We start from the raw sequence: 72,089 nt of genomic DNA, 5'->3' as shown, positions 1-72,089 counted from the left end.
ACACTTCAGCCAAGCCATAGCTGAATCCACAGAGGAATGGAGAGGTGAGCAAGAGTGCTGCTTCCATGCTGTTCCTGATAATCAGCGCCAGGGGATAGGAGACAGACTGTGAGGATACTCAACACCTACCAAAGTAGAGATCCAGAGGCTCCTAAGAGCTCATCACTGACGTAGACTTAAAATTCACCTACAACATCTCAGAGAATTTCACAGAAGGGGGAACAGAAAGATTGTAAGAGCCACAGGTTGAGATATCATGCCCCGTGGCATTCCTGTTCCCCCAAAATAACTGACTACTGGTCCTACCACACATAAACCACAACACCATGGGCAATACCTGAAACCCCCTTGAGGACTGCCCAGAACAGAATGGAGGCAGGGACAAGGGAAAGAGGGTACCACCTCACTATTAATAATAACAATAATAATAAAAAACATAAACAAGAAAGATTTGTATGGTAAAAGGACCACTATGACTGCCATCTCCATCCAGAGATGAAGTGTGATATTTCTTCCCTTTGAAAATGAACGAACTTTAATGGGAGAATGAAATGGATCACAACTTTGGTTGAAGCCACTGTAGGGGGATCAGTGTTTGTCACCATATGGGAGGTGGATATTTGTTTTGGTATTTGAAAGAATGAGATCTGCTTCTGTATGGTGACCAGGCTGTCCTCCCAGAGTTTAAAAGGGAAGAGGGTGCACCCTGGTTTCCTACTGAAAATATGTGGGTCCTACCTAGTACAAAACCAACTGGAGCCATTCAAACTGCTGAAGAAGACTACCCTGAAAGACAACATCCAGAAGTCACTCACACTCCGACAGGGAGGATCTGATAGAGGGCCCAGCAGCACCAGAATATAGAGCATGAGAGGAGACAAAGTGGAGGACCAGCACCACATTCACACAGCTGGGCCATCAGAATCTCAAAAAAGTAGCTTTTAGTTCAGATTGAAGGTGCATACCCTGCTTTTGCCACCATAACCAAGCAAGAGCTTTCCTAACCTTGCTTCTTTCCTCTGCCTTCATCACCAGAAACCATGCAGCAGGGAACTCTGGGTTTGATCCCAGCATCACATAAAACCAGGTATGATGGTGACATCTTTAATCTTGGCCTTAGGAGGTGGGATCAGACATTCAGGGTCATTTTTTGCTACATAGTAAGTTGGAAGCCAGACTGGAATACACAAGATACTGTCTTTTAAAATGAGGTGGAGGAGGAAATAAAAATCCTGTAGAGGGCTGGAGAGATGGCTTAGCGGTTAAGCGCTCGCCTGTGAAGCCTAAGGACCCCGGTTCGAGGCTCGGTTCCCCAGGTCCCTCGTTAGCCAGATGCACAAGGGGGCGCACGCGTCTGGAGTTCGTTTGCAGAGGCTGGAAGCCCTGGCGCTCCCATTCTCTCTCTCTCTCCCTCTATCTAGCTTTCTCTCTGTCTCTGTCGCTCTCAAATAAATAAATAAAATATTTTAAAAAAATCCTGTAGAGAAGATACTTAGGCAAAGTTCCCAAATCAGAGGACAAATTAAAAAAAAAAACAAAAAAACATGGCCACACTGTCACACTGGAACGTTGTTTGCGAGGCTAACTATGGAGAATGAATCATTCTTGGAATTAGAAAAAGTGAGTTCTTATTTGTTTCTGATCTGCTCTGTTTCACCCTTCTTTGGGCAGATAGTGGACCCCTGCTGCTGGGTGATGCTGAACTGAGTCCTGACATGCTTACAAACAGCACCTCCTTTAGGCGCTGACTCTGGATCTTCCTCCCACCGAGCTGGGACCACATATCTGTACCACCTCAACTGCAGGGCAAAGGAATACATAGAAATTCTGAGCAATTTGGCTTTCTTTTCTTCAAATGCTTTCAAATGGATTTAGTTATGCTACAGATTTACAGATTTCCTCGTTACCTCATCAATAAATTGTAATTATTATTATTACCTTTGGTTTGGGGCTGTTTTAGAAATAAGTTTCACTACATAGTCCAGGATAACATAGATCTCATTATGTAGTCCAGGATGGCCTCAAAGTTGTGGGGGTCATTCTGATTCTACTTTCCAGGTACTACGATGACAAAAGGGTGACATTATGCCCAGTAATTACATAAAAGGTTTTGACATGTGCAAATGTTGCTCTTTATAATTATTTTAAGAACATTGAAAAAGAGACAACCTTCCCTTCACTTTCAAATAGCCATAATCATGTCTTCCCTGATAGTCCAGTGGCTAGGATTCAAATAGCCACAATCACAAGTCTCTCTCTCTCTCCTCATTTCTGTATGAGGTCATATTAACAACCAGAAGTAAACATTGCAGTTACCTGAGCAGGAGCATGGATATCATTCATCTGCTATAATTATCTTGACAATAATCAAAAACTTCCCTCCAATACACAAAGTAAAGGGATGAGAATGTAAAGTAACACTGACTATTACCCTTGCCTTTAACTCCTGGCAAAAGCTGCAGAAGGATGAACAAGGTGCACAGACTCCACAAGGAGGAAAATGTAACACACCTTTATTTCTTTGACTCTGTATCTACATAAGTCTTAGTTTTGTGAGAAATGAGTTTTGACCTGGGTTCCTTTTAAGCAATGTATATTTGTGTATATAATATATATATAATGGTATATATATATATATATATATATATATATATATATATATATATATATACACATATACATATATATATATGAGTCTGTGTATATAATATGCAAATTCAGAAGCACTATACATGCCAAAAATACATTAAATTGAGCATTCATAAGACATAAAAAGCAAATAGTGCTGAAGGAGATCATTTCAATTCAATTTTATTCAAATGGTACCAATAGTATTTTTTCTTGAGTAATTATAAAGCCAGATGGTATCTTATTATGGATTTTTGCATAGCAACTGTAGATTAGCTATAACCAAAGTTGAGATGACCTATAAAACATGGCTTAGCTTGTGCAATTCAATATGTTCACATTTAACATCCCAAACACAGAAGTTGAAATGAAATAAAATGCAGAATTAAAAAGAAATAAATCATACTTACTAAAATGCAGTGTCATTAAATAGAATCTCTGAACATCATGCAAAAAAAAATGAGACAATTCAGTAATAGTATAAACCCAGGAATACAGCCAGAATCTTAGGGCAAGAAGTTCTTCACAATCAGTTGTAACCCTCTATTTACTGACTATGGATTTCCCAGTAAAAAATCACTGAAGTCATTTACAGATTGCACTAATGTATTGCAAATGTCCTGTATGCTTTTAAATCTTGCATTTATGCTTAATAATGTTGATGTTTCTATTTCCTAAACTTTTTTTTTTTTGCTTTTTGAGGAAAAAATGTCAGAAGATTATGGTACATTTCTATACATTCTTATTTGTTTGTAGAGAGGACATAATGTGTCATTGTGAAATGGTTTTGAACTTGACACTGAACTTAAGAAATGAGGAAGGGCATGGAGAACTGAACATGGAGAACTCTCAGCTGCTGCGTCTCCTGCACATAGCTTTTGCTCATTTCTTCTGAGTGAAATGAGAAGACAGGAAACAGAGAACACTTCCAACACCAGAAGTAGAAGGGTGCAGTGTTGGCTGGCACACAGCAGTGTCTCACAGCAAGAATCTAAGTCCAAAGCCAAGCAAACCCTCAGAGCTCCTCAAGTCTTTCTCCTTCCATCTCCTGATGGCCAACAACAGAAAAAGCAGTGTGTTAGGAAGTGAAGATATACACTTCACAAGTCTGGCATCACTGGGGTTGCCTGATGATGCCCTACTTTCTCCAAAATGCAGCTTGCCTGAGTTAATTTGAGCCCAGAGAATAAATGGAGAAAGAAGGCAATCAGAAGATGAATAAACAAACATTCCTTATATGTTAAGAAAATGCTTTGTTCTTTGCAGATACATTTTAAGGTAAAAAATGGTTTAGGTTAAAATTATTCCGTTACATAAAGATGTACTCCAGGGCTGGAGGGATGGCTCAGTGGTTAAGCCCTTGCCTGTGAAGCCTAAGGACCCCAGTTTGAGGCTCGATTCCCCAGGACCTACATAAGCTAGATGCACAAAGGGGTGCATGTGTCTGGAGTTCATTTGCAGTGGCTGGAGGCCCTGGGGTACCCATTCTCTCTCTTTCTCTCTCTCCCTCTTTCTCTGTCTGTCTCTCTCACTCAAATAAATAAATGAAAATAAACAAATTAAAAACAATACTCTGTAGCTCTGCAGTAAAATTTGTTTTAAAAAAAAGGATCTGGAGAGATGGTTTAGCTGTTAAGATTCTTGCCTGCAAAGCTTAAGGACTCAGGTTCAAGTCTCCAATTCCCACGTAAGCCAGATGTACATGGTGGCCCATGCATCTGGAGTTTGTGTGCAGTGGCTAGAGGCCCTGGTATGCTCATTCTTACTCTCTATGTTTGTCTCTCTCCTTCTGTCTATCCCTAATAAATAAATAAATAAAAACAAAATCTTCAAAAAATTGAAAAAAGAATAAATGCAAAAAGGCATGAGATTATTCATGAGTAGGAAAAGGTAACTTTGAACATGAGAGTTATTTTTGTCTAAAACTAGCTTCTCCTGTACTTTCTTTCGTAAAGGTCACAAGACAGTAATCAATTCCAGTCTGCAGTTACCAGTGAATCAGGTGCTATATGAACACATGTAAATGCATATCTATTACAACTTCAGCCACCCAGATGACATCAAATATTTTAAAGTCACAGGGAATTTCTTCACACTCTGCCCAAAAAATACTTCCCAGAGTAAATTATGTTTTCAATAAATCCCCAAATAGATTCAAGATGCCTCATGATAGCATTCAAATTGCAGTCATTTAAAATGACAACTTCTGGATAGTGACATGAGGGCACAGCCTGCCCTTAGACCTGAAACCATGAAGATTTCCACTGTGCCATCACACAGATTAGTCTGGAATTTTATGACTCAGTCTTGAGAACAGAAATTGAGGAAAATACATTTACACAAAGTTGCATTCATAGACCTAAGACAAGCACAATTGTTTTCCCTAAACTTCTTTCAAAATAACTACACTTTATAGTCATAATGTCTCATTTTTCTTTGCTTGTGTGGAATTGCAAATTCAGAATTAAAAATAGAGAACATAGAAAATGGATTATTTTCCCTTACTTTAGGAAAAGCCTGGAGACAAGCAGAATAACACTAGTCACAGAAAATAGGAATTGTGATTCTGCTTTTCAGGTGGCTCAATCATCTACAAAAATATAAGAAGAAAGCAGGAACCATAAGCTGTATAAGCCTGGCTGCCAGCCTGCCGAGGGGGCGCAGCTTGGCCTGCATGCATCTGTTGGATCACTCTTTCCCTTCCTGGAATCTGAGGTAGAGTAGTTTTCTTAGATCCAAGGATACACATTTGGGAGTAAAGGATGACAGATGACAGGCTGTAACTTAGTAACATAACTAATTCTTTCCCCTGCCCCCAAAAAGAAACCCACAGTCTTTACAGTTGTTTCCCTTTTCCTAGTAATTTACCTTCAACAACAGGAAAGACATATATTGAAAATAAATAAGCAAAAGCTTTCCTCATATCTGAATGTATGACATACACCTAAGCACATTTTTAAATCCACATTAAACCTATGTAGTATACACATATATGATCCAATTTCTGTACATACACACTATAAGTAACCATCCATCCATACATGTGTAATTTCTCCTACATGTGAAACTTTAGTCAGAAGTTGATATAATAAATCACACATGGTTGTCAGACCTATATCTTACATTACATAATACAACATCCAATCTGATAATTCTCAAACATTTCAAAAACACATCCTATTCAAATATGATAGGAATACCTCCTCTTATTCAGAGGATCTATCATATGATTATTAATAATAAATTTTCAATAATTAAAGACTAAACATCCTGCATTTAAATGTAAAACAATCAGAATAATTAAGTGTATCAAGCAGATTAATTTACAGTGCTGGCAGGAACTATAAATTCAGAGGTACATAATCAATTCAACAAGGAAATATTGTTGATTTCTTTGCCTTATGTCATATTCACATTGGAAATATTCTCTGCCATCAGTCAAAAAGAGAAATATCACACATGAGGCTGAAGAAACCATCAACCATTCGTAAATAGACACCATCTTTGCATATGGTTTCGTAGAAATAGTTACTGAGTCAAGTTGCTAAAAGGTAAAAAGATACAATCACCACACTGTATGCTCTCCAGTTGTGAAATGAATTGAGCTAACTCCCTTCTCGTTTCTCCTCTCTACCCCATACTTTCTCCTCATCTCCCAACCCTGCCTTCACATTCAAAGAAACAAAAGCTGTGGCCCACTCTCCATTATCAAACCACCACCACTCGTGGGCTATAAGAAGGCCTACACCTTTCAAATTCTCTGTTAAAAAATAAGGGTTATCCCATTTGTCTGGTGCTGACATTACTCTCCACTGGAGAATCTGCTTTTGCTCTTTTTCAGAGAGATGCAGATCTTAAAGAGAAAACCACCCCATCATACCTCAAGAGGGCTCCATCTGAAACTAAGAATAATTGGAGAAACAAGCAAGGGTACTGTTTTCTTGGTGAACTGGGTACCTGGACAAGGGTGAAGGAGATCAACACAGAGAACAATCAACTCCTACCAAATCAGATATCCAGAGATACAGAGGCTCTTGACACTCATCACTGAAGTAGACCCAAAATGAACCCAACATGGCTCAGGGAAATTTTGCAGAAGAGGGGCTGGAAAGAATGTCAGAGCCACATGTTGGGTCATGATATGCAGAGACATTTCTCCTACCCATAACTGTGGACTAACTCCACAATGCATGAGCCATATACCTCAACAAGGAGGGGCCAAGGGGAGGGGGTAGGACATGGATAAGCCTAACAATGGTACCAACTTGACTATATTCACTGGGTACAAAACCAATTAATAAAAAAAAAGTATTTTTAAAAAAAGCTGTGACATTATGTATGGTAATAAAACAAAGATCATTTTCTTTTTCAATGAAATGGATTGGAGACTCCAGTGGTATCCACCTCACTCTCCCCCTCCACAACTTAGACATGGAATTGAAGTGAAGTTTTCACATGTTCAAATAGAGACAAATGCAGTTGAGTGAGCAGGCATACTTCTGGAGGCAGTGTGAGCTTTGGGAAGATAGAACCCCACTGTGTCTCTGCCTTCCCCTGGAAAGCAGGAGAGGAACCCACCTCACCCAAGCCCTCTTTAAGGACCTACCCTGTGAGGACTGCCGCAAGTGATGGCTATCAAGAAGCCATGCTACATTTCCTTCAACACATCCTCTTTAGCAGAAGTTTGGAAATGGGTTCTTTCCAAGAGCATTGATACTTTTGAAAGAACTCATTTATGATTTAGGAATATTTTTTAACTCTCCAAAACAAACTTAGTGTTTAATAAATCAGACCTGTGAGGAAATCCATGCTATGAATATTTATTAAAAGACAAATAAAGCCAAGAAATCATGAAGACACTTTTCTCAGTATATGATCTGTTTTCAAATATTGGTGTGGAAGCCAGATAATTCGACATTGCTATTTAGCTATGTTATAGAGAAGACGCAAAAGTCACTGGTATTTCTAGATGCAACATAAAGTCCAAGGTCACTTCTCTGACTTCTTTAGGACCACATCAGATAAACCCAGAAAATAAAGGGTTACACTAGCATGGGGATGCATTTGGTTTTTACTAAGCCAACTAATTCTCCTGTTCTCAATGTACTCAACTCAGTGAAAATAGAGAAGGCAATGGGAGAAAGGGAGACAGAATATTGGTAAAACATGGACTCCCCCACCATTCCTTGGCTCTATTCAACACACAGCATCCAAAGCTGCTCCACATGTTGGACAAACAATGTATGGCTATAAAAGATTGGAGAACACTGGGTGCTAAAATTTTATGACTACCTGAATAAATATTATTCTTCAACATATGTCTGAAAGGGAAACACCAGAGAGTCTTCACTCACCAAATTCAACAAGAACTATCCAATCTATTTAGTGAGAGGGTTGCTCCAAAAAGATTAGGGACCATTCAGGATCCTTTAATTTAAAAGCCTCTCTCTCTCTCTCTCTCTCTCTCTCTCTCTCTCTCTCTCTCTCTCTCTTTCTCTCTCTCTCTCTCTCTCCCTCCCCCTCTTGTAGCTTCCTGTCAGTATTTTTGAAACATTAGGGCGAGAGTTGAGGTTAGGGTTGCAGTGAGGCTTGATTCAGCACTGAAGAAGTGGTTTTTAGCTAACAGTGATTCTGAATCTAGAATACTAAGAAGACATTTACAAGGGGGTATCTTCACCACTGTGGAATCCTTGAAGCCTCACCCAGTACTTCCTAACATAGAAGCCCTCTTTCCAACATAACAGGAGAGAATTACCTTGTGTGGTTTCTGGCTGCCCTGGGGCTGCTGCGCTTCTGTCTCCCAGGGGTGTCCAGGCAAATGCAGAGCATGCAAGGTCTTGAGCAACCGTGAGTGTGATGGGATGAAACACCTGGGAGACAGCTACAGAGGACAGCTCATTTATTTGCCAGGGGAATGGGTTAATAAGCCTTTGTGAAAGAGCTGGAAGAGGTATGGGTAGATACAGGTCATAAGGGGACTGATTAGTTCAAAGGTCCTGCTGATGCCTAAGCAGAATATAGTGATGTCATGGGCAAGCGGGAAAGGGTCACAGGGTCTGAGTAGTAGCGGGAAAAGGTATGGGGTGCGGATCATGGCGGATTGGCTGATACCTCATTAACATATATGGACGTGCCAGGACGCTGCAAGAGGTCACAAGGCTCTGGAGAAAGTGAAACATAAGTCTTATCAGGATGTCCAGGTGCCCTGGGCTGGGGTAAGGGAGTGGCCTCACTCCTGCTGGTCCCTGGCCAAGGTTATTGGGGTCTACAATCACTGAGACCTCTGGGAGGGAGGGAGTTGCCTCACTTCTTGGGAAGGAGGTTATCAGGGTCTAGGCTTGCTGTGACCTGTAACTCAGGTCCCTTATCTGTGCCTGGAAGTTCAGGCCCACTTTAGCCTTCAGTGGCCTGGGGCCCTTACCTGTGCCCAGAACCTTGTTTTCTGCTTCACAAGCAAGATAGTCTTTTTATCTCCTCCTATAAATTTTCAATCTCAGCCTTGTTGACAATTTGCCTGAAAATGTCTCTTAGCTATACTTCTATCATGCATTGCTCTTGTTTGAAAGGTCATTTAAAGGTCATCCTTCCCTTCAACACACAGCATCCAAAGCTGCTCAACATGTTTTTACTAAAAGGTCTTATTTAGATTATTCTATTATTGTTAAACTTATGATACCTTCTTGTTATTTTATTTTATTTATTTATTTATTCATATTTATTTATTTTTTTTTGGTTTTTTGAGGTAGGGTCTCACTCTAGCTCAGGCTGACCTGGAATTCACTGTGCAGTCTCAGGGAGGCCTCCAAATCACTGCTATCCTCCTACCTCTGCCTTCCGAGTACTGGGATTAAAGGTGTTCACCACCATGCCCAGCTCCTTCTTGCTATTTTTAAGTCACAGCTGGGTCTCACTTCATTTTGAAGTCCTCTGTAATTTGTACTTCCCCTGCTGTATGATTTACATCTCTCGTTGCTGGGACAAAATGCCTCAATGTTAGAACACAGATGTGGTCACTTTAAGAGAAACCTGTGTTGACACACCCATGTGCCACCTGCATGCTCTGCAGGTGCCACTCACTGTCCCAGAAGCCATGACATGAAACCTCTGTTCTGCTTATTATATCCACCTCATCTGTTCAGCCTATGTGAAGACACCTTACACCATGTCTTTTTTTTTTTTTTTGGTTTTTGGTTTTTCGAGGTAAGGTCTCACTCTGGTCCAGGCTGACCTGGAATTAACTCTGTCATCTCAGGGTGGCCTTGAACTCATGGCGATACTCCTACCTCTGCCTCCCGAGTGCTGGAATTAAAGGCGTGTGCCACCACTCCCGGCTCACACTATGTCTTTTCGAATTACCAAAACTTCTTGGAGACTCTTTCCTTACTTGGAATCTACTAAATTTACAATCTATACATTTCTACTTAACACTTTCCACTTTATGTCTCGATGCTAAGTGTCTTCTTTCTACATGTTGATATCCCAACAGGCAGCTTAACATGAAAGTCATTTAATATATGCTTAAATCATTAACATGCATATCAAAAGTGCTCTATTATACACCAATGTATATAGGTATGGGTAAAAATGTATGTATCAAGGTGTGTGTAAAAATGAAAATGAATTTTTACAAAACTGGAGGGTTTTGATCAAAACAGAACCTACTGGTATTTGTCCAATTATACTTTGTCCCAAGTACTAGTATATAGGAGAAGCAGTATGTAAATGGTCATCTCTAAATCATGCCTCTTGTCCAATTACCACAATGACTTTGTCAAGTAGGTAGTCAACTCCTTGCTTAACAGCAAGGAAACTGACTTCAAGACTATGCTCATCAAACTGCCCAGTAAGCACTTCTCTTAAGGTTCATACCCATATATTAACGCTACTCTCACTTTTTCATTACAGAACCTTCTCTTTACAGATGGCAGTGACCTGGGGATGACTCAGAAGGCATCGCAGAGCTAAGAAGAAGCAACAGAGGAGTGCTCAGCACTGTAATATCTTTATGACACCTTCTAAGGCTCAGGGTCCATTGCAGAAGAGGTGGCAGAAAGAATGTAAGAGCCAAAGGAAGAGTAGGACTCCTTACAATGTGCTCCTCCAGACACAAAATGGCCTGGATATCCATGACCTCACAGTGCCTGACACTACCTACACAAGACCATCATAATAGGAGGAAAAGATGATGATATCAAAATAAAAGAGAAATTAATTGAGATGGGGAGGGGATATGATGGAGAGTGGAGTTTCAAAGGGGAAAGTGGAGGAAGGGAGGGAATTACCATGGGATATTGTTTACAAATCATGGAAGTTGTTAATTATAAAAAATTAAATAATAAAATAAAAGGCTAGCTGACTTGCCCAAGAGTAGTCATCTAGTGGGTGGAAGAACCAAGATATATGCAAGTTGATCTTTCCTAAATCTAGTGTTATTTTTGCCTACTCAAAGAAACAGATATAAGGCATAACAGATGTTTAAGGGAGAATGCATAAAATTTAGAGCCCTTTACATCATTTTTGCATAAAAGAAAGCACAAAGACTTTCCCTCTGTCACCTCTCACTTCAAGATTTATGTCTGGAATCCCTCCCCGCATAATGTGTGTCTCTCTAGCTGCTAGACAATTGGGATTTCCCAGGCCAAGCACAGAAGCTGCTTGGGAGCCATCTCTATTATTATCAAATCAGTGCTCCTTCCAAAGACATACATTATCAAAACAATGCCTTGTTCCTCATAATTTTCAGAAGAGAATATTTGCCTATGGAATAAGGAAGCCTCAGTTCTCACATTCTCTATCATGTGGCTTATACTCAACCTGGTTCTGGGCAAGAGGTGAGGGGATGCCCAGAGGTACTGTGTGATTGGTATTTAGAGGACTCAGAAGGAAAAGGTTTCTGGTAGTGTGAAACCTTTCAACTCTATACATTATCTCAGTAGAGAACCCAAACTCACCAAATTACTATTCAAGAGATTGGCAGAATCTAAAAGGACTCCACAATGTTCCAAGTAGCCATGAATTAAACAGTATGTCTTTATTACAACCATCATTGTAGCTGAATATTCAAGTGAAAAAATGTTAAATTTAAAAAGCGTGATATGTAAGTCTGTATTTGATGTCAAGTAAGAGACAAATAATTCCCACATATTCATGTTTCTCCATCTTTAATATATAGCACAAACACACACAACAATAATCTTCCTCATACCTCCTAGTGTACTATGGAAAATGTATGAAGTACAACAATATTAAAAGTAATAAGTATCTACAAAAACCAAGAATTTTCAACTGTATTTTTAATTATGGACTAAATGGGAGGGATTTATGAACAATTAAATAAACACATCTCAAATTTCTTGAAATATTATCATTAACTTGTTATATTCAGAGAATTTCAGAGTAGGTTTTTTACTTGCCACTAAGAGGGTCTTCTCTGTCAGATTCCTCCCACTAGTTTCTTGCCTGGATTCTACTTTATCACCTCTGCAAGGTGCAGGTGGTTCCCATCCTGGATGCAATGATCTCTCCTATTCTCAAATAATTTCATTAATAGCTTTATGTTTTGCAACCTTAATGAATTATTATAGTTTTAATACTTTTCTCAAATCTAGTATTCTGATGTTTTTATGATTACCTAATGCAAAGTTGGAAGAAAATGACATTTTCAGGTATGAGACGACTATTAATAAAAAGAAAGTTTAGTGACATGTTTAAAGCACATGCTTCTTTTTCAAGTACTACAGAAGAACCAGAGCCTCACACGTGCTGAGCCTGATCTCAAGTACTGAGCAGCAGCCTGAGCTCCAAGAATGTCTGTCTGGATTAAAGAAGAATGAAGCATATGGGCTTACTCTGATTAATGATGCTGAACAGAGTTAATGTGTCCCATCGTGAGTTATGTAACCACGGAGCATTTTAATATTCTGTGTGGGCTTGTTAAGGATTTTGGTGAGGAAAAGAGGGTGACAAGACTGATAGGACCACAGTGCTGGGGCGCATTAGTAACGACCACAGTGGAGGCAGCACACCCATCAAAGCACCACCACCTGGCATGCAGCACAGAATCTGAACAAGCTTCACTTTCCAAGCAGAGTCTTAGCCTGTATGTACCCAAGGGAGAAGGTGTTTAATTCTTCCTCACGTTTTGCTCTCTGATAGTCTGTCCTTCTGCTTCCAAATTCTGCCTCTAGCCTTGAATTTCATTTTCCTAAAAAAGTGTCCATTATTGTCTCCTAAATTTATTCTTCTATGTTCCTCATAGAGCACTTTAGACTACATTCCACTTGTGTTATTGGTAAACCATTTTTAGAATTTTCAAATGAGGGTATTATTAATCCCTGCCCAGCATCAAGAAATCTGAGCTCAGCCACTTGATCTCTCTCCAAGGACAGATAAAAAGGATGCTCCACTTTCTTATAGGACTTACTGGTGCTCTAAAACCTGATGGGAAGGAACCACCAAGGAACTAAGCCAAGTCTTAAGGTATCCCACCAGGAAAATGCCGGGGATTAAAGGGTAGTACACTCCCAGCCACTATCCCAAGTAGTAGAGGAGTTGTGAAAATGGTCTGTCCTTTTCCACCCTTAATCTCTTATTTTGATTTTCCTATCAGGTAACACCTTGTTTACCACCTACTGATTTTGGCCAATCTCCTGCAAGTCTCTGACAAACCAGATGCAAAAGAACTGACAGAATGTCAAATCCAGAAGTCCAGGCTGCAAAAAGCCCTGTGTGCCCTTCCTCCCTGAATTCCCTCCTCCACCATGAGACATGGGCTACTTGGCTGTGGTGAGAGAGTGTAGGGAAGATGCAGATTCAGCCCAGCCAGTCTTTGCAAGGTGACCTACTGGCTCCCTGCAAGGGTACAAGGGCTCTGAGGAGAACATCCAGGCACACTCAGCTTCCACACTCCTGACACAGCATACATGGTGATTGTCTGAAGTCACAAGCTTTTGAGAAATTTGTTCTACAGCAGCATTTCATATAGATGACTACTACGGTATGGATGGATGGATAGCCTTTCTAATGAAAAGTCAGAAAGTCAGGCACAGTATGCAAAGTGAAGCCTTACTGAACAATAACAAGAAAGGTTCAGGCTTTGTGCCATGTTCACTTTGTTGAAGGCTGGGGAAGATAAAGTTATTTAAGTTCCAGGAATCTCAAATGGCATCCCTTATGCATCTTCTTTCCAGAGATCACTCAGTTTTTGGATCTCTTCTCCTTCTTGGATTTTCTTTGAACAACTGCTCCAAGATCCTGAAACACTCCTTCATGAATCTCCATGACTTGTATTTAGAAAACATTTTGCCTTCCCCTTCCTGAGAAAATCTTCCTTGCTTTAATCTTCTTAAGACTATTTATTAAGTCTCTAACTGTAGGAGTTGATGGTCCAATGGTTCCAGTTAGCAAATACCAGTAGCTCTAAAGGACAGACAAGTTTAATCTTCTGGTATTGGATTTGGTTAGTGCAATAAATACAGGAAACAAAGTGAGTTATTTTGAAAGACTTCCTGGTCCTATCTTAACATTTTTTTAGTGCTAAATTTGTCCTACAGATAATACTTTGGATACTGCTAAGGTGACACCATTAGAGTCAGTCTTTTTGCCTTTGTTTGGCACACAGTTGAGTTAAAATTTTAATACTTTTCAGCAGAATATCATAGCTCATGCCTGCAAAAGCCAAAAGGCTGAAATAGGAAGATCTCAATAAGGGAAGCCTGGGTGGTATATTGAGACTTAGTCCCCCAAAACAAAATAAACAAGAGCAATGTTAATAGTGCTCACAGATTCTATGGTGGTTTGAATCAGATGTGTCCAATAAACTCATGTGTTTTAATGCTTGGTCCCCAGCTGATGGTGGAGCCTTGTCGGAGGAGTGTTGTTGGGGATGGGCTTAGGGGTAAGACAGCTCAGCTCTCCCTTGACAGAGATTGGCACACTCTTTGGCTATTGTTTTCTACCTGCTGTGGCAGAAGTAAGCCTCTGTTCATGCCGTGGTTTCCCCTGTCATTATGAAGCTCCCCTTCAATACCGTAAGCCAAATTAAAAGCTTTCCTCCTATCAGCTGTTTTGGGTCAGGTGATTTGTCTTAGAAACACATTCCTCCAGTGTGTAGCTTGAGTGTACTATGCTCAAACTGATGCTGTCATGTGTGTATGTGTGGGTGTCCAAGTCTGTGATTGTGTGTGTGTGTGTGTGTGTGTGTGTGTGTGTGTGTGTGTGTGACAGAGAGGGGGAGGGGGGAGAGAATATCTAAGTCTATGAGTATGGCATGTGCATGCCACAGGGCAAATGAGGGAAGAGGACAGACGGCAACATGCAGGTGTTGGTCCTTGCCTTCCACCTCATTTGAGGCAGGGTCTCTTGTTCCCTTAGCCATGTTAGCTGGTCTGTGATCTTTTGGAGAGTCTCCCAGTTCCGCTTCTATTTCCTGTAGGAAAGCTGGATATATGGAAGCCTGCCACAGCTTCTGGACTTTTACCCTGGACCTGGGGATCTCAGCTTGGGTACTAATGCTTGCATGTCAAGGGTTTTATTCCCTGAGTCATCCATCTCTCCAGCCTCCACTTCTACTACATCCTTTGGTTGCTGAGTCTTAATTATAAGTCAGCTTGTTTATCCTTTGCTACTCTATAAACAGGCCAGAATTCACCCTTTGGGACATCCTTTGTGTTCCAGGTAGTTTCACAGTACCCAGAAAACACAGGCACTCTTAGGCATCCCGCCCTTTGAATGAACAAGTGATAAAGCAGTATTGTTTTTATTAATAACTCCAAAAGTTTGTTTATGACATAATTAGCTCATTTATTCCATGATTTCAACTGTGACCTTCTCTACTATTCTTGTTGTATGATACTATATATTTTCCTCTATAATTTTTCATAAGATCTTTCTTTATTACAAATAAAAATATGTTTAAAAATATGTTTTCCTTTTGTGGGTGCTCATGTGTGTGAGTAATGTGAAGTGAGGTGAGGAGTGTGCATTTGTGTGTGCTTGCCTGAGGCTGAGCCTCTTCATCACTCTTCTACTGTCTTGTTTGGAGCCTAGTCTCTTCTTCCTCATTCCAGAGCTTTCAGAACTCACCAGATTGTATGATCTCTGCTCCTCCTGCAGGGCTGGGTCACAGGCCTTCATGGACATGTCCAGCTGTTTTCCATGGAATTAGGAGATTTGAGTTAAGATGGTCTCAGGACCCTTCAGGGCCTTATGCTTGCACAGGAAGTGCACTTAACTGCTGATCCATCTATTTTATCTCTCTCTCTTTTGTTTATGGAGGAAAGGATATTTATTGAAGCTTACAGATCCAGGGGAACTTCCATAAATGGCAGAAGAAGATGGCCTGCCTTCACAGGCCCAAGCAGACAAGGAGAAAGGCACAAGCCAAAAGTCATAAGCCACAGCAGGCTTCAGGAACTCCTTCTAGGCAACTTTGCATAGCTTTAGATTGAAATCTGAAACCCACCACCACACCTTAAGATCCACCCAGTGACATTGCCTCCAGCCAGGTGGCTGCAGATGCAAACTACAAACAAATAAACAACTGAATATATTGGGGGCCATCTATTCTATTCAAACCACCACAATGGGACACACTTGCTCTGGGTGAACCATAAATCCATTGGCAGATGTGCTAATAAGAAGCAGAAGATGTGGAGCTAGGGAGCAGGATCAGCAGGTAAGAGCATTTGCTAAGCAAGCACAGAGGCTTGAGGGGGCCTAATTTTGACCTCCGGCACCCATGTGAAAAGTCAAGCATGGCCACACATAATTAGAACCCCAGTCTTATGGGGGAAGAGACAAGATAATTGATGGAATTTGCTGCTGGTCAACCAGTCTGACAGAATAAACAGGAGCTCCAGGCTCAGTCCTTAGGCTTCACAGGCAGGTACCTTGACTATTAACCCATCTCTCCAGCCCTGTACTTGTCTTTTTAAGCCTGAGTTATTTTACTTACACAACGCACTCCTGGTTCTTCCACAGATAATAACATTTCCACATTTCCTAAGCTCAGTGGTTTCAGTGTAAAAGCTGCAAGACAGATGTCCCCCATAAACTCATGTGTTTGAATACCCTCAGCTTGCAGAAAATTAGCACATGTGTTTGGAGGTCACTTGCACTGGCAAGAGAGACCCTGTCATGCCCATTCTCTTTCTTTCTCTCTCTCTCTCTCTCTCTGTCTCTCCTTGCAAATAAAGAAAAAAAAAAAAAAAAACTTAAGTCCACTATAAACAATGTCTTCCCTTAAAGAAATAGCTATAAATTTCCAGTTTGTTCTTAAGTTGTCACCTGAGCCATGATTCTTTTTTTTTTAATTTTTTTTTTATTAATTAGCTTTGTATTCAGCAAGTACAGTCAGTTTGGTAGCATTATTAGGCTCATCTGTGACCTACCCCTCCCCTTGGCCCCTCTTTGTTGAGCTATATGGGTCATGCATTGTGGAGTTAGCCCACAGTTATGGGTAAGACAAATGTCTCTGCATATTAAGACCCAACATGTGGCTCTGACATTCTTTCCACCCCCTCTTCCGCAAAATTTCCCTGAGCCATGTTGGGATCATTTTTGGTCTGCTTCAGTGATGAGGTGTTGGGGGCCTCTGGAGCTCTGGCTCTCTGGTTTGGTAGGAGTTGATTTTTCTCTGTGTTGGTCTCCTTCCCCCTTGTGCTGGTATCCGGTTCATCAGGAAAACAGCACCCTTGCTTATTTTGCCAATTTTTCTTAGTTTCAGCCAGGGCCCTTTTGAGGTATGATGGGGTGGCTCTCTCCTTAGGGTCTACATCAATCTGAAAAAAGAGAAGCAGATTCTCCAATGGAGAGTAAGTTAGCAACAGGACAAATGAGATAACCCTTACTTTTTTATGGAAAATTTAATAGGTGTAGGCCATCTTGTAGCCCATGATTGATGGTAGCTTGATATTGGAGAGTGGGCTTATGTTTGGATATGGTTCTGACTTGTTTCCGAGTTCCAGCTATGGGTCTTGTACCACTGAGGGGTTCAGTTAGCCAAATCAAGAGCAGTTGGTTCCCCACCATGGCTGTGTGCCACTATTGCACTTGTGTGGGCATCACAACAGGTTATTTGCTGCTAAGTAGGTTAGACCATGAGTTGCTTGGACAGATATTGGTCATTTTCCCCCAGTTGCCCATGTAGCACCTTCTGGCACTAGACACACTGACTGGGGACTGACTCTCTTCTAGCTTCCATCCATGCCGTTCCATTTTATGTATCAACTGCATATGGTATCTTCAGCAGTAGGGTCTTACCACTAACCTTTGGTGGGTCATCAAGTACTCTGACAGAAATCTGTCATTCTTTTAGGAAACCTTGTAGGTCTCGCTGATCAAAAGCTCATTGTGGATGATAGCCCCATGCTGGTACTGGGAGTTACAGGTCAGTTCCTACTAAGAAAATGAGGATAAAGATAACTAATACACAAGAGTTAGAGAGAAGAGAGAGAGAGGGGGAGGGAGAGGAAGGGAGGGAAGATGTAGAAGATTAAGGTTAGCCTTGATCCTCTCCAGTGTCTTGTGGTTCAGGTGTTTCCTGTAAGGGCCTGGTGAAGGTTCAGCCATTTGGTCTGCCTTTTAGCAAGTAGAATATTATGGTACCATTGCCATTTGGGTCTAGATTTGTGTTTCCCACCCCTTTGATGCCCTCCCCTCCCTCCACCTCCATCCTAGTGTTTCTCTCTTTTTTTATTTTGGTCATCCCAAACTTGGTCTAGAACAAAGTTATCTTTGCTGAAAGCATTTTGTATAGCATCTAACATGTCCCTTGGGCCCAAGGAATAATTATTTTGGAGAATATAAATAAGTACTTTTTTTCAAAACACTGTTCAAATGTGTTTTTGTCAAAACACTTCAGATCCTTTAGTTAGTTTCACACTGTGATTCAAAAAGGGAATACAGTAAATCGTTCAATTTTCTGAATACATTCATAAGAGAACATCTTTTAAACAATGTTTCATGACCCTTGTCCTCCTCTTGAGTGTATCCTGCATGCTGCTCCTCTGGACTCTTACCAATCCTGAGGTTAGATTCAGAACTCACACAAGGATGACTTATTTTCTCCATAAGTACACACCCTAGATATTTCTTTCACTTTTTCATCCTCCTTATCGAACAATGACTCTATGGCTTCAGAGACTGAGGATGGGTCAAAGTAGAGATTTCCCAAAGAAATGAGAAAATATGTTTTGTATGCAATCTTTATTTTCATTGTGGACTTTTTCATCCTTAAACTTTCACTTAAAAATTCAGATACCATAAAAGAGGTTTATTATTAAATTATGTAAAATTTCTCAAGACTTTTGAAGAAATTAAGGGATGTAAAATATTTTATCCATAGTTTTTTATGATTAATACTCATCACAGAAGGGTACAAATTTCATATTAGCATCACAAAAGGCTGAGCTCTAGCTATATACTTGCTGACAACTACATAAAAATAAAAAATGCTAAAATAACTCCTATCTTTTTCAGCAAGTATAATGGGCAGATTTATGTTCCCCTAAAATCCATATGTTGAAATTCTAGCCTTCCTGCAACATACAATTGTTCAATGTTTGCAAATAGGACCATTAAATAATTACTACTAAGTGTGGTGATATAGATGGGCTCTTAGCCAGTATGATTGGAGCCCTTAAAGAAGGAGAAAAGGAACCAGGACAGAGAGGAAGTTACTTGAGAACAGGAAGTGGCCAGGAGCAAGAAAAGTCTAATTGTCCACACTTTGATATGAGACATCCAGGTACCAGAAGAGTGTGAAAACACAGTTTTATTGTTTAAACCATCTAATTTGTGGCATTTTGTTGCAACAACCCTAGCAGACTTATGTGCACTGTAACAAAGACATGGTATGTAAACTACCTAACTAACAAATTTATTAGATAAAAACAAGTGCCCAGGTAGCCAGGTAATTACTTGGACTTTTACCTTTTACTGAGACAGTGCTACAGTGAGAGTATTTCTTAGTGTTACCATGAGATGACAAATGTAAAAGCACTTATTAAGCATAGCTCCAGGCCACATATATTAAAATGCAACACATGTGGTCTGTCATCATTACTCTTACTACGTTAAAAAGACTTACTAAAACCAGAATTCAATTTTGCTATGCAGAGTCCTATATGTGCAAGATTTTGAAAGCAAAGGGTGGGTGAGAGGCCCTTTTGTTCATTCTGTGCTAAAATCGGAAGGTCATTTATTAAAAGAAAATTTATAAAAGCTTGGAAACCTTCTGAGGATTGGCAGTAGATAGAGTCATGCTGATATTTTCCAAGGTTTTATTAATGCTCACCTGTGATATTTGCAGTCACTGGCCAATAAACAGAGTTAACAATTATTCAAAAGCTTTTATGTAAAGCTGGGCATGTTGGTGCACGCCTTTAATCCCAGCACTCGGGAGGCAGAGGTAGGAGGATCGCTGTGAGTTCGAGGCCACCCTGAGACTCCATAGTGAATTCCAGGTCAGCCTGGGTAACAGTGAGACTCTACCTTCAAAAAACAAACAAACAAACAAACAAAACACAAACAACAACAAAAAAGCTTTTATGATCAAACAGCCTGGTAGCTTTTTCCAAGGTGGACTTGACGAAGCTCACCTACTCACTTCCTACTTTTCACCTACTCATCATTCTCACACTGAAAGTAAAATATCAATATCTGAACAATTATTGGCACTTCAAATTTCATAAATATGACAGGAAATAAGAGGACACAGGAATGTGAAATATGAGACAAACAAAAAGGAAAGGAGTGGCTCTAAGTGAACACTAAGACTGGAAGTCAGAGCATGGCCTACTTAGTACTCAGTGAAGTACTTAGTATCAAATCAATACCCACATTTGCATTTTAAAAACACAACAAAGACAAGAGAACCCAAATTTAAAGGGTATAATTGCTTGTGTAGGGAAATAAAAGCACATACTAGATTCATCTAAAAGCTATCAACTTATTCATTTTTCATTAATTGTTTAAAAATTCTTGGTTGGAATTAGGTTACCCCATGCCCACCCTGTCTCTGCTATGAAGTGAATCCATAATTTGAAACTTTGGAATTTGCTTTTGAACTATGTGAGTTCAAATAAACAAATCACCTGTTTTTAGCTGTGTGATTCTGATAAGCCATTTGATTGCTCCACAACTCAGTGTATGTACCTACGAAATAAGTGTAGTGATCACACTGATACAATAATATTTACTTCATACACAGACAGCATGGAGCACACTGACTCATGAAAAGTATTCAATAAATGCTATAGATTATGATGTTGACAAGACACCTTCACACTCAAATCTCTCTTTGGCTCTATTACTTTACTTCTGTATTTATTTCCAATGTAGCAATGGTCTGTTTTATGTGTGAGCTTGAGTGGACACAAGAATGCTCAGATAACTAGTAAAATATAATTATGAGTATTCTATGGGTATGTTTTTAGAAGATATTCTGGTAGAACGATTAAAGAAATTTAACTTTACCAATGAAGGTAGAAGATTTATGTGTGAGAGCTTAAAGAGAAGAAAAAAGTCACTGGCTCTCTGGAAACCCTAACATGTATATACAAGATATCCCCATATTTTAACTCACTCTTCCATTTAAACTTATGTCCTGATATTTGAAAGAAAATTAGTGTTGGAATGTGATTGTTATGAAATCTATCGCTCGTTTGAAGGAATTAATAAGTAAGATAACTTCATTACTAAATTATTTGATTAACAAAATAAATGTACCACCTATGAACATACTGTTATGATTTAAGTTTTAAAAAGACCTTAATTTGTTGATGCTCTTGTAATTTGTCCATTGGAGAACTACACAAACCACATTCACTCACGCAGGGTCTATGATTTAAGCTGGGTATAGTGGTACATCCCTGTAGTCCAGCTTTGGGAAGCTGTGGCAGAAAGATCCCTTCACTATTAGAATTAGAGATCAGCTTGGGAAGTGTAAAGAGGTCTCAAAAATGTTTATTTGTAATTCAAGTATATCATAGAAGAATTTAATTTTTTTCTGGACTATAGAATACAATGGGATCCTAAGCCTTAATATCATTCAAGACTGCATTTCATTCAAATTAATGTAACTATATTGTTCAAGATTTTGAAACAGCTGGGCGTGGTGGTGCTTGCCTTTAATCCTAGCACTCAGGAGGCAAAGGTAGGAGGATTGCCATGAGTTCAAGGCCACCCTGAGACTACATAGTGAATTCCAGGTCAGCTTGAGCTACAGTGAGACCCCACCTCAAAAAAAACAAAAAACAAAAAAACAAAACACAAGGTTTTTGAGGTATTTGAACTGTGTCCCATTAATTGATTTGATTTATAGTTTAATAATGTAATGTCTTTCAAAAGCTATTCTCTTAAATACTAAAGGGCTGAAGTGATAGCTGAGTGATTAAAGGTACTTGCTTTCAAAGTCTAATGGTCCAGGTTCAATTCCCTAGTACCCATGTAAAGCTAGGTGCACAAAGTGGTGCATATATCAAATTCATTCGCAGTGACAGGAGGCCATGATGCAACCTTCTCTCTCTCTCTCTCTCTCTCTCTCTCTCTCTTTCTCTCTCATTTTTAAAGATTTTTATTTAAAATTTTTGTTTATTTTTATTTATTTGAGAGAGAAAGAGCAGAAATAGGGAGGGAATTGGTGCACCGGGAACTCTATTCATTGCAAATGAACTCCAGGTACATGCGCCACCTTGTGCATCTGGCTTACATGGGTACTGGGGAATCAAACCTGGGTTTTTAGGCTTCACAGGCAAGTGTCTTAACCACTAAGCCATGTCTGTAGCCCATATCTTTCTAAATAAATAAATACAACATTGTAAATGCTTAAGAGATAACGGATATTTGTGGAAAAAAATAAATGAAATAGCTTACAATGGAAAAAAAACCAACTTGATCCCTTGGAACAGTTACCTTCCTGGTGCTGTTACCACCCTGGGTTGTTACGCTGAAAGCAGAGCTACAAGTCACTTAATTAAAATGAAAATGGCATTGAAATAAGCAGATACCTTAAGATCAAGATCAAACACTGAAAAAGATTGAAAACACTTCAAAGTTGGGAATCAAACCTTGTGTTTTATAAACACTATGCAAGACTCCATCTACACCACCTTACACAAACAAGACAAGTGGCCTTAAACACACCAGGAAAGACTCTGTCTACACTTCCTTACACACACCAGGCAAGACTTACCCCACATGGCCTTACACATACCACGCAAGACTCCACCTTCACCACCTTACCCACATGAGGCAATACTCTGTCTACACTGTGAGCCCAACTTATTAAAAATTAATAGTATACTTTTCCTCCTTGGTAAGACAGTTCAAAGATGTAACTTTATGCAAAACCCACTCTGTTTTTTATTATTTGGGACAATGTGTGTAAGTGCATGCAGTGGGTTTAGGCAGTCAATATTTGCTAGCCAGTTGAGACATCAGCTTGTAGCTAACTGGCCTGTTATGTTGGAAAAAAAAAAAAAAAAAACTTTTTCCCAGCTCTGAATATGTTGCAACTTGTTACTTTCAAGGTAGTGCTTTTGATTGACAATAATCTCAAAATCTTCTGAAGTATATGTATTACTTGTGCATCACAAGAGGTCATTTTCATCTTCATCTACCATTTGCATAATGCACTGTAATATTAAGCTTTAAAGAAAGTAAGTCTATCAATTATGTTTTGTTAGAGCCTTTCATGACTGGCTTGATTACTGTATAGTACCAGATAATGACAGGTAACATTCTGTAAAATCAATGATTCATTGATTAGCACAATGAGTTTTAGCTTGACAAATTTTGCTGCTCTAGATTAGTGACAGGATATATTTTTAAATTAATTCATTATAACTTAATCTAAAATTAAAATTTCTGGTTAAAAGTAGAATGAATATTGTTTAAACCCACACTCACTGACCTGAATATCTTCCCATTCCAAAGAAGACACAGTACAGCCTAGATGCAAAGTCATAATGTCTTTAGTTCACGGATGGAACTTGTTATGGTAGCACTACATGGTGATGAAAACATGTTTACAAACACCTTTGCTTTAAATAAAGTTTTCCATTTTATCAGAAAAAAAGTCATTTCTAATCCTTGATTCCAATTCTTTAATTTTAATTTGAGAATTGAGAAGTCACTTAGGTATTTTAAAGGATTAGAGAAAGAGTAAAAAAAATCAATTCATTGCATGATATCAAGAGGAATGGAGTTTGAGGACTAAGACTGCTTACAACTAAGGTCTCTCAAGCTTTTAGTAAGTTATTTTCACCTTACCCTCTGAAGTAAAAATGGCCTTTTCACTGGTACATGATAGCACAAAGGTAAACATCTGCCATTAGCAGTTTTGCCTCACTGGTATGTGTTAATCCGACCTGTAATGAATGTGGTATGGCACAGTGTACATCATCTGAACCCTCAGGGACTGACAGGTGCTTTTTCTGAGCACTGCCATTAATTTTCAAGAAACTGATCACCAGTGTGTAGAAAGATGGCCATTTTGTAAATATTGCATTGTCCTTTGTACTGCAGAAGTGACCTCTAGCTGCCCACAAGCCCTGGTTCTTCAACTAGGCTTCTCTCCCAAGCCCAGAGACTGGACATTTTATCCAATCAACCAAGAAATTGATTTACTCACTTTTGAACTACCAGTTTCTTTTTCTCCTTATTATTTATAAGATAACTTTGTTTTTCTTTTTAAAAATAACTAATACTTCATAGTTTCTGTGAATTTGCAAGCAATTACTTTTACATACTACCTACATTTTTGAAAAACAGCATCAAAATATTACTAAAGTTATTTTACTAAAAATTATAATAAGTTATTTTAGATTTCACAACATGTTTAATTGTTTTTAAAGATTGAGTAGCTATTACACTCAATATATAAAAATTCTCATATAATTAAAATTGGTTCTGGAATAACTGCATTAACTTTGGTGCTTGCCATTAGCTGCTCAATTTTGTGCTTTATACCAATAATGCCTGTGGTATTTTATTATGACTTAATGGATTTCAATGATATTTGAGCTCTGATTTCATGTTGGTTTTATTGCAAAAGAGTATTTCCCCCCCTGCTGTAATATCTTTATTTTATTTTTGCTTTATAATTTTTAAAGTTGTACCTTAGTGGGTGTTCTTATCTGCTGGAAAATTCTTAAAAGTGGATTCCTACACTTAACAGCTTCAGGAGCAAGTGCACTTTAGCAAAATCTTTATTTAAAAGGAAAAGCAGCCAGTACCCACAGTCAGTAGAACTAATGAGTTCAGATACCCAACTAGCAGACCACCAAGGGGACCATAGAACCAGTAAAGGCAGACAGTCACTCCTCACATGCAGGGCTTAGTGAGCTGAGGCTGTTATCCATAGAGTGTACCTTTACACATGCTCCCCTGTCCAGGGAAATTTTCTTTCAGATGAGAATTGTGGAGAGACTTTTGTAAAAAGAAGTCTTTACAAATTCATGTATAGCCTCCAGACTAATAAAATAAGCCAGGAGAGCAATCTGCATGGCATGTAATGTGAAGGGCTTGTTGGTAAGCTGGCAGTAGCAATCTAAGCCATCTCCTCTGCAAGGTATGTGGGATTTCAGTCTATAGAATTAGTCTAATAATTCCACCAGAAAAGTTGAAAGCATAAAAATGTTATGATAAAATTCAACAAAAAAGCATCCCCATTTGGAATGTTTTTGTGTCAGGCTGTGTCAGGAGAGATGAGCTGCCTATATAATAAAGTAGGTGGAGTAAAATAAAATAAGGAAGCCTCTGTAAAATGAAAGCCAACACAAGGAGACTGGGCCCTTTTTATCATCACAGCCCTTCATAACTAAGCCAACTTGGTGTGAAATGGCAATTGACATGGAGGATTGCCCTGCTGGCTTTGAGGTGACCTCCCCATGTAGGCTTCCTCAGGGGATATGAGCTCTCCAGAAGAAGAGGGGGAATTACAACCTATGCCCACTAGAACCAGTGCTAGAGGAAGAGGCATGGTTGGTCACTTTGAGAAGTCAGTGGGTACAGTGAGTTGCTAAAGAATGCCTGATCTTTGGCCAGCTCAGGTGTGTCTGTCATATTCATAACTAAGTAAGGTCTTCCCTGAAAAGCCTCTGGTTCGTCTGCCTATTGCTCTATTGAAAGACACATTTCTTACATCATCTCTTCTTCCTCTTCAACATTGAGGTCTTGGTAAGGACATTACATGTAGAATAATGTCAACATGACCTTAGATTGGCCACAAGACACTTAAGTGTGGAGTTTGAACTCCTAGGCTTGCCTTGCTCAGTGGTGCCAAGCTTCCTGACCACTCCCATTTGCCTTATCTGACCTGCTCTCATTTTCTCCTTTACTCAGCAGTGCATGTTAACACAGGTCCCAGATGTGTGTTCACTGGGGTACTTTCAGTGCCTCACATGATGAATGATGGGATGTTTGAATGCTACAAGACCCAAATGATCTTCATCATGTGTATGCTGGCCACCGGCTGGGAGCTGAACCACAGCCCTGAGCTGAACATCATGTCAGCCTGCCGTGCAGCTTCTTGTACTTACTTAGAACATGATATTTGCTCATATAAAATGCCATTTTAAAAAGAAATAAAGAAGAAGACTATAGTCTCCAGAAGGCCTGGGAGCCAAAGACCTAAACCACCACTTACATCACATGCTATTTTTCAGTGCAGTCAAAGCATCAGCCCAGAGTCTCCATATGGAGAGAGAGAGTGGCAGGCAATGTCAGGGAGAGAGTACGTTGATGGCAGCCATCTTTGGAAACTACCCCACACTCTTCATTTCACTCCACTGCTGAAAAGTTAAAACTTAAATTGAAGGCAGGATATTTCAGAGTAGCTCTATGCTATGCTTCAGTCTAGAAATTTCAAATCAACATAACAAACTTACTTTATTGGAATTTTTGCATATTCAGCAGTATTTTCACTTAGTTCTTGAAAGTAAAATATATTGTGCATTTCTTTGGTATGATTTTGAGGCAGATAAAACATCATGAATATTACTAATTAAAATATTAGTCACTACTCATCATTATTAATATTACTATACCACCAGTTTCAGGTTAAACAGATTTTAAACTTTCAAGGGTTTAATATTAGAAATAAATGACTCGATAATGTACCTTTAAGGGAAATATTTTCCTGAAAATTAAGTGGGGATCCAACCTATGGCTTTTCATACACTGGGCAAGCACTTTACCACTGAGCTACATCTCCAACTTAACTTTGAAACGGCAGTATTTACCATTATTGCTGATAAATGCTTACCAAAAAATGTTGCTTAATATTTCAGTCACACTTTGAAAGCTAAAAAAAAATGTGTCTTTAACTTAGCATCACACAATGCCAAAACCATGAAATAAAAACTATCAAGTAAAAGACTAGCAGAAAAATAGGGCAAAATTGTTAAGAAATGACATTTTTGAGAGAATCTTGGTGTCAAAAAATAGCTAGAGAATGTTTATCCATTAGTAGATCACAGTTTTATTTACCCAAAATGAAATATGGATATACCATATGTCAATTCCCCAATCTGCTGAATATCTACTTGAGAACTTGAAGTGATGCTGAACTATTTGTCTTCTGTATTAGTATCACAGCCTGACAGTGCATAGCTCCAACTGGAGGGAAATGAAAACCAACGCACCGAGGTGCCAGACCGGGAAACATATGGTGCTTTCCAATGACTGTCTGGTTATTTGTACATAAAGAAAATCTATTTGAGGGCCACCTTATTCCTTGATTTAAAAAAATATCTTATGTCTACCCTTTGGAATTTTCTATAAGAAAAAAATAATTCAGATTTATTTACAGAATAGAGGAAAATGTATTGCCTTTGTTCATGAAATGTAGGAAACTTCTGGAAACCAGAGGGAATTCTCTTAATACATTTCTTTAGAAAGAGCTGGCAGCTCAGAGAGAAACTTTTGTGGGATTTTTAAATATTTAATATCCCACTACTGCTTTACAGCTTGAGGAAGACTTGTGATTCTTTATTGCCAAATATTTCAGAGCTTATCTCAACTTATATGATTTTTTTTAAAAAAAATAGTATTCCTAAAGTATAAACTAGAAGAAAAAATTATCAGTTTAGGGCAACAAGGTAATTCTTTACAAAATAAAAAAGTTTAAGTATTATAATTTTGACATCATAGAATTTCACAGAAATATAAAATATTTTGTTACTATGACTTAAATTTATTATTTAATTTATATTTCTTGGTTGCCCATTAATAAGCATGATTTTTTCAATTCAAAATCAGTATCAAATAGTTACATGACCACTGTTGTCAATAGTGAATAATTTAGTATATAGATAGAAATACAGACAAAGTAAAGTGATGACATATTAGGGACTCAACACTCCTGAGTAATGAGACAGCTAATTAGATGGGGTGATTGTGGCAATGCTAGAAGTAAGAAAATCTGTGCAGTCTTTCTTAATGGCTTCACTGCAAATCTTGAACCACTTATGTTGTTAACCTCATTAAGTTAGGTCACTAGTAATGTATATTTCCTGGAAGAAAAACATTATTTATTTAATTTTGATCCTTTATAAATGTATTACATTTAAATTATTTACAATGTAACCACCATCTATTGTCAAAAAAGATTATTCAACCTGTGCTAAATAGCACAATGTAAGAATATTTATAAGCTATAGTGCATTTTTAAATATATATTTCATGAATTTAATAATGGCAGTGGTTATTACTGACTAGGCTTACATTCTTCTATAGCTAAATAGCTCTGTCTACTAGGCCCTTCTGAAATAAAGATATACTATATATTATCTAAAATGCCTTTTTTGTAAGACACACTGGTCTTTTGTGGACCGCTACAGAGTAGAAAGTTGTTGAAAAGAAAGCCTATGGAAGGGGAGATACTGAAGGGCTCTGGGTCCAGTGGCCTCAAAGTGCAGAAAATGAGTAGAGCTGATGCAGAGGACAAGGGGCTGGAAGGGTTACATGCCTCTACATTGGCACGGGGTGGACAGAGGCATTATCCCCTGACAGAAGGGTTACATGCCTCTACTTTGGCACGGGGTGGACAGAGGCATGATCCCCTGACAGAAGGGTTACATGCCTCTATGTTGGCATGGGATGGACAGAGGCATGATCCCCTGACGAAGCGAAGCCAGAGGCTGCAGCTGAGCAGCTCATTCTGTGCTCCCAGCATGACCTGGGAAAATCTCCAGAGGGAAGTTAGGCTTGCCCTACTCCAGGTGACTGGCAGACACAAACACAAATTGTTTTGGGTGAATTTGATGAGAATTCATTACCATTTAAATAATATTTATAGTTGCCCATGAAACATAAGCTAAAACCACTTTAAGAAGCATTAATTCTAAGATCAATTTCAGAGATGTTACAATGAGTGGGATGTGGGAGGGAGATGGTTGAAAGGAGAGCTTCATTACCCTCTTCACTGGAACACACACACTTCACCATGTAACTTGTAGCTTCTTTCCCCACCATTTGAATATCCTCGCATGCCTCAGGCTTGTTTGGGTCAATACACTTTAGTTCACTAAGCTTTAGGAAGTTTTGTTGCATACATATATGTAGCTAGAACAAAAAGTATCCAAAAATCAATGAAATACAGAGATAGCATCCATATGACAGGGCCTCACACAGTATCAGAAGAAATATTATGTAAATTACTGAGTTTCTACCCTGTTCAACAGATCCTTTTCTTTCTAATTGTACATATATATATATATATATATATATATATATATATATATATATATGAAACCAAGAGTTCTAATTATAGAATATTTGTGAAGATAACATCCAAGTAAATTAATGCATACTCAGAAAGTACTAAATGAAATCACATGTACTTTTTCTAAATACAAATATCATTTGACTTAAATGAACAGCTAAAATGTTATGATGGATGTCCAAGGAGTAAGAAACATGTGTTAAGTTAAAACAAAAAAAGGAATGAATTTTATCTGGGATATCAAGGGACACTTGTTTTTTGAGGAGGAGTTGGCATTTGAAGAGGACATGGAGGCTAATGTAAGGGATTATACAGCACAGAGCAGACACCATTCCAGAGCAGAGGAAACACATTTGCAAAGACTCAAAGATAAAAGTGTCTGCCAGATGCCAGTTTCCTACTGTCAGATGTAACTTACTGGACACTGTAGAGGGGGACAGATGACCAAATATGACTCCAAGTATCTGACTAACCTAGAAGTCTTCCCTTTTAAGAAGATGTCACCAAAGGTCTCTGAGAAAGACTAGTGATATAACAAACCCGTATCTAGACATATAATCCAGGTGACAACACAGAGGAAAGGTAAGGGGAGGGGAGGAAGCATAACCTACGAGAAAAATAATGGATCCTGATGTTGGGGTCAAAGGTTCAAGATACCCTAGAAATACATGCTGGATGAAAGTGAGAGATCGTTGTTTTGTACAAGTTCTGGGTCATTTGATCTCACAAAAGTAACACATGAAATTCTAAACGCTTTATGAAGCTTGGGCATCAACCAGTATAGTACATCTGAGAGGTAAAAAGTTAGGACTTCCTGACATCAAATTCCACTACTGCTTACTCATATTTCCTACTTAGCAGTTTAAAGGATAAGGAAATCAAAGCCCAAATATAACAAAAGCCTCAAATACAGTAATCTTGTAATTGTTTATTCAGTTTACTAGTAGATGACAAATGAAATTCCCATGAAGCACACATAACTTAATTAGAATTGATTAGTCATATTACCCTAAAATGAGTCTTTAAGAAACTGACTGTAGCTAAGTAAAACTCTACTGGGTAAGGTTTGAGATATCACCAGGAAGGTAGGATGCCATATTGATGATTATCTAATAGCCCTCATGTTTTATGAGTAAAGTGCAGCCAAAGGAAAGGAAATTCTAAAAGAAAAATCTAGCATTCTAGATGATAAGCCAATCCTAGACTAATGGGTAATTTTGGAGGCATGTTTATCTCCAAGAAATGAAGAACATGAAAGGAGCTTCAAAGATGCCACAAATCCAATGGGCTGTCATAGTGGCTGCAAAGCATGGCGTTAGGAATACTAGGCAAAGTTAGAGAGGCAGCCGTTGACTTCTGAAAGAATTATTTTGCATTATCTAGAGCTATCACACCATAAGATGAGTTTATTCATGAGAGTCTGATTCCTAACTTTGGAAATATTCAAGCATCATCCATTAAAAAAGAACTATTAATTGTACAACTAAAGTTTGCCAAGTTTCACACTAAGTGTTCATGAATAACTGTGAACAAAACAATCTGTCAGAAAAGATCACAGAAGGAGTCTGTGCTATGTGCGGTGTTAAACACACTCTGAACTCTTTCTTACTAGGCTATAGGTGCTGTTTGAAAGTTTAACTCATAACAACCTTACAGGTGAGTGAAATAAGGCAGAAGGAGTTAACACCAGTGAAATCATCGGTAGTCAGTGCCAGCTCCGGGGTAACATCCAGATGGTTCAGGGCTCAGGATTAGAACCCTGGGTACCAGGACTACTACATCACCAGCCCCACCTGATGGAATGGGGTTCCTTAACTGATGTGGTGCTCCCTCCACAGCGTGACTCCCAGAAGATGGCAAGGGTACACACTCAAAGACTGCAAGGAAGCACTGAAGCAAACTGTTGAAAAATTCGACATATTGCCAGTGACTAAAGTTTATTAGGTTTTATTATTGTTTCCTTTCAATCTTTCAATGTGGGTATATGCACCCAGAAATTAGCTAAAGCACAGTACAATTAGAATGTTTCTGTATTACTTACTTTCCAGATATAAGGAATTCTAAGTATCTGTCTAAGAGAGAGTTTGTGAGTAGATGTTGTTATACAATGTACATTTTAGAGAAATATATATATGTATATATATGTATACATATATATGTTATCAAGAGTTACTTCTGGGATAATGAGAATAGAGTATAACATGAGATAGACCATTTACATATTGTATGATTAGCTTATTTGTAAGCAATTTCTGTTTCCTTAAAATCTTCCATATTTGTATGAGCAAACTTTATTATAAAACAATGGAGAGGCTTTCTTTAACCATCTTCTCAAATAGAAGCAGGAATTCAGACTTGTTAGGAAAATGTATGAAACTGCCTCTAATTCACACGATTAGAGAATAGAGGACTGGAAGGCTGAAACTTTTTTGCATTAAACTGTCTTATTTTACACGCGAGGAAAATAAGAAAGAAGTTTGTGAAACTTGGATGGGTAATGAAGGGTACAAATATATATAAGAGCCATTAGATCTCTCAGGCAGTGCAGAAACAAGGGCCAGGGCTAGACCTGAGCTGCTCAGTGGCAGGTCTTGGCTGCTGCATTGTGTATGGAGGGTGCTAGGTTTTGAATGAATATGTCTCTCAAAACGTCTTACATTGTAACTTAAACCCCAAGAGCATGAGATGAAATGGTCTGGCCTTTGAGAGGCAGTTAGCCAGTAATTAGATTTGGACCTTGTGATAGGATTTGGAGACATGGAGTCCTTTCTGTCCTTTAGTTTCTCCCACCATCTGAGGACAAGGCACTGAGATATAATTTATAAGCAGACACAGCCTTCATGAGTTACCAAGTCTTCTGGTGCTTTGGCCTTGGACCTCCAGCCTACAGAGCTACACAAAATAAATTTCTGTCATTTGAAAATTACTCATTCTAACACATTGTATGATACAGCTCAATTTATGACCTGAAATTGTGACTCATTTGGATATTGGAGTAGTCTGGCATAGAACCCTGAGTAACTTTTTAAAATCTCAGTCCCACTTCATATATGTGTGATATAGTGACAGTAATGGAAACATGTCATACTTCTGAAGTAGGATCTCTAAGAAAAATCATGTAAAGTAATAGGCTAGAATAATCAGCACATAAGTGCAATTACTATCCATTTCTTTGTTATCATTGGCCTTCAAATTGCTGAATGTTGGCTGTAGTTAACTTCCTTTCAGCCATGCTATTCTCCCTTTTCAATTCTTTTTGCAAAGGGTTCTGGTGATTGTCACGTGGCATAGTTAAGAACATGACCGTCTTCATAATGAGACTGATATGAGTGCAAACATGAGTCCTGTTCTCTGGTTTCCTTCCAGGTTCTATAAATCTTTTCCCACTCATCAGATCTGAGTACTTCCACTTACTAACTAAGGGATCATCAACAAGCTGTTTAAATTTTTAAGGTTCATTTCTCTTTAGTGAAAAATAGTGATACCTGCCCTTGTGAAGCTCTGATATTCAAGGGAAAAGGCATGGGGCCTCATTGCACTATTCCTGATATTCCCTGAAACCTTCATCAAAGGATGGTTATCTTAGTTATGTAACATCTTATTATATGCTCTCAAACTTGATGGGTGTGGTGGTGCATGCCTTAAATTCCAACACTCAGGAGGCAGAAGTAGGAGGATCACTGTGAGTTCAAGGTCACCCTGAGACTACATAATTAATTCCAGGTTATCTTGGACTAAAGTGAAACTTTACATCAAACAAAAAAATAATAATAATATAGAAATTCAACATTTGAGTGGAGTCACCTGAGTTTGCATGGAGCCATGGGCCTAGTATGGAAGAAGGCTGTGCTTCCAGCTGCTGAGGAGGAAAGTACTAAGGGAGAATCACAGGAGACTAAAGTTCACAGTCTGGAAGGCATGGTAAAATTTTGTCTCAAAGAACAGTGTAAGGGTGAGAGAAATGAAACTAAAGGAAAGCTGAAGAATTCAATTTTCTTCTCTTGAAAAAAGTAGTATAGATCCAGCCAGGATACCTGTCCTGTTCAGTGACCTATTCCAATCCATGTGTTACTGTTAGGAGAAAAAAGAGGAATAGCCAGGCAACACATTTACTGGTTTTCATAAAAGATACATTAGATTTTAACTACTAGGAAAATTCTTGGGAAGACAAGAACAGCCCTCCTTAAAGGAATAATTGAGCAGAAACAAACTGAGACACATGATGGTAACCCAACTATGATGGTTAAGTTATTGTCAACTTAATCTGTTTAGTAATCCACAGAAATCCCTTTCAGGTGGGTCCATGAGGTTGCTTCCAGGAAGGAAGGATTAACTGAAAGAGGAAGTCCTTCCCCCACAGTGAGCCCTTCCCCAGAGCGGGCAGCCCTTCTCTGAGAGGAACTTCATATAAGGAAGCTCTGGATGAAAAAAGCCCCTTCCTGCCTTCCCCTTGGCTGCGGGAGCTGCGTGCTGCCTTCCAGCGTGGATTGAAGACCAACACGGACTGAAGACCAATGTAGATTGAAGACTAGTGGTTCCTCAGGAAGCCTCCAGGCCTTCAGTGCCTGGAGGGACTGCTGAGGCATCTGGCAACGTGGATAGAGCAGCTACTGAGTCCCTTGATTCTCAGACCTGCAACTGCTATTGGACTACTGTAAAATAATCCAGTAAATTTCCTTTTTGATATAATTCATTCTATCAGTTCTGTTCCTCTAGGAAAACCTGACTAATGCACCAACCTACCAGCCAAACTGTGGGAATGCTCACTGAGGGGTGAAGAGAGAACCTGTGAACAGATAAGGTGGTAATGACTGGGAATATGTGGTTTTTGATTTTATGTTGATTTTATACAAAAGGGTACTATTATTTCAAGCTAGTGAACAGGCAAATTACATGAAATAAAAACACACATGTGATCAAGTAAAGTTCAGTTCATTTAATGCCTATTTGACTTAGAGCAGTGGTTCTCAAAATATTGTCTATGGACCAGCAATACCATTTACCTAGAAATGTGATAGAAATTCAAGTTAGGAGATTACTATAGACTAACAGTCAGAAATCCCCATGGCGGCAAGGCCTCATGGTAGGAAAGGACAGCAGCAGTGTGATGAAGAAAGCAGTCCAGGTGACGCTGTTGAGTGGCGATTGTGAAACTACCCCATTAGCATAAAGCTTCCTGTCTTCCTTCTCTACTTATCACAATTTTTGTCTCTTCTTAGTTTTCTATTTGAGCTGAAAAGGTAAGAGAAGGGAGACAGCACAAAGGCAAGAAAACAGACAGACCCATTTAAACAGCCAGTACACCTGCCATCAACTAGTTTACAGTAGTTTCAATCATGACTACTTTTCTTTTTTGTCGTTGTCGTTATTTTTGTTTATTTATTTGAGAGTGACAGAGAGGGACAGAAAGTGGCAGATAGAGAGAGGGAGAGAGAATGGGTGTGCCAGGGCCTCCAGCCACTACAAACAAACTCCATACGTGTGCGCCCCTTTATGCATCTGGCTAACATGGGTCCTGGGGAGTTGAGCCTTGAACTGGGGTCCTTAGGCTTCACAGGCAAGCACTTAACCACTAAGCCATCTCTCCAGCCCCATGACTACTTTTCTATAATGTGTGAACATCACAGGACATACTGAACTCACAAATTCCCCTCAAAATATGTAGACAGAGATGGGCATGATGGCACACACCTTTAATCCCAGCACTCAGGAGGCAGAGGTAGGAGGACTGCCATGAGTTTGAGGCCACCTTGAGACTACAGAGTGAATTCCAGGTCCACCTGGGTTAGAGTGAGACCTTACTTAAAAAAAAAAAAAAAAAAAAAAAGGAGAGAACACTGGAAGGTAATACCCCAAAACAGATTTATTTGCCATATTTTAAGTTGGTTATTCTGAATGATTGCTGACAAAAGATGTCCCTTTGTAAAAGCCTTTATCTATCAAGAAAATCTACATGAATAAAGTGATGAAGTAAAATGACCTGTTGTTACCTAAGGCACTTGTGGTGGTGTGTGTGCTGTGTACTCCTGCCCGTCCATGTGTGAGTGTGTACCTGCACTTGCTGCAGCATTTGTGTCTGGAGGTCAGAGGACAACTTTCAGTCTTCGCCTTCCACCTGCTTTGATCCAGGAACTCTCATTCTTTGTTCTGTTTACTAAGCTAGTTGTCCCATGAGCTTACCTGAATATTCTCATGGCTCTGCCTCTCACCTTGCCCAAGGCATACTGGAATTGCAGCTGCTAGCATTACAGCGACTGGCTTTTCCCAGATAAATTTTTATCTATAAGACAAGACATTCCATCAGCCATGTAGTCCTCCCTTCACCCTCCTATCACTTTTGTCCCCACTACCCTTCAGAAGCCCAAGACCCTTTTCCTGTAACTCAGTTTTTTAAGGAGTCTTTCCTGAGAACCTTGTCAACCAGAATGATAACAGAGAAGAGGAACCTAGAGGTTGACACCAGCCCAGACAGTATTACCTACTGTGAGGGCCTTCTGGCCCACTCATATTTACCAATATTATTTGAATTACCTTTAATTTCCAATATCCCATTCCCTCTACCTCATGAATAGGGCCTAAGTAAGCTGTAGACCTCACTGGGCTTGGAGCTACCCACTTTGCTTTCACATGTTACCCTTGTAGTTATAAAATGTGAAAATGTATATGCATTTCCCCTGCTAATGTCAGTTTGTTTCATAGACCCAATTATTAAACCTTCCGAGAGTAGAAAGAACAATTTTTTTCTTCCCTGTGATGGGCATATAATGTTCAAGATCATGAGTAATAGGAGTAAGATGGTACAGAATAGAGTTGGTAAGTGGAAAGGAAATGGTCCATGTGGACTGCAAAGGAAATGTGAATAAGTTTTTCTCAGTCAACCATCTATCCCCCCTCCTGCCAGATCATTTCTACTCACAGAATTGCTGGACACTATATGAAAAAGCCCAGATCAGCCTCTGAAAATAGGACAAAGCTACATCTTGATTCTGATTATGGAAAAAGACTAACATTATCAAATCCCATCAGTGATACAAGTAAAGAGTTGAAATTCTCTAAGAAGAAAGAAACTATTGTAGGACACTGAAGTATATTTTGCTGCTTTGCCTTGCTATTCTCTACCTGCTAAACCTCTCACTGTCCTCTCACTGATGTAAAGTGTGCCTTCTATTCAACTGAACCAGTAACATACTTTCCAGGTACTCTGGTGCTTAAAACTAATTCAACTTAAAATGGACATTTTTAACTTATTTCATGCATCAGTGAGCCTTCTATTTCTTGTAGTTATTATAGCTTGCTGTAAGGTGCTGACAAGAAATGCCAGTATGAAAAAAAGAAAAGAAATGTCAGTGTGAGCACCAACAATTTCAAGTTGTTTTACATTTGCTGTATATTCCTTAAAACCCCCTAAGACCATTACATTCAAGGCATCTAAAGATACCAAGTAATACTTGATATTATAAAATATATTGCCTCTCATTTGTTTTTGTGATACTTCCACAAATTAGCTTATAAAATTTTCATGCAGCTTCAAAGCATTGGAATGAATATACTGGAATGAAATGGTTTGAGATGAAAAGTTGCTGAGATAATGCCAATGGAACAAGTAGAATTTAAAGCAAAGAAAATCAGAGAGATGTTGGAGAAAATACTCTTTTATAGCTGTAATAATGGTGTCTCACACCTGGAATCCCAGCTCCTAGGAGACTGGGGCCAGCCTAAACTATATAGAAATATATGTCACTAAAAATGAAATAAATAAAAACCTCGAGGCCTGCGGAGATTGCTCAATGAGCAAAACACTAGCCCTACAAGCATAAGGACCTGAGCTGGGATTCCCAGTACACACATAAAATCCAGGTGCAGTGGAACATGAGAAGGTAGAAACAGGAGGATCCCTAGGGCTTGGTGCTTAGTTACTTTAGCCAAATCAGTAAGTTCCAGAGAGACCTTGTATCAAAGAGTAAGGTTAAGAGTAATAAACATATGATATTGAGCTCTGAACTCCATCTGCATACACATTCCCACACATAGTGTGCCCACATACAGATGGGCATGCATAAATACATGCACACATGCTACACACACAAACACCTGAATAAAAATTTCTCAAAAAATACTATAATGTTCTCTTCAAGTATAGTGATACTGTCTGAATTTTCTTTTACACATGGGCAATCCCAATAAGCAAATGAACATCTTGCTGAGAGAGGGTGCACACTGGGTCTCAATGAAGAACTATAGCCTGTTTGCAGGACCCTCTCTGTTTACAAATGGTCTGTTGGCTTCTGAGTTAAGGCTGAGTGTTACTTAGTGCAGAATCCCTCATTTTCTCTTGCATCAGCAAGGGCAGATGGTAAACAGGAGAGAGCTTGCAACAGGGACAGCGCACAGCCATTGTTGGGCTGAGGCACACTTGGTATGGGAAGGAAGATGAATCAGGCTGAGGGAGGAGTGTGGACATGAAGTACGGGGATGAAGCAGAAGGAAAGCAAGCCATGTGGCCTCACTGGAATAGAATGGAGTTCAGTCTCTCTGCTTGCACACTGGCTGCCTCTGACCTGAATGGGAACCACAGGAGCCATAGCATCAAACAGAAATGGTTTATTTGACAGGAAGTAGACTCTGCACACCCCACAGCTGCTGAAGTCTCCATCCCTCCCAGATCCCATCCAAAGCCCCTGATTATTGCTCATGTGTTGATTCTAGAGCTCTGAGTACACATTTTGAAAGAGAAAAGTGAGAGGCCAGTAAAAGGTTGCGATACATGAAACTTGAAACATCTTCTAGAATCTTAAATGTGGTTTCTGTTGATCAAAGAGAGGTATGCTGATTTAGATTTTCCAGAGGAAAAGCTTTGAATGTGCACAAGATCCTCCTGCCCTGTTTTAAAGATCTAGCCAGCTATTCAGAGCAAGAACAAGATGCATACAACTCTCACATGCACAAACTGGTATTGTAAGTTCACTTTGTTAAGTGCATTAACCGCAATGGTTCAATTGCCTGGCTTGAAAATAGAAATGATATTAAGCTTACAGTTTTTTCAAATCTCTGCTAGGGCAACAGACCTACATATTTCACTATAGTCACATTATTCATAGTAACCTTTTGGTACTTGACAGCCATATACACATCAGTGTTTCCATAAGGTTATAATGAAGTTGAAAACTTTCCATGACATTAAACTATAGTCATGATCATGTGTTTTTTTCAAGTTGGTATAATAGAATCAGTCATATGGAAGCATAAAACAGGCAATTATTATTAAAATGATATAAATAATAAATGACTGTATTATAGTGTTTGCTATACTTTTTATCAAATTTCAGAATGTACTTGTTTTTTTAATTTTATTTTGTTTTTGTTTTAAGTCTTACAGTTAATCTGTGTTCCATATAATACTGGCAGATGCCTCACAATTCCTGCTTACTAGGTCAATAACTTTCAAGACAGCCTGATCCTGTGATTGATCTATTACATCTATGTTTGTATAAGGGAAGTCTATGATGTTTGCACAACAATTGCATTCCCTAAAGATGCTTTTCTTATGATGTATCTCCATTGTGAAGCAATGCATGGCTGTTATTTCAGACACTGCAGCTTGCTAAGACCTCAGGAAGCTCAGACTATATGTTTTCCTAACATACCTCACCATTTTCCCCCATACCTGCTTACTTCATTTGATAGTTGGTGCTATTACCACCCACCAATCATCCAAACCAGAGGATAAAAGTGGTGCTGGATTTCTGCTTGTCACTCAATTTAAAACTTCTTCTTAATAATACAGAGCCCTCCATCCTCATTACTCTGGGTCCATCTTCATTTAGATTCTCATTGCTTCTTAGTTGAGTTATTGTAATCATAATCAATTCATAATTGAGCAATCTGCCTCCAACCTTAATTTCTCCATTCACCCTGCCCAGAAGAAAGTGTGGATCTTTTTAGATAATTATTCTCAGGGAAAGATACTGGAATGGGCTGGAAAGAGGGGCAAGAGGAATTACTTAGATGAGCTGGTAAGTAGGAATAAGGTTATTGTGGCAAATTTGTTCTTTCTGTATAGATTAGTTCTTTCACTCTAATGATTATCAAAATAAAATGAAGACTTGAGAAAGAAAATGCTCTTAGTTCTTTCCAAAATTCCTGATACTGTATCTGTCAGGAACCATTGGCAATGACAGCCATTCTTTTCTGTTTGGTTTTGTTGCTTTACATGGAGATATATTGCTGGTTATGCACAAAATTTTGTCTACTTCACAGTTGAATGTCAGAACACGGAAAACTTGAGCAGCCACAAAAGCACTTTCCGTTTTGCAGAAGTGGTAAAGTGCAGCACTGCTCTTTTCATTCCAAACCCAGCTGGCAGACACTATGGTCTCATAAACAAATATGTGGTTATTCCATTATGCATGTCACTTGTCTCAGAAAACTTAGTTATGAACTCAGAAGAACCACCTGGCTCTGGGTAGAAGGCTAAACACCGCCAATCTGTGTAGCTAAATTACTACCTATTTATGAGAACAAATACTCTAGAACACACAGAGACCCGATTTGTCCTAATTTGCCCAAAAGAAGATGATTAATAATAAACCATCTCTAGGTTCAGCAAGGAATAAGTGGATCCTGCATAACCACATATTCTAAATTCTGCAAACTTGACCTCTAAATTAGAAGTTTGAAGCTTTAGAACTAGAGCAGTGGAATAATAGCCTTCTCATTTGGTCAGAAGGGGCCAATGAAGCAGAGAAAGCTGGAGTGACTCTCCAAGGAAACTCCTCTAAGAACTGGCCAGATCTAAAGCAAGATTCCTGCTTCCTAGTGGACAATACACTAGCCAATTATTTATTCTTCAAACAGTTTAGACTGAAAAGTCAACTCTTTGCTTAAATCAATGCAGGTGCCAACATTCCTCTTTATCCCTATTAACCACTGTGAGAAGATTCCAAGCCCACTATTTAAAATGCATAGAAGATGCATCCCAAAGTGTATTCTTATCTCTAATTAAATCCTATGTGTAGTGTATATAGTAATAAATATCTCAGTGCCCAGTCCAAAGCTTAATAAAGCTTCCTCAAAATTAGAGTGTTTAAATTATCTTTCATCTCCTGCTCCCTGTGGGATATGTTATACTGCAAGTAGAGATATCCTGCACTCATCTTTGAAGGAGAACTTATCTCTCAGCTCCAACAATGGGCCCACAGATGAATCTACATGTGCATATTCAGTGGCTTTTGTTCTATCTTTTCTATAAACTGTAATACTGCTATAGGGAGAACAAAGACAAACACAGTAGTTCTTTCTCCAGCTTTTCCTCAGTGGGTCAATATATTTTTTTTCATTTTATATATTCATATCATTTTCTTTTAGTACAGGTAAAAATTACCAGGCCCAGAGCAGAACATGATCTTGAGATGAATAGTCTAAAGATCAACACATTTAAGACATGCAAGGATGCTCACTTTCATCACACTTAGTATGGTAGGAGAAACCCTACCCAGAGCAATTAGTCAAGAAAAAGAAGGAAAAACCATCCAGTGAAAAGGAAGAAGTTAGCCTAACTTTGTTTATTAATGGCATGATTGTGGTGAAAAACTCTAAAGATTCCACCAAAAATTGTTAGAGTACATTAATAAATCCATTAAAGATACAAGTATGTGATAAATGGTGTTGGATGGGCTGGGTATCTGCCTACAGGTAAATTAAATTGGACCCTTAATTCAGATCACATATAAATAGTCTAAAGATTAAAATATAAGACCTTAAACCATACAAGTACCAGAAAAAGACATAGTAGGAACGATCTACAGTCCTTATCTTGGCAAAGTATGTTGTATATAACCCAAGGGAATAGACAATCAAAGCAAAAACAGATGAATGGAATTAGATCTGACTAAAACTTTTCTGCACAAAAAGTGATGAAGAGACAACTATGGATTAATGGAAAATACTTCCAAACAGTATATTTGACAAATAAGCAATTCAACTCAAAAGTAAGAAAAATATAGCTTGCTTTCAAAAATGGGCAAAACACCTGAATAGACATTTTTCAGAAGATACATAAATGGCCAATATCTGTTCTAAAATTTTCCAACATCCTTCATCTTTAGAGAAATTAAATTTAAAGCTACAATGAGGTATAACTTTCCACCTTTACTATCAAAAAGACAAATGAAAACTAGTGCTGGGAATCCCCCTTATCACTGGTAAAAATATAAATTAGCATAGTCATCATTAAGCATGAAATGTATAAGTTCCTCCAAAAATTAAAAATATAACTACCATGTGATCCATAAATCCTATACAATACAATCTGTACATTAAAGAGACAGCTATACTATCATAGCCATTGAAGTGTTATTCATAATAGACAAGTTATAGAATAAAATACACTTATACACCCAAAAGAATACTATTCTTCTGTTGTTGTTTTTGTTTTATTGTTTGTTTTTCTTCAGGTAGGATCTCACTGTAGCCCAGGCTGACCTGAAATTCACTATGTAGTCTCAGGTTGGCCTCAAGTTCACAGCAAACTTTCTACCTCAGTCTCTTGAGTGCTGGGATTAAAGGCATGTGGTACCATGCCAAGCTCAGAATACTACTCTTCCTGAAATAAAGAAGGAAACCCTATCATTTGGGACATTGTAGACGAATGTGAAGGTCACTGAGATAATGAAATAAGTGAGGTGCAGATGACCAATACAACACAACTTTCCATGAACATGGAACATATATAAGTTGAATTCCTGACAGCAGTGGAATGAATGGTGATTTCCAAGGACCACTCTACTATGGGTAGATTGGAATATGCAGGCAACGAATAGAAAGTCACTCTTAAACATATGTTACCAATGAGCTGTCTGGGGTCATTTTAATCTACCTGGATGCAGATGAGGAAATTTAAAGTAACCAAGAAGTTGATCTTCCAAGTAATTATAGTGCCAACCCCTGAGAACTGGAGACATTTGTCTCCAGGACGTAGAAACTGGCACCTGGTGGCCAATGAAATCCTCTGCATTACTACAGCTAATGAAAGCAGAAGTCAGCAAGAACTGATCTTACAACCTTTTGGTCTTCACTGTTGAGCCTTGAGACTGAAAGGCTTGGCAGGTCCAGGGAACTCCTGCTGTGACTATGGCCTGCTTTGTGTCACCCAATGCCTTCACTCTCTACAGTTGTTTCTCTGCCTTTTCTTGCCTTCTCTAAATTTTCCCTATCATCGCCATGGCCTTGGCCACCATGCTTCAGTCCCCAAGCCTTTCTCTGGGACTTTTAAGCCATCCCCATGTTGTTAGTGCTGCTTCTATAACTGCTGTCATTACCAAGACATTGCTAGCACTACACTGCTGCTAACTCCCACTCTACTGTGCCTCTATTGTCACTTTCTGTGTCATCACCTCAGCCTGCTCTACTTACAATAAAATTACCAGTCAGGAAAGAAAAGACCAATCTGGTGAGCCAAATTTTGCAGACCCAGGGAGTAGCATAGTAGCGCCACCCAACTGCTTCTAAAAGCTGACACACAAAAAAATGACCTTAACAGCTAATCTGTCCATGTAGCCAAAAAGGGGGAGTGGCAGCTCTGGTATGGCATGTATGCAAGGCCACTTTATAATCCCACCAATCACAACACAACTTCCTGTTCTGGCAGTCACTAGCTTCTTGCCTTACTGTGGAGGCCTTCCCCCTCCCCACTTGAAAAAGAATATCTATAATGTCATCTAAGTTCACCTAAACCTTACTCAGTCTTGTAAAGCTTGCCTGGGCTATGTGGAGCTGTAACTATAGCAAGGCCTCCCAGGGCCCATGTTGTAGCTTCAGGTGTAGGGGTCCTTCAGACAGAGCACTTACAGAGTGGTCCGGTGTTCAAAACAACCAGGTTGCCATTGAGCAAGTCAAGAGAACAATCTGCTAAGCTCATACTTTCCCAAGCAGTGTGGCTAAGTATGAGGGAAAGATCTATCAGTTGCAATTCAAAGGCATCAGCTGGCACATTCCTGCTGATTTTGATATATATGTGCAAAAAAATTAAGAAAATGTAATACAAATCTATGTTTCACAGAATTTTATTGTATCAAGTCTTTTTATAATTTCTGCTTCTATTATGCTAAGTTTCACTCAAGGGTTAAAATATTTATTTCAAAGCCCAACTCTAACCTGAATAGAATGTAAAAACTATCAATTTCTTTTTGTACAAAATTAATTGCACTAAAGAATGTGAAAATGAACAAAAACTCTCAACAGTGAATATATTTCCATAATTATGTGAATATATAAAAATTTTAAAAATAAATTTAAAGAGAGCATTTAGGTCATAGCACACCATGTAGTTAGCAGTAGATATTGAGAAGCTGAAGTAAAACAAAAAATTGTAGTTCCTCCTCTGCTCTACATCAGAGTTCTGGCTTGCAAATATTCCAGCTGAATTGCTCCTCAGCTCTGCCTTCCAACCAAGATTCCTGCCTGCCTTAAGTGCACTAGAGGTTGGCACATTCTCTTCCAGTTTAACCTCCCCCAGTGTTATCCAATACCCAGCCAGGTCTTTTAACTTGCTATTTATTTATTTACATATTGATTGATTGATTTTGAGATAGTGTTCCATTCTTGCCCATGGTAAGGAGGGATTCACTCTGTAGTCTCAGGCTGGCCTTGAACTCACAGTGACCCCCTACTGCTGTGTCCCAAGTGCTGAAATTAAAAGCACCATACTCCTCCAGCCAGGCCTTTTTAACAGGTACTTTCCTAGATAACAGATTGGCCTCTATATCCCATGGGGCTTTTTATCTTCCACCATCTCCCAACTGTTATCTGATCATCTGATCATCCTTTCTTCATCAGAACTCATTAGGTCTTCCTTATGCGAGTTGTGTGAGTTCCTTGGTTAAAATCTGAATCTCTCCCCTCACTTCCAGCCTCACTACGGTGCACCTACTCCTACCACAATGATTCTGCATAAAAATCTTCTTTCCTATAATCTAGAAAGGATCATTGCATACTTTTTCCTTAACAGTTGCTGGCCTGTTTCATGTCTTAGACTAATTACATAGATGATCTATTTCTTTGACTTTATTTGTTAATATTTAATTTTTAAGACCCTGAAATCTGATTACCTGTCTGTTGAGCCATTGATCCAGTAAAGTGGCCAAATCCCAAGGTCCTCCATCAATTTTTTATAGTTTTATGATTTTTGCAAAGTGCAACATTCCTGAATGTGCCAGTAATACTAAAAATAGACATTCCCTATTTCACTGCATGTTTTTGTGAGCCTAAGAGTGTCTGGACCCCATATCTAGCATTTCTCTCCTTACATCGCCTTTCTAATTCATAGTGTATAGCCCATATTCTTCCACCAGTTTTTAAACTGTCTGAAGAGGCAAACACAATATAAAGGAGAACAGCTCAGAATAAAACAGAACTAACCAGACAAATGATGCCAAAAGCAAATAAACAGCTATTATCCCTGGCTTGAAGCAAGTGACTATTCTCCTTGGGTGCATACTGAGCTCAACATATCCTGCCAGTCACACAAGAGAACAGGTTGAATTCCACTCAAGAGCAGACAAGAAAAAGAGCACGCATGTGTTTTTGCAGCCTGTGTTTCCTCCTGAAATAAATTCATGCAGGAACTTATGATATGAAACTTGTCTAAGTCACATCAGCTCACACATAACTTCTACCATGTCATTAGAAAGACAAAAATGTCTCCATCACATGTTTTACAGATATAGTACCATAAGGTTGAAGCAAATTCTGTCAAAAGTCTTAGATAGGAGAAGGGTACCATGAGCTGTTCTTCGGCCTCACATTGTCAGGTTCTAAATTAAGATGGGGTTTGTTTGAAATAATGAGATAGTGGAGATCATCAAACACTCTCAACTACCAAATGCCTTGGGTTACTCTGGCAGCAGCTAAATTAATGTCAGTTCATGATTAAATTCTCACAGGAACTGCAGTGAAATATTTGGAGTTGTCAGTTAAGATGCAGCCTCCTCACTTGAGTTATTAGTTATGACTTGCCGTTTTTGTCAACAACCACATTTGTTTGCATCATCAAGTCATCTTCCTATGGGAGAGATGAACTGTCTGTAAAACAGCAGTCGGCCCTGGGCAGAGTCTCAGTAAAGCCCAGAGAAAGTGCATCTTCTAACTTGAGAAATTTCACTCTGGATGGACATTTGAAAGAATACATGTTTTTGTTTTTGTTTTTTTGCCTTGTTCTGTGATTGGTTATTCAAATCCACAGAAGAACTTCAGTGTAGCTCCTCTTAAAGATTAAACATTGATCTTTTAATGTGCAGGATGAAGAAATCTGACCTCAAGGAACCCTGGAAGGAAGCTATACTAACCAATATGTTAAGATAATAATCTTCTTGGGTAATGTCAATAAAGGGCTGTTCCACAGAACCAGAACTGGCCACCTATGGAGCAGAAAGGATGAGTGGCCGGTGTGCCTTGGGTGGCAGGACCCCACAGCGAGCAGGGGTGGGAGCAGAGACAAACCACTTTCAGAAAGGAAAAATGTGATCTTTCGGTTTCTTATATACCCAGGTCCCACTGGCGATGACCACTGAATTTGCTTAATTTCAAATAGGTTATTGAGCAGCAATTTAGAAGTCAGCTATTTTAGATTACTTACTTTTTTGTTTGGCTCTAAATATATAACTGTTTTAAAATCTTAGGGTCCTCTCAACTTTCTTGACTGTGTATTTATTTAATTGTGCTTGTTCTTTCATAAAAATCAATAAATTCTGAATTTCAACTTAATAAATAATTAAGTGGAAAGAAATAATATCAAACCAAAATCCATCAGTATAAGTAGTATTAAAATGTACTTTTCAAAAGTTTTTTAAATGCTTTATCTCATTTACTTTTTAAAATATTTTATTTTTATTTATTTGAGAAGGAGAGAGATAGAAAGAGGCAAAGAGAGAGAGAGAGAGAAAGGATGGGTGCACCAGCCCCTGTAGCTGCTCCAAACAAATTCCAGATGCTTGCATGCACTGTGCATCTGGCTTTATGTGGGTAGTGGGCAATTAAACCTGGGTGCTTTGGCTTTGCAGACAAGTACCTTAACGTCTAATCCATCTCTCCAGCCCTATTTTATTTATTTACGTGTGTGTGCACATGCATGCAAATGCACACACGTGTATGCATGGGGATTGGGGGACTTCCTGCTGCTGCAAATGAACACTAGACACTTATGCCACTGTTTTCTTCCAGCATATGTAGGTGGCTTGGGAATTTCATGGTCCTGCAGGCTTTGCAAGCAAGTGTTTTTAACCACTGAATTATCTTAAAATATACTCTTATATGACTCCTCAAACCCCAACCTAGCAGTTGGATTAAGCTTAATTACTTAAATATTAATGCATGCCCAACCGATCATTCCAATTGATTTTGAATTAATGTTGAGTCCTTTCTATACATAGTACTTAGCTGATAGCCTTTAGACCCATTCTTATGAAAAGCAGTGAAATAATCCATCTAGGTTTTTGAACTTTTTGTCTACTGTACCATTAAGCATGCACCCATAGTTCCTTACAGTTGCCCAAATACAATTGACCTCCATTTGCAAAAAGAAACAAAAGGTACAGTATTGACATATAACATCTGCAAGTATACTTGGGATTTCTACCTCTAACCATATGAAAATCATTTGAACCGGCTTACCTTACTACCAAAACAATTCAAAAATTAGAAAGAAAACGATTACATATTAGAAAACACATATGTAGGTATGTGACTCTGGGAGGAAAACAGATGAGATAAGCCTTACATTGACTCAAGGTTTCCCCTCGGGATGGTTGTTTCCAAGACAACAAGTCATATTAAAACATTAAATCATTGATCAGATGAACAGGTTTAGAAATAACATTTTAGAAATTATTCACTATGCCATTTATGTTAAAAAACTAAACTTCAAGAATGTAGGAAAGTGGAAGTAAGAAGTCATCGCAGCATGATAAAGAACATCTACTACCATTGGTCAACAATGCAACAGATCACAAGCATGAGGTTCATGTCACCTTTCCCTCCCAACCTCCAACATACTCATCCCATCTTCCCCCTCAATGTCTCTACTTTCTACTTCTGAGGGAATGGCGCTACTCAGAGCTTCACATTTTCCACTCCAACAAGCATCTGTGAACCTGTGCTCAGTTTCGTGATCTGAGCAGGTGCATTATCCCCAGCAGTGAAGTGAGTTTTCTAAGCTCATACTAGAAGTCAAGGCCCCTCCCTGTGCAATAGACCACAACTTCCTCACCTGTGGGTTAAAATCCCACTCACTAACTTAATGTGAGCATTATAAACATTTTGGCTATACTAAAAGGTTTCTAAATGTACTGCTGTCAAAATTTACTTCAAAGTTAAACATGGAGCGTAGTCAAAGTGTGTCTGGCCGAGTGTTCCTATGTTGCATCACATGACTTCACAACATCCTTGAATCTGAACATGCAACATACACACTTGGTGCTGAATGCAGTTGCACCATGCCATGCCAGTGAATGTTGCCTGAAGCACTTTGGCTCAGAGTCGAGATGACTGTCAGTTATGCATTGCATGTTTTTACTATTCATGCAAAGTTTTCTGCTCTTGTAGACACTATGATATAACTATGCAAAACAAACACATTAATATTCCCCGCCATTCCTCTTCATGTAAATATCAAAACAGTATATCTTTGGGTGGTATTATATTAGAATGTTTGATTTTAAAATTTAGTTTAACACGTTCATGTATTTTATAATTTTCTTCATTTCACTGTTACTAAGGGTAAGGACAAAATTTATAAAAATTTCTTAAGTGGCCCAAAATTTAATTCTGCCATTTGCCCCATGTATTTGTGTGAATAAATAAAATCCAGAGTATTGATCAACTCTGAAAAATGTTGAAATTACTCTGTTGTTTATAGTACCAAATATTCACCCAAGGCTGAAATCTTGATATTTAAATAAATACATGTACCTCATTGGTATATAAATTTGTTTCCTTCTTTAATAAATGGTACAGTTACCTACATACCAAATAATTATTTCTAGATAAATTTCTTCGTGACATATTGTTTGTAAATATTTTACTTATATACCTATTTTATAATATTTTAACCTAAAGTTACACAACAAATTCTCAGGTGTATAGGGATCATGAGCAGAACAAGTTCAAGAAATCCTCCAGTCAACAGCCTTCCTCTCTGCCAGGTACCCAGCTCTGGCAGTGCACCTCCCCCACAGCTCTGTCCTCTTAATTGTGTTGTCTTGAACATACACTTTAGCTGTATTTCTTCTGTGTTAAATTAAAAGGAAAAAACCCACTCCTGTATGTCTTTCTATGGTTGGTGTCATGCTTTTGTATTTTTAGTAATAGCAAAACTAAATGAAAAGTTGTTTGTATCTTAACACTCCAGTTTATCTGCCCAGGTTCTATCTTACTTCAGTCTAGCTAGATTTATCCTCTACCATAACAAGACTTTCTGTCAAGGACTCATGGCTCTTATGTGGCTATCTACTCTTTTTGTTTCTTCTTCTTTCTCCATTACATCTCTCAGAAACATTCTGCACAGTTGAGTACTTCCCTGAGTTGGAGTCCATCAGTTCAACTCTTGTTTTCTTTTCCCTCCGTGTTACTGCTCCACTTTTAAGTTGTGTCCTTCATGCACCCCTGAACACTGCCCTCCTTAAGAACATAGCCTCATAATAACTGAACACTGCCCTCCTTAAGAACATAGCCTCATAATAACTGAACACTGCCCTCCTTAAGAACATAGCCTCATAATAACTGAGCCTCATTTTGTCACTTTCCTTGCATGGTTACTAGAAGGATCAGATGTAATAACATGTGCCAAGAGCCAAGTATTAGTCTTGGAATACAAACATGCAGTGAATGGCAGTTATTGTTACCAGTAGAAGCAAACAATTATTAGGATTTCCAGTTAAGGTCAATAAAGATGATGTCTACAGTGTTTTCTACTTAACATTCTCTATGAGTACAAAACTGTAGAGTACACAGTTCTAATGTTTCAAAGATATATGTGTCAATAACATTATTAATTTTATTTTATAGCACTCAAATACAAATGAATTCAATTTTTCAGCCACATTCAATGAGAGCTTATTCGCATATGTATGTTTACAACACCAGCACTCTGTCATTCAACTATATCAAACAAAACCTTTTAAGACCACAATGTACTTTTTACCTAGAAGTTTTATTAATTACTTTGCTCATTGACACAACAAAATACCTGACCAAAGCAATGTAAAGAATGAAGGTTTGTTTTGGCTCCTAGTTCAAGGTGGCAGACCATCATGGCAAGGAAGGCATGGCAGCAGGGTCCTGAAGTATCCAGTCACATTGGATCAGAAACCAGGAAGCAGACAGAGATAATGCTGGTTGGATGCAGTCATGCTTGGAAGAAGAAAGCTCCAGGATGGTGGTGACTAGCCCCAGGGTCCCACCTGCGCTTCCTGAGTGTCCTCAGAGGGAAAGGACCTGATGGCCCTAAGTAGTTCTTAGCAAATGGGAAAGAACTTTATCTGCAATTGGGAGATACTCTTCCACTCTCTAAACTGAGCCTCGCTCTGCAAGAGGTAAGTTTTCCTTTAAAGTTAGCAAGCCTTATTGATTCAATACTGAAGTAGAAATAGTATTTTTGTCTAGCTGTACAACAGATATATCCTGTGGCCTAAGGCAAGCTGTTTAATAACACTATCCTTAGAGAACATAAGGAAATGTAATGACTGATTGACAGTGGAACATTTCTGAGAAGAATTGGGAGTGATTTCAATCAGTAGTAAAACCTTCCCATCAGTTGGAAGCTGAATGGCAGAGTGACTGACATGATAGAAGCAAAACAGTGACATGCAAAGTGTCAAATCCTATGTGACAGGCTGTCTACACTGGAAAGGGTTATTATTATATGGGAACATGACATATTCCCTGTCAGGTTCACACTGATGGAAAATGAAAAACCTCATGCTCAGATTTCTATGTTTCCCTGTAGGAAAACAAACATAATCAGAAAGTAGATATACAATATGCTATATACCCATGTTCCATGTGAAAAGATGCATTTTCTTTAAAGAGTTCCTAAAGAAAGGAGTTGAAATAATTCCTATAGATAAAAACTATTTTCAATGAAAAATTATAAGCAATTCCATGCTCCAGGCAGACATGATAGTAACCAGTTGTAATGTCTTATATGATCACAGTGCATAAGCTTCTAGACTACATCTGAGAATTATAAATTTCTAAACCAATTATTCCACAACATTGTTGTTATGCACAATAGCATACTACAGAATTTACAAATAGTAAACTATTTTACAAATAGCTCTCTTTGTCCAAATAAGATAGTCATAAACTTTTTAATAATTTATTTGAGGGAGACAGGGAAAGAGGCAGATAGAGAGAATGGGCATGCCAGGGCCTGCAAACAAAATCCAGATGCATGTGCTAGCTTGTGCATCTGGCTTACATGGTACTGAGGAATTGAACCTGGGTCCTTAGGCTTCACAGGCAAATGCCTTTACCACTAAGCCATAACTCCATCCCACATAAATATTTTTAATACAATGACCCAAGCAATAAAAAATAAGAAGAATAGAATCTCAATACCTGTCTTCACTTACTTGCCTTCACAGGTAGTCTTTTGAAAAAAATGACCACAAAATTCCATAATATTATTTCAGTTTTTCTCTTTGTGCTTTATTTATTAACTCACATTTTACTTTATTTCTCTCAATAAAATTTATAGTTTTCAAAATATTTTCAGATATATTTTACAAGTTTTATTTCTAGGATATTTTGTCATTGTTGTTTTGCTGCTTTAAAAAGTGTTTTACTTTGTTATTACTTTAAAAACTTATCACTGGTATATGGAAGATAAATGGGCATTTCTTTAGCAACTTTACCTGGAAAAGTTACTGAATTGTTAAATTAATTCTATGTGTTTCAATTGATTCTCTTGAATTCTCTAGTCCATTGTTTATAATCAATATAAATTCTATCAGTATTTTTCTTTCCTATATCAATATCTCTTACTATTTTTACATCATATAGAGCCTGTAACCCAAGGAAGGATGAATATTTACAGTAATAGCAGCCCTATTTATTCTATTTCTAATTTTAGTCAAATTACTTTAAAATGGCAATATGAATGCATTAACATTAGGTTTCTGGTATATATATACTCTATACCAGGCCATGGTCACTACTTCTATGGGGGATGGAGGTACTGCTAGCTGAGGTTGATACTATGTGTGTAAACAGGAATGGGCACCTCATTTCATTTCATTTGGAATATAATGGAATAATACTTATTTTGCCTCATATATCTTTTCAGAAAGGGAAATAAACTAATAGATTTTCTATGATGAACATTTTTGGCATTACTGAACTGTCTTGTGAGCTCTGACTACTGGAATAAAACATTCTCCACATTCAGTTGGCAAGCTTTTCTGCAACATATTATGCTTTAGAATATTTTATGAATATAAAAATTATATGTTACTTGGACATTTGATAGACCTGAGTTATATATTTACATTGTATGCAGATACTTAATGGTTCAAATTTGACTATAACTTAGGAAATTTAAGTAAGTTTTAATCAGATTCTTTACCTTTTTTTAAGATTTTTATTATTTATTTATTAGAGACAGAGAGAGGGAGAGAGAATGAGGCACCAGGGCCTCCAGCCATTGTAAACAAACTCCAGACACATGTGTCACCATGTGCATCTCCAGGTAGGACCTGGAGAATCAAATCTGTGTCCTTAGGCTTTGTAGGCATGCGCCTTCACCACTAAGCCATCTCTCCAGCCAAACTTTTTACCATTTTTTAAGGAAATTATCCATTTTACTTAGATTTCAAATTCCTAACATTGAAAGTTACTTATAGATTCATAAAGTTATACCTAACTGGGAAATATCAATTATTTCATAGATTTTAATTATTAGCAAATTCAATTAAAATTTAGTTTGTGTGTTTTCCCTATTTTCTTGTTGAAGAATCCTATTCTTTTTATTTTTTAATTGTTTTATTAACAACTTCCATGATTATAAAAAATACCCCATGGTGATACACTCCCTCCCCCTACTTAACCCTTTGAAATTCCACTCTCCACCATACCCCTCCCCATTTCAATCAGTCTCTCTTTTACTTTTGACATCTTGACCGTTTCTTCCTCTTATGATGATCTTATGCAGGTAGTATCAGGCACTGTGAGACCATGGATATCCAGGCCATTTTGTGTCTGGAGGGAGCATGTTGAATGGAGTCCTGCCCTTCCTTTGGCTCTTATATTCTTTCCGCCACCTCTTCCACATTAAACCATGAGCCTTGGAAGGTGTGATACAGATATTGCAGTACTGAGCACTGCAGTCATTTCTTTCCATCACCATGGGTCTTTCTGAGTCGTCCCAAGATCACTGTCATCTAAAATGAGAAGATTCTCAACCAAAAGTGAGAGTAGCATTAATATAAGGGTGTGAACAGTAACAGAAGTGCTTACTGGGCAGTTTGATAAGCATAGTATATACATTTGGCCAGACAACAGCAGACGTTACACCCCTACGGCTTATGACTAACCCTGTTTTAAGTTTTCAGTATCAGGGATGTATTCCCTTCCCATGGAGCGGGCCTCCAGTCCAATTGGAGGGCAGTTAGTTTTGACCATGATAGACGTGCCACTATTGCACCCGTTGGCTCATTTGGCCTGGCCAATTATAAGTCTTGTAGTGTCCACTATTGAGTATCTATGCTGGTAGCATCTCTTTCTCCCATTGAATTGCATGCAGAATGGCTTCTTCCAGCTTTCTGACAGCTGGTCTACATGGAGGAGGTTATCAGCTCAGTTCCAGCAAGATTTCTCAGTGGCCATGCAGCCCAAGTATATGGAGTCTTCAGCAATAGAGTCTTACCATCTATTCCTGGTGGGGAACCAAGGGCCTCAGCAATGACCTATAATGTTTAGGTGGCATCAGGGATCTCCCTGGCCAACAATTCACTGGAGGATATCCCATCCCTGGCACTGAAAAATTTCTAGCAATAGTCTAACGCTCCTCAGTGTTCCATTGTCCAAAAAAGTAGGATTACATATTTATATCCTCTTAGATTTTGATTAGCGGTCCCTCCACCTTTCCTTTACTCAATCTCTCCAGACCTCATTTTGGGCCTTTTCAACCCCATTAATCTATTCTTCTATTTACATATATATAACACCATCCTATTAAGTACCCCCCCTTTCTTTCTCTTCCCTTTCTACCTCTTTTCTAGCTTACTGGCCTCTAGCTACTGACTTTTTTCCTTCTCACACAGAAGCCCAGTCATTTGTAGCTAGGATCCACATATAAGAGAGAACATGCAATGCTTGGCTTTCTGGGCCTGGGTTACCTCACTTAGTATAATGCTTTCCAGATCCATCCATTTTCCTACAAATTTCATAACTTCATTTTTCTTTACTGCTGAGTAGAACTCCATTGTATAAATGTGCCATATCTTCATTGTCCATTCACCAGTTGAGGGACATCTAGGCTGGTTCCATTTCCCAGCTATTGTGAATTGAGCAGCAATAAACATGGTAGAGCATGTACTTCTAAGGAAATGAGATGAGTCCTTAGGATATATGCCTAGGAGTGCTATAGCTGGGTCATATGATAGATCAATTTTTAGCTGTTTAAGGAACCTCCACACTGGTTGGATCAGATTGCATTCCCACCAACAGTGCAGAAGGGTTCCTCTTTTTCCACATCCTCACCAGCATTTATGATCATTTGTTTTCATGACAGTAGCCAATCTGACAGGAGTGAGATGGAATTTCAACGTAGTTTTAATCTGCATTTCCCTGATGACTAGGGATGTAGAACATTTTTTTAGATGCTTATATGCCATTCGTATTTCTTCTTTTGACAATTCTTTATTTAGTTCCATAGCCCATTTTTAATTGGCTTGTTTAATTTATTATTATTTAATTTTTTGAGTTCTTTGTATCCTAGATATTAATCTTCTATCAGATGTATAGTTGGCCAATTTTTTTCCCATTCTGTAGGTTGCCTCCTTGCTTTATTCATAGTGTCCTTACTGTACAAAAATCCCAGCAGTGAATCTGTGACTTTATTACCTGAGCAACTGGGGTTATATTCAGAAAGTGTTTGCCAACACCAATATGTTGAAGCATTTCCCCTACTTTTTCCTCTAGCAGTTTTAGAGTTTCAGGTGTGATGTTGAGGTGTTTAATCCATATAGACTTACTTCTTGTGCATGGAGAGAGAGAAGAATCTATTTTCATTTTTCTACAGATAAATATCCAGTTTGCCCAGCACCTTTTGCTGAAGAGGCTGTCATTTCCCCAACAAGTATTTTTGGCATTTTTATCGAATTTAAGGTGGCTATAGCTACCTGGACTTGCATCTGGGTCCTGTATTCTGTTCCATTGATCTACGTGTCTGCTTTTGTGCCAGTACCATGTTTTGTTACTATGGCTCTGTAGTATAGGTTAAAATAAGGTATAGTGATACCACCAGCCTCATTTTTTTTTTAAATTTTTATTAACATTTTCCATGATTACAAAATATATCCCATGGTAATTCCCTCCCTCCCCACCCCCACACTTTCCCATTTGAAATTCCATTCTCCATCATATTACCTCTCCATTACAATCACTGTAATTACATATATACAATATCAGCCTATTAAGTATCCTCCTCCCTTCCTTTCTCTTCCCTTTATATCTCCTTTTAATCTTACTGGCCTCTGCTACTAAGTATTTTCATTCTCACTCAGAAGCCCAATCATCTGTAGCTAGGATCCACATATGAGAGAGAACATGTGGCGCTTGGCTTCCTGGGCCAGCCTCATTTTTGTTGCTCGTATTATTTTAGATATTTTAGGTTTTTTGTGACTCCAAATGAATTTTTGGATTGTTTTTTCTATTTCCTTGAAGAATGCCATCGGAATTTTGATGGGGATTACATTAAATGTGTAGATTACTTTTGGTAAGATTGCCATTTTCACAATTTTGATTATTCCAATCCAGGAGCAAGGGATGTTTCTCCATTTCTGAGTGTCCTCTGCAATTTCTCGCTTGAGTGTTTTATAGTTTTCATTGTAGAGATACTTTACTTCCTTGATTAGGTTTATTCCAAGGTACTTTATTTTCTCTGAGGCAATTGTGAATGGGAGTGATTCTCTGATTTCATCCTCTGTGTATTTGTTGTTAGCATATAGTAATGGTACTGATTTCTGTGTATTTATTTTGTATCCTGCTATGTGGCTGTCAGTGTTAATCAGCTCTAACACTTTGCTAGTAGAGTCTTTAGGGTCCTTTATATATAGAAACATGTTATCTGCAAATAATGATGACTTGATCTCTTCCTTTCCAATTTGTACCCATTTTATGTGTATCTCTTGCCTTATTGCTATGGTTAAAACTTCCAGTACTATATTAAATAAAAGTGGGGACTGTGGACACCCTTGTCTTGTTCCTTATTTTAGTGGAAAAGCTTCCATTTTTTTCCCCATTTAGTAATATTTTGACTGTAGGCTTGTCATAAATAGCTTTTATTATATTGAGATATGATACTTCTATTCTTAGTCTATGTAGGACTTTTATCATGAAGTGATGTTGGACTTTGTCAAATACTTTTTCTGTGTCTAATGAGATGATCATATAATTTTTGTCCTTCAGTCAATTTATATAATATATTACATTTATTGATTTGTGTATGTTGAAACAGCCCTGCATCTCTGGTATAAAGCCTACTTGTTCCGGGTGAATCATCTTTCTGATATATTCTTGTATTATGTTTGCCAATATTTCTCTCTTTCTTTTGGTCAGATTTGCTAAAGGTTTATCAATCTTGTTTATGCTTTCAAAGAACCAACTCTTTGTTTCATTGATTCTTTGGATTGTTTAGTTTTTTTTTTTGTTTTTTTTTTTAATTTTTTTTTGTTCATTTTTTATTTATTTATTTGAGAGTGACAGACATAGAAAGAAAGACAGATAGAGGGAGAGAGAGAATGGGCATGCCAGGGCCTCCAGCCACTGCAAACGAACTCCAGACGTGTGCGCCCCCTGTGCATCTGGCTAACATGGGACCTGGGGAACCGAGCCTCGAACCGGGGTCCTTAGGCTTCACAGGCAAGCGCTTAACCCGCTAAGCCATCTCTCCAGCCCTGGATTGTTTAGTTTTTGTCTGTTTGTTTGTTTGTTTGTTTCTATTTCTTTAATTTCTGGCCTAATCTTTATTATTTGTTCCCATCTACTGATTTTTGGTTTTCCTTGTTCTTCTTTTTCCAAGACTTTAAGGTGAAGCATTAGGTCATTTACTTGCAACATTTCTAATTTCCTAATATAGGCACTTAAAGCTCTTAGAACTGCATTCATTATGTCCCAGAGATTTTGGTATGTTGTCTTCTCATTATCGTTTGACTCTATGAATATTTTTATTTCCTTCTTGATTTCGTCATTGACCCATTCATCATTTAGTAGTGTATTGTTTAGTTTCCATGATTTTGTGTATGATCTATAGCTTTTCTTGCTGTTGATTTGTAGTTTGATTCCATTGTGGTCAGATAGAATATAAGGAATTAGTTCAATTTTCCTGTATTTGTTAAGATTTGCTTTGTGTCCTAATATATGGTCGATTTTAGAGAATGTTCCATGTGCTACTGAAAAGAATGTATATTCTGCAGCATTTGGATGAAATGTCCTGCATATATCTGCTAGGTCCATTTCTCCATTTCTTCTATGATCTCATTTAGTCCAGATTCCTCTATGTTTACTTTTTCCCAGGATGGCCTGTCAATTGATGAAAGTGGGGTGTTGAAGTCCCCCACAACCACTGTGTTTGGTGTTATCTCTGACCTTAGTTCTAATAGCATTTGTTTGATGAATTTGGGAGCCCCATGTTAGGTGCATATATGTTTAGGATTGTAATGTCTTCCTGTTGGAGTGTGCCCTTAATCAATAGAAAGTGACCTTCCTTATCTCTCTTGACTAACTTTGGACTGAAGTCTACCTTGTCAGATATTAGGATAACAACCCTTGCTTGTTTTCTAGGCCCATTTGCTTGAAACACTGTTTTCCAACTTTTTACCCTAAGATAATGTGCATCCTTTGTAGAAAGGTGAGTTTCTTGAGGACAACAAATTGTAGGATCCTGCTTTTTAACCCAGTCTGCAAACCTATGTCTTTTGGTTGGGGCATTGAGGCCATTGATATTAAGAGATATTACTGAAAAGTGTGTATTTATGTTCCATTTTTGTTTTTTTGGTAGTTCCTGTTCTACCTTTGCTTTCTTGTGTTTACTAGTACTTGAGTATTTGTTTATTCCAGATTCCTTATATGTGTGCTTTTCCTTCTTTTAGGCATGGAGGATTCTTTCAAGTATTTTCTGAAGGACTGGTTTTGTCTTCAAATACTCCTTTAGCTTGCTTTTGTCATGGAATGTCCTTATTTCTCCATCTATTTGAATGGATAGCTTTGTAGGATAAAGTAACCTTGGTTGACAATTGTTATCTTTCAGAACTTGAAATACATCACTCCACGCCCTCCTGGCTTTTAAAGTTTGTGTTGAGTAATCTGCTGTAATCCTGATGGGCTTGCCTTTGTAGGTAACTTGATTTTTCTCTCTAAATGCTTTCAATATTTTTCCCTTGGATTGTGTGTTTGTTAGTTTGACTATAATATGGCAAGGAAAGGTTCTTTCCAGGTTTTGTCTGGCTAGGGTTCTAAAGGCTTCCTGTATCTGCTTTGGGACCTCTGTCCCAATTTGGGGGAAGTTTTCTTCTATGATTTTGTTGAAGACAACTACTATGCCTTTGAAGTGAAATTCTTCTCCTTCTACTATGCCCTGAATTCTTATGTTTGATCTTTTCATAGTGTCCTGAATATCTTGAAATTACCATTCATACTTTTCTATTAGTTTGTCTTTCTGTTTGTTGGACTATATTAGATCTGCCACCCTGGTCTTCTAGCTTAGATATTCTGTCCTCTCCTTCATCCATTCTACTGGTGAGATTTTCTACAGAGTTTTTTATTTCATTAACTGTGTTCCTCATTGCTAGTAATTCTGACTGTTTTTTCTTTAATATTTCCATTTCCTTATTTATGTCTTGTATTGACTTCTTTATTTCATTAAATTGGTGTCTTTTGTCTTCTTTCATTCCTTTGATTTCTTCTTTGGCTTATTTGAACATATTTACAATTATCTTTTGAAATCTTTCTCAGGTATTTCCTCTAACTTGTTCTCACTGGAGGTCATTTCTGATGCATTAGTACTTTTTGGTGGATTTATATTGTCTTGCTTTGTAGTGTTTCTTGTGTTATGATGTATATATTTTTCATGTTGGATTAAGTTAATGCTTGGATTTTCTAGCTAGCTGGGTATTCTTAGTTCTGTCAATTGATCTGATGTTATATATCTTCAGGGTAGGATCTTAAGGTGTTAGGTGTGGCTCTTAAGTCTCTCAGAGTATCTACAAAGGTGTTCTTAGGGGTTGGGTTTGCCTGCTATGGGGGTATTCAAGTAGGCTGAGTGGAAAAAATTATAGATAAATTCCTAAATATAACTAAACAATGTACACATTCAATGAAAAGCAGCACCAAGTATTTATGCAAGAGTAGGTATTATAACAACCAGATCCTCTATCAGCAAAGAGGTTAAGATTTCTGGTCTGTTGAAGGTTCCAAGTCAGCTTGTGACCAAGTAAGACCCTTCCCTGGGGCAATCCCAGTTACTTCTTTGGATAAGTTTGGTCTCAGTTATGCGTCCCTCTTTGGTGCCCTGTTGGTTCAAGTAGGCTGGATGGGTTGCTGGACCGCTGTTCTGTTTTCTGGAGCTGGGCACTGGCTTTTCCTGTGGGGCAAACTGAGCCTGGCATCTATGGCTCCACCAATCTGGCACCACCACTGCTGGCGCTGCCGCTGCTGGAGTTCCCACTGCCACTGCTGAAGCCACTGCTGCTGTTGCTGGAGTTGGCACTGCCAATGCTGGAGCTGAAGCTGGCACTTTGCTGCTGCCACTGACGGAACAGCTACTACCAGAGCCAAAGCCACTGCTGCTGGAGCTGGAGCCTCTTAGGGCTGCCTGTGTGGCTCTGGATGTCCTGTATCTCTCCTACTTCTCTTCTGCCATTTTAATTTTTTATACACCTCACTGTTTAGTAAAAGTGTGTATTTTGCTGGGTATTCTTTGGCTTTTTCTCCCCTAGGCTGCTTTGGTGTGGTTCCTAAGCCACAATCTTAACTGGAAGTCCAGGAATCCTATTCTTCAAGTGACACTTCCCATTAAGAATAAGAAAGGAGGGCTGGAGAGATGGCTTAGCGGTTAAGCGCTTGCCTGTGAAGCCTAAGGACCCCAGTTCGAGGCTCGGTTCCCCAGGTCCCACGTTAGCCAGATGCACAAGGGGGCGCACGCGTCTGGAGTTCGTTTGCAGAGGCTGGAAGCCCTGGCGCGCCCATTCTCTCTCTCCCTCTACCTGTCTTTCTCTCTGTGTCTGTCGCTCTCAAATAAATAAAAAATTAAAAAAAAAAAAAATAACAAGAAAGGAGGGCTGGAGAAATGTCTTAGAATTTAAGGCCTTTTCCTTTAAAGCCAAAGGACCCAGGCTCGATTCCCCAGTACCCATGTAATCCAGATGTGCAAGGTGGTTCACATGTCTGGAGTTTGCTTACAGTGGCTGCAGGCCCTGGTGTGGCCATTCTCTCTCTCTCTCTCTCTACCTCGCTCTCTTTCTCTCTCTCAAATAAATAAAAATAATTTCAATTAAAAAAAAAAAAAGAATTACAGAGGAGAAAGAAACCCTAATCAGGAGTCTTCTGCAATCAAAGAAGCTAGGGTATGTCCCTCACTAGACTCTGATTATCCCTGTTTTTGTTTGTTGCTTATTCTGGCCCCATGGTTCAGTTTTTTTCCTGTCTATCAGCCTTTGCACACATTCACCTCCTCACAGGCTATGCAGGCCCCACTGCATCCCTGTTCATAAAAGTTTAAATTCCTAAGGATACTTTACAACCTCTGGAAAATTACAAATTACAAAGTCTGTTCAATTCCACATACCTATAATTATATCTGAAGTTATTCTTTTCAGGTACTTTTCACTGATTTCATAGGCCTTTTCTTCCTCTTTTTCCTCCTACTGTTCTTCATTCTTTTCATCCTCCTCTTTCCTTTCAGTACTTCTCAACAAAATGTTGACTCTCTGAATGGACCTAGATGGGTAGAAAATTATACCAATCACTGCCATAGGTCTCAGTGTATCTGTATAACATGAGTTTAAAAGACCCAGCTTGTTGAATATGCTTCCTTTTTGTTTTGTTTTATTTTTTTGTGGGATATGAGTGCTGATTTTTGGCTTCTGTTTGTGTGGGGTTTTTTGGGTTTTTTTAATTTTTTATTTATTTATTTATTTTTTGGTTCTCTTTGAGACAAATTCTCACTAAGTAGCACAAACTGGCCTCCTTCATGATCCTCCTTCTGCTATCCCCCCGGGCTGTATTACAGATGTGTCACACCATGCCCAGCTGCTCAATTGCTTTTGAAATGTCTAAATTCATATAGGATCAAAAATAATTACTTTTTTTTATCCCAAGAAGCCCCAACTTTCTAGTTCTCTTAGTGATTCTTTTATTAATTTCTGTCCTCAAACCAATTAATTCTTTTTTGAGACTGTTTCTTTCTAACAATACATGCAAGAAACCATCAATAAGTCCTTCTAGTATTCTCTTTTCTTAAACATCTTCCTGTAAACCTACAAGGCAAGTTGTTATGCTTTTTTATTTTATTATAGGCACCTGTTCTGCCAAATTCCCCATCTAGTTAAAAAAGAAGAGGGGGTACAGTGGAAGAGACACAGGAAAAGTGGGGGGTCAAAAGAAGGTAATAGAAGGGGATTATGATCAACATGTCATGTACATGTGTGAAAATTATTAAATAAAGGTTTTCTTGAAACATTATAATTATAATTATCTTCCTAGTATCCAATACCACACTTAGAAATTTTTCTAAGATAAGCAAAATAGTTAAAGAAAATAGTTTTACTGAGGTATAGTAGCAGTAGCTGTTTTAAAAATCCAAAAGCTTAAGGAATTTGCTAAAGTTCATCTCTTGCTCAGCTCATAGTGCAAGATTTCACCCTAAATCCAGGTTCCTCACATCTTGTTAACTGGTCAAGCCATAGATTACATGACTATTTTGGATCCTTGAAAAAAATGGAGAAAAAAAATATTAGGGGAAACCCATGTGATTTTTCTCTCCATTATGATGCACTCCATCACTGAAACCACATAGATATTTTCTTCTGAAAAGGAGTCAGGGTAATGATCTTTGAGAATTTCTTGCTACTAGTAGACATTTTGACTCCATTCTCCTGGAAGGTTTTTGAGGATAGAACTTAGCTTTGAAGATAGCACTTCATTGATTTCTTTTCTTATCTCTTAGTTGTTTTTCTATTACTGTCAAGATTGCTTAATCTTGTTGCCCCCTGAAAGCCTTACAATGGCCATTGCAACATCTAAATTCATTCTTTTGTGACTTACCTCATGTGTTTAATCTCATATATAAATTTATTTTTGAGCTACTTTCCTTCCACCAGAAAGTCCGTTCATTATTTTAAATTGTATTAATAAGTAAGTATTAAATTTGTTCTGTTAAATATAAAGAACATTTTCTAATAATATCCATATGTTCATTGTACATTTTATTTTGGTTTGATTTTGTTTCATTAGGTATTCCTTCTTTGAATGTGACATCTCTTTCATATTGCCACAAATGTTTACTGAGTCTGTATTTGAAAATTGTGTTTGATACACAATTTTCTTTTGATGGGTCACACTCTATCCTATGAATAAGGGTTCCATTGGTTGGTAGGTACAGTATTCCACCTTAGTGTACACTGGTTATAGAGGTTTCTGAAGCTCTTAAGTATCAGTGACTACCTCCAAAGCCATCTTGCATTTTAACTCATAATACTGAAGCCATACACTCAGCATTAGTGATTATGTTTCTTTTAACTTCTATATAGCCAGCATAGAAAAGAAAAGGTAAGTGAGCCCTTGAAAACTCTGAATAGTTTTAATTAGTCACACTAAAAAAGTTGTCTCGTGCCCCAGTTCTTTCCTATTTTACATTCTGCATTCCATGTCTATTCAATTAATAATGTCCCCTAGTTACTTTTGGCTATAGTTTGATTTTGTACATTTTTATCCATAGATATGGTCTGGTTTCTTTTGCAGAAATTTATTCCATATCAATAGTAAATTTATTTTTCTATGCTACAGTAGATAGCTTCATGTTGTTGGGATGAGTATCCAAAGCAGACATTGTTTTTGGGAGAATGGAATTTATTTCAAGCTTATAGATACAGGGGGAAGTTCTACCAATGGCAAAAGAAGCTGCTTCCACAAATTCCATCAGAGAGAAACAGCATAACTGCCATCAAAAAACAAAAAGCAACAAGATTAATGGCAGAAATAAGGGACCCCCATGCAAAGCTCCTCCATCCAGGTGGCTAGAGATCCCATTTAACAGCTTTAATAGAAACATGGGTCTATGGGAGACATACAAACTACCACATAGGCTAATACAATTTTAAAACAATTTTTGGAGTTCCTCGAAATACAATTACCCACTGTGTGTCAATTTGAGCTCAATCCTTCCTTGCCTTCACATTTCATTCCCTCAATTTGACATTTTTTATAATATTTTATTAACTTGTCTTCAAAACAGGTATATTTTGGGAAAGTATGCTTAGGTTTTTGAAAACCTACATGATTATAAAAATATGCTAGGTAAATTTAAATTTACGAGCATTTTGAAAACAGGGTACAAACATTGAATTACAAAAGAAAATATTTAGACATTCATAGTATCTTTTCATATTATTTTCATTAAATTTTAGTATCATGATAATTCTAAGTTTATTAACCAAGTTGTAAGATTTACATATTTTTTCATTTCTGAAATTATGTCTAGTATTGAAATTATGTAGTTATTTAAAAAAAAAAACATTTACATTAGCATCAATAATACAACCAGATACTGATCAGCTTATGTTTTTAAATGGTATTTGTTTATCCCAATTGTTTTGGATCATATTGAGTATTTTATATTCAACCTTAGGTGCTTAAGTTTATTTGCTGCTGTATTGTTTTGCACATGACATGTCCCTCACAGGCTCTTGTTATGAATATTTGGTTGATTTTAGAAGGTGAGGCCCAGTTGGTGGAAGTAGATCACTAAGGCAAGCTGTGCAAGATTATCCCTACACCATCCCAACTTACTCTGCTTTCTGGCCTACAGCCCAGTGACAAAAACATCACTGTATATTCTTGCCATCATGCCTCCCCTGCCAAAATGACTGAGACCATGCTAAAACAATGAGCCAAAATGGATCTTTCCTCTCTTCAGTTGTTTCTGTCAGGTTATTTGCTCATAGAGCTTGTGCTACCCAGACCTCAGGAAATGACTTCCGGGAAGGATGTAGAAAAGTTTGAATATGTAGGCTAGAAAACTTCTAGAATGCTATAAACAGAACTTAAATAATCATTCTGGAAGCGGTTCATAAACCAGCGTGTTGAGAGAAATACAGCGTATACTGTGTTCCTGCTGCTTCAGACAGGAACAAGACTTCTACTAAGAATTTTTCTAGGTACCATTCATGTCACTCATGTTATATTTTGCCAAAAACTCTGCTACTTACTCCCAACACATGTCCTAAAGATTTAAGTGAGGCTAAATTCAAAATTAATCAATAATTTATTGTACAGAAAGAATTTCAATGCAATATAGGATTCAGACTGTGGCATGCTTTGAGCCAGGTTTGAAGTATGAATCGGAAGTCAAAAGCAGGCATGTGAGAAAATAAGCAGGCTGGAAGCATGAATGTATTTAAACCTGTGGACAAAGCAAGTACAGACAAATTAGACAAAGTAATTAGCTCTGTAGCAATTTCCTTCTCATTGCTGGAACAAAACACCCAAGCAAAAGAGGCTTGTTGAAAGGAAAAGGTTTATCTCACCTCACAGTTTGGGGGAAGTTTCATCATGTCAGGGAAATCACAGCAGAGAGCAGACATCCAGCTTCCATCCTCACAGTCAGCAGCAAGGTAGAGGCCAGAGTCACCACCTAGCACTGGCAGGGGTCCTGAACTGTAAGTACTAAGGAATGCCCCCCGGGGGCATTCTTCCTCCAAAAATCCACTTCCCCAAAGCTCAGCCTGCTGAGAATCCAGTAAAATAAGGCTTAACCACAAACACTTGAGGCTGTTGGGGACATTTGGCATTCAAAACACTATAAGCCAAATTAAGAAAACCGTTCAAAAATAGTAAAAGTGTCTTGGGTTGACACCTGAGTGTCAAATGACAAACCCTTCGAAGGACTTCCCATTTAGAAAGAGAGAGCCAAAGCACTATGCCATTGGAAAAGGGACATCACCTAGGGAAATGTTTTCCCATGTTCAGCCACCAGGTAGTCAAAGGACGCTGCAGTCATGATCCATGGATTCTTACTTACCTCTGGAGCTGGCAGCAGAATTTGGCACTGTCCTTGTCATACTGCTTCTGCAGGCATGTGGAATGCAGGTGTCTCATGGAGATTTGAACTAGTTCTAGAGAAAAGCTGGTGAGGCCAGGAATGTATAGCGACATTGAATTTCCTGCAGCATTCGCCCCTCTCCCCAGTGGGTTTGCATGAAAATTTGAGGATGAAAGCAAAATAATAATGGCAGTCTCCAGGGTGCCGGAGCATCCAGGAACACAGAATGTCTTGGAGGAAAGTGTAAGCACAGAAGTGAAGCCAGCTCAAAAAAGAGTCCATGTATGCAGTAAATGGAAATTACTCAGCCTGGAGAATTTCCATCACACCATCATCTTCCTGTGAAGATGAATATGGAACTTTGGGAGTGGATTTCTCAGGTGGGTTTAGTCTAATATGTATGTCCTTCCTCTGTTCCTATTCCTTCTTTTATTTTTCTAAGGGTAATGATTCTCCTGTGCCACTATATGCTGAAAACATGTAACTTGATTGTTTATTAATATTTTACTTGTTTGTAAGGAGAAAGAGAGAGAGAATGGGCACGCCAGGGCCTCCAGCCACTGCAAACAAACTCCAGATGCATGTGCCACTTTGTGCATCTGGCTATATGTGGATACTGGAAAATCAAACCCAGGTCTCTAGGCTTTGCAGTCAACTGCCTTAATCACTGAACTATCTCTCCAGCCCTGCATTTTATTTATTTGTTCATATATTTATTTATATTTTGCAGGGTTTCACAGCTAAGAGTTTACCTCAATTCTCAATTGAGACTTTGGACTTTGGAAAAGTGTTAGGACTCCTGAGATTATGGGATTATGCTAAATGCCTTTTGCATTATGAGATGGCCATGTTTCTTTGTGGACAAGAAGTAAAATGTTATAGTTTGAATCAGAATGTCCTCCATAGGCTCATGTATTTGAGCACTTGGTCCTTACCTAATAGCATGCTGTTGTGAGGGTTGTGGAGCCTTCAGGAGCCTTGTTGATGAAACAGGTTATGCCAGCTCCAGGTTCTGGCTTCACTCTCTCTGCTCCACATTAATAAGCCCCTGCCTCCTGGTTTAGACACCACAGACCAAGGTGCTCTACTGTGCATTCCCTGCTCTGCTGGACTGGTCCTTGCTGCAACTGTAAACCAGATCGAATATTTCCTTCTTTCCTTCCTTCCTTCCCTCAAGGGATTCTGTCAGATATTTGGTCACACAAGTGGGGGTAGCAGCCAACACCACTGTAGTTTCTGCAGTGGCAGTGTCCTTGTTTAGGACCTCTAATTTTTCTTTCAACTTATCAAAATATTGATGAATATTTTCTAAGGTTCAGATTCTGCTTTTTAAATTTTTGAAGGTTTTTCTCTCTCTTTCACTTTAATATTTAGTTATTTCAATTTTCCTTGACCTTAAGTTATTGTTATGACTTCACATTGATCACATTTAATTTTCCTAAGAAGTTCATTTAAAAGTCAAAATGGGGCTGGAGAGATGGCTTAACAGTTAAGGTGCTTGCCTGTGAAGTCTAAAAACCCAGGTTTGATTCCCCACTACCCTCATAAGTCATATGTACAAGGTGGCACGTGCATTTGGAGTTCATTTGCAGTGGCTGGAGGCCCTGGTACACCCAATATCCATCTATCTCTCTCCTCTCTCTCTTTTTCTCTCTCAAATAAGTAAATAAATAAAATATTTAATAAATAAATAAATAAAAGCCAAAAATATCTGAGATATTTTAGCCCCTTCCCTGGGGCTTTAGGTTTCCCTTGCTGGCACTTAGCTTTAAATTACCAGAAAACTACTTTGGCAGCATGAGGGCTTACTAATGGTCACAGTGGATGGCTAATTTGCATATGTGTTTGTATATTTTCTTTGCTATGTTTTTAGGTACTTTTATGAAATAGGTTACATGGCATTAAAACTTTAGATGTGAATACCTGCATAATCCTATTTCCTTGCCATATCTTCTTGGTATTGTGACATAGGAAACACTTGAAAAGTAGGTGCTTTTGACATGAAACACAAAACCAATTCAAATTCGGATCAAATACAGTTTATATGGATAGATCTGGTGTTATTTCTTGGCAACAACAGCTGTCTTTCTTGGATTGTACATGGGTAAGTTACAATCAAACATATTTCCCAAACTGAAATGTAAAAGGTTCTACAATGGCTTTTGTGTTTTTTTAACATACTAATGTATATACTTACATGAGAAGAAGTATAAATAAAAAGTTAGTTGCCTTAAGGGTTGCAAAGCAATGATCTCAGTTTCTTCTGGCCTACCAGCACAGAGGCAGAAATGAAGTCTTGGGACCAGTAACAGATAGTACTAGTTTGGATTTCATTTCCCAGACTGGAGGAATCACTTTTAGTCTTTAGGTACCTCATACCAACTTTTGTATCTCCAGGGACCAGTGCAGGTGGGCTCATGGCCTCTTCTTTTAGCAGCCAATGATTCCTGAAGCCACCACTATCCCTGGGGCTGAAATAGGCACCTAACTTCCTGGGCATAGTTGGGAAACAGCAAGAACAGGAATCCCTCATTGCTTCTTCCTCACCTGGCTGAGGGCTTTGTCAGCCCTGCTTTACTGCAGTCTCAGCCTCATCTGCCTATCTGTGGTTCAGTCCACCTTGCCTTGGGGAAGTTTGCCTCAAACATCTTGATTGAGGCATCTATTATCATGATGCCAAAATAAATAAATAAATAAATAAATCCTGTATCTCCTGTCACAGAGATTGTGTGTATACACTCAGCTATTTTATGCACGTGCCATTTCCACATGGAGCGCAAGTGTGGATACCTGCCCCTTAGATGAGCATTGCACTTGCTACAGTGTATTAGGCACTGTCCCATCAATGGTAAAAACATGGCAACATAAGACCATGTATCTGAGCCTTTGATGAAAAGAGAGATCAGCTCTTGTCAGCCTGCTAATAATGTCCACGAATTTACTAATCTAAATGGATCTGCAGCTTAGGCAAACTGAGGCCCTCCATACAGAGTACAGACTATATTTAATCTCCTGGAAAATTAGTAAAGAAAATAGGCAATAAGTAATAATCCTGTTTGATAAGCAGTCAGTGAAAATTTACATAGCATCAAGATCCGATGTGCACAAGGCGGTGATTCATTTGTGAGGCTGGCTGTTGTCATAAACCAGGAGTGGGGCGCTGGAGACGTTTACGAGCAGTAGCAGTTCCCTCTGAGTAAATTATGGCTGTGTATTCATTCTGGGACATTTACTACTTTCTCCCATAAATACAATTAATGTGCTGAATTTATTTTCAAGGCACAAAGCAGAGTATAACTTATCTTAAAGTTTTTCAGTGGGGAGACTTATAAAACAACTTCAAAGGAAATTCTTTGGGGCTGGCTTATTGAAGAATTTAACCAACATCTTTATTTTCCTTTTTAAAGAGTATGATGTACATAATAGAATTTCATTCAGGATGAAACACATGTTCAAAGGCACTGTGCAGGAATTAAACATTCAATAATTGTTTCCCTGTACTTTATCATTACTGTCTCTCTCCAAAATTTTGAATGTGACTTAAACACAGTGCTCTCTTCCTCTTTCTTCGAGGAGCTTGTTATCATGACTAAAGCATGAATATAAGCAGACATAGCCATGGAAATTTACTTGAATTAGTTTTTAATTATCTAAAAATACTCAGTTGAAAGAAGACATTCATAAGTTTACCTGAAGCCTGGAGAAATTTTCTAAGTTCACTTAAGATTCAAGATACCTACCAAAAGGCCTAACATACTGATTTTACATTCCACTGAGAAAAGAGAGAGAAAGAGAGGGAAGGAAGGAAGAAAGAACCAGTTTGCATTGATTGGAAAACTCAGGGAGCAGTAATTTCTTACCAATGTGATCTTCCTTGTCCTACATATGCTCTGTTTCCTTTGTCTCTCCCTGTGGTTCAGCACTCATTCTATAGTGCTCCATCAAGAGCGGGAAAAGCCTTGCAGGTGGGGACTGGGTCCATCAGGCAAGCAATGGAGCATGCAAGCAGGCCACAGACCAAACACTTAAGCGTTCACACAAAGCCCATGGCTGTAAATGAGTGCCATTACTTTCTGAAGGATCCCTGGATTGAGCGGGATTGCTCATGCAGTCATAATTACAAAGCAAGCTGGAGTAATCATTAAACAAACACAGACTTCTGCAGTCTTGAGCAAAATGCTTGTGCCCCTGTCCGAGGCAAATACGCAATATAGAAATACCCAGTGAGAGGGTCTGCTCACACTCTCTCCCTGACGCTCAGAGGGCTCTGTGCTATCTGCTGCCTTCTCACTTTGCACCAGCAGCAACGCTTTACACAGTCATAACTTATCAAAGTATTGAAACAAGAAAATACATTAGGTAGGCTTGGGAGCTACCTAGTAACCCTGCTCAAGGAGCAGAGCAAGAATTCACAAAATTGAGTTACCTACCGATTATATATGATGGCTTCTTGCATGGCACATATGTTTACCTTGGTTTCCACACAGGAAATCGGAGTTTGCAGACTAGTGTTAATAGATGGGTACAGAGCTTTCTTCATATATCATTTCCTTTTCATCTTCACAGCCACCCTATAAAACAGCTTAATTGTCTCCCTTTATAGGATGAAACTAAATCTCAGAGGAAGGCAGTTTTACCAGCTCCCATCCTGAGTATATGTCAGAGCCCATGCAACCCTGAGAAAAATAGATTGTAAAGGTCTGGTAGCTACTTGGGTACTGAGACAGGAGAATCAAGGGTTCAAGGCCTGCCTAGGCAACTTAGTAAGACAAATAATAGGGTTTTCTTTCTTTTTTTTTTTTTTTAAGCTAGCAATATAGGTCAGAGCTAGAGTTTAGAGCCTAGCATGTGTGAGGCCCTGGGTTCAATCCCCAGTAATGAGGGGAAAAGTAAATAATTAAGTAAATGTAATACTGCTGTTTCTGTGCTCTGCTGGTGACATAAAATCTAGGAGATGGAAAGGTATTTAAATAAAATGTCATCCAACATTAATTTTTAAGATTCTGAGGCACTTGGCACAGATCCAATAAAACTACAACTGTTCTCACAAACAAAAGCCAAACATTCCAGCAACACCTGGAAGAACACAGGTGCAAGCCCACTACAGGCAAAACACAGCCTCACTCTCCACAGGACTTTTATTTGCACATCTTTATTGAATGCTGCTTTGCAAAGTGCTGTTAAATGTTGGTGAAGCAGAGATAAAAAGGTATAGCCCCTGCCAGGCTTTGAGCTCAGATGATGGCCAGTAACATAATTAAAGCAGGAAACAGAGAAAAATCAAGGTTGAGAAAAACACAATTAGGAGGGCTGTCAGTTTCCTAAGCAAGATGACTCCCCTCCCACCTTTGACTATCCCCAGCTCTGCTTCTCAAAAGGTGAGCAAGCTGGCAGTATATCCCGTACATGTACATGCCACTTTGTGAGAGTTTGTAACCATCCCAAGTCCAAAATAATCAAAGATTTTAAGCATTAGGAAAGACAATGATGGAAAATAGTGATGAACTACACCTTTACCAGTGCCTGGACACAGCCTGGAACCCAATGTCCATGTCCCACAAATGCAAATCTCTATTTGTAACTTCTGCAGCCAGACTGGGAAGTAACTCTACATCCATATGGTAGAGAGACCCACAGGTCAAGCAATGATTCCCACTGGGAGAAGGTATTACTTTCTTCATTTGTGCAATACATACATAACAAAAGCTACTTAAGGAAGGAAGGGGAGTTTCTCCTCACAGCTCCAGGGAATATAGCTAGTCCAACATGGTGGGAAGGCATGGTAGCAGGAAAATGAAGCAGCCAGTCACGGTGCATCCAGAGTCAGGAATCAAAGGGAATCCTTTGTATGCAGTCTGGATCTGAGCTCCTGAAAACCCCACAGAGAGAAGCAAACCACAGAAAAGTGTGTCCATGGTGATTTTAAGTCCTGTCAAGTTGACAACTGAGATTAACAATCACAGAGAACTCACTTAATTTTCCAGAAATGTGACTGTGGCCACATGCACACACGCAGCAGCCCTGACTCCTGGCTCGCAGGCCTGCCTCTTTCTCACTAGTCGCTGTGCAGCACTGCACCTGCCCTGCTGCCTTTCCCGTCTCTCAGACACTTACATGCTTCTTCTTCCCCGCAGGCCTGGCTGGGCTCCCCCTCCCCTCTCCCAGCATTAGAAAAGCCGCTCACATTTTGCAGAGGGATATAGGTGCATCTGTGTGACTTCAGCCCTTGTCTTATTCAAATCACATTTCCAAGCACTGAGGATTTATGAGTACACAGGACAAGCAGCCTGAGTCTCCAAGATTATAGTACAATGCATAGATATTTCATTTATTGATAAGTGATATGAGAAAAATGAAGCAAGAAGGTACAACCAGAGGCTAATAATACAAGGGGTATAATAAAGGGTGAGGGGCACCTACAGTATAAACCAGTGAAATAACAGTTCAGCTGAGCTGAGAACTAATGGAAACTTCCAAAATGAAGTTGTAGAAGTGTTGATTTCTAATCAGTAACAGAGGCAGGTACAAGTGTCTTTTCACAGCATTTCCTAAACAGGTCTGTGGCTTAGGTGTTCTGAATGCTAGGTTCTCAGCTGATGGAGATTTGGGAATTGACACTTCCTGGAGGCAGTGTGCTGTTGGGGGTGGGCTTATCAGTGTTACAGCCAGCTTCCCCATGCCAGTGTTGGGCACATTCCCCTGTTGCTATGGTCCACCTTATGTTAGCCAAGAGGTGATGTACACCCTATGCTCATGTTGTCATTTCCCTGCCATCGTGGAGCTTCCCCCTTGAGCCTGTAAGCCAAACAAACCTCTTTTTTCCCGCAAGATGATCTTGGTTAGATGATTTCTACCAGCAGTGCAAACCTGACTGCAACAGTAAAGTGGTACTGAGAGTAGGGTTGCTCCTAGACACCTGACTCTGTGGCTTTGGCCTTTTAAAGCTGATTGTCAAGAAGAATGTGGAAGGATTTGAAACCTTGGCCTAAGAGATATCTTGAAGTGCTGTTAAGTACAGCTTGATGGACTATTCTGGTCAGAGTTGAAATACCTGAATGCAGTAAGAACTGTAAACGGTAAGGTTTGGCTTATGAGGGTGAGAAAGCTTTACTTGGGCTGGGCTAGCAGTTTGTGTGGGAAGCTTGCTGTTATGTCCCTGTCTTGAGAAGCTGTGCAGGGTTGCTTTGCTTAGAAATGAGCTGGTGT

The sequence above is a fragment of the Jaculus jaculus genome, chromosome 17 (assembly GCF_020740685.1).
Source record: "Jaculus jaculus isolate mJacJac1 chromosome 17, mJacJac1.mat.Y.cur, whole genome shotgun sequence".
In the NCBI taxonomy this organism is placed as follows: domain Eukaryota; kingdom Metazoa; phylum Chordata; class Mammalia; order Rodentia; family Dipodidae; genus Jaculus; species Jaculus jaculus.
This window is presented reverse-complemented; position numbering follows the sequence as displayed.